The 65,897-nt window shown below is 52.0% G+C and overlaps 4 protein-coding genes across 7 annotated transcripts; 2 read left to right on the forward strand and 2 right to left on the reverse strand.

Moving 5' to 3' along the window:
- Positions 1-5,473: 5,473 nt before the first annotated feature.
- On the reverse strand, positions 5,474-15,564 carry PRPF19 (pre-mRNA processing factor 19). Its single transcript, XM_061203434.1, has 16 exons — positions 15,344-15,564; positions 13,528-13,677; positions 13,269-13,345; positions 12,384-12,525; positions 12,227-12,300; positions 12,009-12,071; positions 11,077-11,118; positions 10,875-10,949; positions 10,464-10,539; positions 10,260-10,369; positions 8,844-8,999; positions 8,537-8,606; positions 8,223-8,308; positions 7,768-7,938; positions 7,513-7,618; positions 5,474-5,622 (listed from the first exon to the last, which is right to left on the reverse strand). Exons 1-16 carry the CDS (start codon positions 15,360-15,362, stop codon positions 5,525-5,527), a joined length of 1,515 nt encoding a protein of 504 aa, XP_061059417.1. The 5' UTR covers positions 15,363-15,564; the 3' UTR covers positions 5,474-5,524.
- Positions 15,565-26,871: 11,307 nt separating this feature from the next.
- TMEM109 (transmembrane protein 109) lies at positions 26,872-35,679 on the forward strand. Its single transcript, XM_061203435.1, has 4 exons — positions 26,872-27,169; positions 32,450-32,694; positions 33,603-33,705; positions 34,111-35,679. The coding sequence occupies exons 2-4, from the start codon at positions 32,458-32,460 to the stop codon at positions 34,500-34,502; spliced, it is 732 nt and encodes a 243-aa protein (XP_061059418.1). The 5' UTR covers positions 26,872-27,169; positions 32,450-32,457; the 3' UTR covers positions 34,503-35,679.
- A 1,064-nt stretch (positions 35,680-36,743) lies between these two features.
- On the forward strand, positions 36,744-49,044 carry TMEM132A (transmembrane protein 132A). 3 transcript variants are annotated; one of them, XM_061201808.1, is made up of 11 exons: positions 36,744-36,987; positions 39,445-39,659; positions 39,854-40,072; positions 40,830-41,161; positions 42,856-43,005; positions 44,071-44,269; positions 44,354-44,497; positions 45,580-45,782; positions 46,535-46,811; positions 47,155-47,346; positions 47,764-49,044. In XM_061201808.1, the coding sequence occupies exons 1-11, from the start codon at positions 36,888-36,890 to the stop codon at positions 48,802-48,804; spliced, it is 3,072 nt and encodes a 1,023-aa protein (XP_061057791.1). In that variant the 5' UTR covers positions 36,744-36,887; the 3' UTR covers positions 48,805-49,044. The 3 variants fall into 3 exon arrangements, with proteins under 3 accessions (XP_061057791.1, XP_061057792.1, XP_061057790.1); XM_061201809.1 differs by having other exon boundaries at positions 44,074-44,269; XM_061201807.1 differs by lacking the exon at positions 36,744-36,987 and having other exon boundaries at positions 39,291-39,659.
- SLC15A3 (solute carrier family 15 member 3) lies at positions 48,962-60,659 on the reverse strand. Of its 2 annotated transcripts, XM_061201810.1 has the most exons (8): positions 60,092-60,659; positions 56,821-57,110; positions 54,748-54,895; positions 53,189-53,299; positions 52,294-52,462; positions 50,676-50,834; positions 49,738-49,893; positions 48,962-49,257 (listed from the first exon to the last, which is right to left on the reverse strand). In XM_061201810.1, the coding sequence occupies exons 1-8, from the start codon at positions 60,647-60,649 to the stop codon at positions 49,103-49,105; spliced, it is 1,746 nt and encodes a 581-aa protein (XP_061057793.1). In that variant the 5' UTR covers positions 60,650-60,659; the 3' UTR covers positions 48,962-49,102. The 2 variants fall into 2 exon arrangements, with proteins under 2 accessions (XP_061057793.1, XP_061057794.1); XM_061201811.1 differs by lacking the exon at positions 50,676-50,834.
- Between the last annotated feature and the right edge of the window lie 5,238 nt (positions 60,660-65,897).

Consider the following 65,897-nt stretch of genomic DNA (forward strand, 5'->3'; position numbering starts at 1 on the left):
GGATAAACAACAAGGTCCTACTGTATAGCACAGGGAACTATATTCAATACCCTATAATAAACCATAATGGAAAAGAATATGAAAAAGAATATATATGTATAACTGAATTACTTTGCTGTACAGCAGAAATTAACACATTGTAAATCAATACTTGAATAAAATAAAATTTAAAAAAGTTTGTCATTACCTATAATATGATCTATATAATAAATCCTCTCCTAGGTTAATATCCTAGGAAAAACCCTTGTACCAGAATGTTCACAGAAACACTGTTTATAATCGCAAAAAAATTGGAAACCCATATATCCATTACCAACAATAGGACATGTAAGGGCAGTGCGGGGTATTCCTATAATGGGATTCTACAGTGAATGAGAAGTAAGGGTTAACCTGCCCAAGTTTATCCCTTGCAGGCTGGCCTCCCAGAAAAGGAGGCCTCTTATAAGGCTCCATGGAATCCAGCCACTGCCAAGTGCCTAAGGCACTGATCAGTTACAAAGCTTGGACCCCAGCCCCTTAATTATGTCAGAGGAGGGGCTGGTGCTTCTCCAACCATGAATGCAATGCGGTGAGTCCTGCTGCCCACTAGCCACATCAGACAGCTGCAACGGCATCCTTTGGACCCTCGATCCAGGATCACGTCAAGGGAAGGAGCTGATGCAAACCCCCCCGCCACCCATCCACCCACCCACCCACCACAAAACATGAAGCTGGCAGGTTAGGGCCTGAAGCAAGGTTCTGCTATGTCATACTGTCTCCCTTCCCCTGAGGACAACAAAGGAGAAGCCGTGCTTCCCAATCGGGCCGCTCAAAAGCACCTCAGCCCGATGGTGGGAATCGTCCCCCAGAGCGCCCTGCCCAGGATGAATGCGCCGTATGGGACCTGCACATCTGTACGGCTGCCCCCCGTCTCTGATGAATGCTGTTCCAGCAACCTGGGGGGAGTTCTGTTTGGCCATTTGCCTTTGTTGGCACAATAGTGAAGAACTACAGCTACGTGTATCAATACAGGTAAGTCTTAGAACAATGTTGAGCAAATGAAGTCAAAGAAAGCGAGTTGAATGATTTCATTTATACAAAATACAAAGATAAGCAAAAAAAAAAAAAAAAAAAAGGAAGAAAAATATATAGTGACAAAATTATAAAAGCAAAGGAATGATCAAGTCCTATTTCAGGGTAGCAGTTTCCTCTGCGGGGGGAGAAAGAGGGATGCATTCGTGTAAGGGCACACAGAGGGCCCCCAATGCTGTCTTTCCTAAGCTGAGTGGTGGATACAAGGGTGTTTATTATCCTTTAAACTGAAAAGATATGTTTTAGACACTTTTGAATGAATGTTTCACAATAAAAAACAAAAAAACTTCTAAAATGTTGGTTAAAGACCTGTTCCAAATTCTGAAAAACTTCAGATGAGATCTTAGACCTCACGCTGCTGGTTTGAAACCAGCCACCTCCCAACCTGCCTGACTACGATCTGCTGGGTGTTATTCCACCATTCCTGCCCTCCACCCTCCATGCTGTCTGTCTTCCCCTCCTGGCTCTCTCCTCCCTCCTCACTTCAGCAAGGCAGTGGGGCTGCCAGAGCCTCTCCTTCCACCAGCCACCCCTACCCTGGGTCCACCTAGTGAATTTTTACTTCTCCAAAATGTGCCTGTGTCGCCTCTCCCCAGATTTACCTTTCGTAACAGCTGCACCCCATCCTCTGCATTGGCACCTCTATGAGAACTCTACAGCCCCACGGTTGTATCACCTGTGTGCTCCCACCTCCCTGCCTCATCACGTTCCACTTCGTGTTATCAGAGCCTTATAAACGTTAAGATTTATGAAGGAAGAAGGCCATGTCAGGCCTCACCTTTATAACACAGGTGTGGAGGGTCAAGGGCCACCAGGACCCCAGCAGTGTCAGTGGATGCCAGTGCAGACAGGAGCAGGGAAAACAGCAGCCAGCTATGGAGTGCTTCCCATGCCCTCTGCACACAACAGCCCTGTGCAGTAGGCACCATTAACTCAGTTTTACAGGTGCAGAAGCTGAGACACAAACACGTAAGTCATAGAGAGCTGCAGCTCTGGGATTCAAACCTGGCTTCTGACTCCAGAGCCCACACCTAACCATAGCACTACATCCTGGAACACCGTGGAGCTGCCCGCTCCTGTCTCAGCTGATGATGGAGCAGTCAGCTGTCTCTGTAGCCAGACAGCTTAAAATCCCGGCTCTACTACTTATGGTTTCCAGTCTGTGGAATGCGGAGAACAGGGCCCAGCTGTGGTGCTGACAGCTCGGTCCTGGGGCCAGTGTTACTGGGGAGACTAGTGTAACTACAGTGCCCCCAGGTGGCCGCCTTGGTCAATGCTCCAAGGCCGAGCAAGCTTCAACAGTGGACGGACAAGGGTGGGCTTGGGGACTGGGTCCTCAGGCATGAACAATCCAGGAATGGATCGTCAAAGGGGTCAAGCTCATGTAGGATGCAATAAGCATTAATTACAAAAATTCATGAGCCTAATAAGGGTCCAGAATAGGTGAGCCCTTTAGAATCTACCAACTCAGCCCTACTTCAAAAGGTTCACCTACAAGACAGCTGAGCTGAAATCTGGAGAGACGTGGCAGGGATGACAGCTCTCCATTCCATTCTGGCTGAAATAACGAAGTCTGTCATCCATTCCCCCCCACCCCTCCCCGCCCCCGCCTTTTGTTTCTGCAGAGAGACAGAGCCTGGGCTTTGGTCTGACCCCCAGGTTTGAATCTGTCTATCCCTCAGCAGCAGTGAATTGAATGCCAGCAATGAGTACACAGTCCTGCCCTCAGGAGATTAAAACCTAGTTATGAGAGACAAATGCATAAACCCCTCCAAGGTAACGTGGTTAGAACTATGCCAGAGGCACGAACCCGGGCTGAGTGAGGGCACTCGCCTGGCACGGCAGGGACCCTGGGGAGAGCAAACAGTGTAGCAGCAGAAGTAAAAGCAGCAGCAGCAGCAGCAGTTAAAATGTGTACGGCATTCATCACGTCCGTCACTAAGCACTGCTCACACACTAACCTGCTTAAGCCTTACAGCATCCCTAATAAGCACACTATCCCCGTCTTCCAGATGAAGGCACTGAACAGAGAGGAGTTACATAATCTGACCGAGGCCCCTCACTGCTAAGTGCCAGAGCAGGGATTCAAAGCCCAGAGTCTGTCCCCAGAGTCCCAGAGCCTATCTTCCACCCTGGACTGCAAAGGGACATGAAGCCCCATGGGGGTGCAGGAAGCTGCCCAGTTGCTGGACAGCTAAAGGCAAGGTTGTTTCAAGCATAAAATGAGAAAATGTACGTATAGTGTCTGGCACACAGCCCTTCTGCCCGTGAGAGAGGAAAGAGGGCAGGAGATGAAGGCACTGCAGAGCCCCACGATCCACATACCAGTCCTTCTAGGGCAGCGGTCTGGAACTGACTGGGGGTGGGGGCGGGACCATAGTCCCTCTGAGATATACCCTAAGCCCCGCCCCCAATGCACATCTGCATGGATACAACACACGCTTCACACAATCTGAGGGGGACCACGGTGCCCTTTCCAACCCACAGGTCCCCCAAGAACCTTTGTCCTTATGTCCCGCAGTTTCCAGTTTTCCTGGAAACGAAGGCAGACCTTAAGAATGCGTCTTAGTATCCAGCCAGAAACCATGAGACGGTTTGGTGCTGTGCTGGCCCCAGGACACCCCCAGGGTCCTCAGCCATCCCCACCCTGAATGATGCTGCTCTACCACCTGCAAACAGCAGCGGACAGCTCTACAGGTCCATCTTTCACTCAGCAGTTTCCCTTCTCCTTTTTGGTCCTGCTTCAGAACTACATGATAGGTCTTTTCTTAAGACCCATACTCTTTTCAAATCACAAGAAATACCCCAAATTGGCTGAGGATACATAAAATTAATATCGTCACACATTGAGCCACACCTTCAAATTGGTACTTTGGTTGGCAAATGTGGGAAAACTTCTAAGTCTTCCTAACGCTGCCTTACCACTCCACTCTTGGAAAGTTACCTGTAAGAACTAACCTAAGCTAGCAAAAGGCTGCATGCTTGAAGATGCTCACTGCACACTGTTTACAAACAGCTAAAACCCTGGGATGTTTTCCAAAAGGCGAGTTCCATGGACACCAGGGGTTACACACACATACACAGAGCCTCTCCTTGTCAAATATTTATGAGGAAACTGGGTCAAAAAGTTAAATGGTTTCTTTGCCGCAGGAGTTTCAAGGGTTTTACTAGCTAAGAGGCATTCTGACCCTCCTAGAAGACACGGCACGCCCGAACCGACTTGGCCACACGGCACGGACACAGCAAAGCACGCGTGGAGGGCTCTGCTGTGTCAACATGGATTGCTATGCTTTGACCCCACCGCCACCCCAAGGGGACACCCCATTTCTTGGCTCCCCTCCCTGGCGCGATTCCTTACCTACAATCACTGCCTCCCACTTTCTCACTTCTCTTGCCCCAGCGCTCTACTGGGACCGCTCTTCTCAAGGATACTGATGATCTCCCGGGGCCACACCCAGTGGCGCCACACTCCAGCCACACTGGCCTCCTTCCCCTGCTCCACACAGCTTGACCATTCCAGCCTTAGAACCTTCCCTCGGTCTGCAACACTCCACCTCCCCTTTAGCTCCCGTCAATCAGGCTTCAACTTAAGTGTCATCTGCAAGAGGCTGTTCCTGACCACCCAATGCAGGCACACTGAGCACCCTTATTTCCCTAATTAAATGGGGCATTCGCTGATCTTTTGCTTGTTTACTGTTTGCTGGCTGTCTCCCCTGGGACCAGTTCTATTTCAAATCTTCGAACACCAGCGTTACAGAAACCCTTCTGATTCAAGCTAGTTTGGGATAGATTTTCTGTCACCTCAGACTGAAGGACTGAGGAATCCCTCCTGACGTGCTGGCAGCTCCTCAGCTCCTCCCCCTCCCTTCTAGGCTCGCGTGGGAGCCAACCCCACGAGGCAAGTGACGTGAGACCCTAGAAACACAAAGTCAAGGCCTGCAGGGACGTGGAAGAGTCATTCTGGCAAATGGCTTGTAGATTTCTTTCTGTTTTCTTTTTTATTTCTGTTGTGCAATCGAAAAAAAAAAAAAAGGAACGATGGGCATCCTGGTGGTCAGAGTCCTACTTGCTGCCCCTCCCCTTGACTTTCCCTGCTACAGACACACAGAGGAAGGTGGCTGTGTTTGGTGTTTTCTTTTTTTAATGAAAACTAGATCGCTGCTTACAAAAACCTGCCTGAGCCCTTGGCCCAGCCCCTTCACAGTGCCCTTGGCTCAGCCTCTCCCCGACTCTGCCCCACGGCTGCTCCCACGGGCCCGGAGGCTGCACGGATGAGGGTGGTCCACGCCACCGCGGCTCTCAGCCCGCCGCCCGGACCAGAGGGAAATGATGCGAATGTCCCGCCCCATACACCCCCCGCCCCCCAGTAGTCTCTTTTCCCCTGCCCCCCCCCCACCCCTAACGCTACCCCACTACTGAGATGAGGCCCAGCTCCTGTCAGGAGGGCCGGGGCCTACAGGCTGTAGAACTTGAGGCTCCTGTCCATGCCTGTTGAAGCAATGAACTTGGCGTGGTGCCCAAAGGCCACCCCCGTGGTCAGGCCGCTATGCTCTGTGGGGAGAGACAAGAGACAATGGTGAGGAGGCTTTTCTTCCTCGGGGTCTCAGCACTGACCCCGGATGATACGCTCCCAACCCATCCAGCCCTCCCCCGTCAGTGTTCCTCATCCTGCGGGCCCCTGCCCGTATGGACCTCCCCGTGGCCTGTCAACCCCCGAGGCCAGGGCTCTAGTCTGACCCGCACAGCACTGAGCTCCAGGGCCTCACTCGGTGCTGGCCCACGGCAGGCCCCTAGGTTTTTGCGGCTGGGCTGAGTGGAACGCCAGTCTCCCCCGCCTAAGCTTTCGGAGCAGCTACAATTCGGCTCTGCTCGGCTCGGTTCCAGTCCGAGAACTGACTGGGAGCTAGGCTGGTTGGTATGTATTTAGTTCTGACTCCCTGTGTGTAACTGGAATAGTCTATCAGCCGGTTCTAGCTCATGGGGTTAACTCCAGGAAACTTGGGCCCCTGGCACAGGGCAGGGCTGGGGCAGGGGCAGAAGAGGCTGGGCAACCCTCCTCGCCGGGCTCGGGCAGTTCATGGGCATCAGTGCAAATTCCCAGGACCACAGCCGGCCACCAGCTCCCCACTCCACCTAACTCTGCTCCAAATCAAAGCACCAGGGCCCAGGGAAGGCTAAAACTCGTGGGCCACACAGTCAGGCCTGGCCACCTGTGGAACACACACACTGAGTAGAATCTGGGGCGGGAGAAGGTGCTGGCGCCCTGCCCACAACCTGCTAACGAGGACAACAACTTCATCAACAAGACAACAGCAGCTGCCGTTCACTCGGCTCCCGAGGGTGCAAGAGGCACCCTGTCACCATGCAGGCACCTCCACAGCACCAGCTGGCACAATCTGCAGTGTCAAAACGCCCATTTAAAGGTGAAGCAACTACAGCTCCAAAAGGGCAAGTCACATACCCGAGGCCACACGACTATGAGGAGGTTGCCGACCCTGTTACCCACTGTCTCAGCATTCCGTGCTTGTCTTCTCCAGTACTTATCACCACACTTAAGTAATTATTGGTGAAGTCACCCTACATCTGCCTTCCCAACCTGACCAGAAATTCCGTTAGTGCAAACACTGGGTCTGTCCTATTTACTGCTCTAATCCCACCGTGGACTAAGACGCAATACTGAATGATAGGGGCAAATCCTTCCTATGTGCCAGACACTGTTCTAAACGCATACATTTATGTGTATTGCTATTTTGTATTTATATATCTACACATTATGTACATTTGTATTTTATACGTTTATATATTTATATAAACTCATCTAAATACATGTATGCGTCTATAAACTCAGCTAAACCGCACAACCACCCCGCTGGGTATGTACAGTCCTCCCTTGGTATCTGAGGGGTGCTGGTTCCAGGAACTCCTGCAGACACCAAAATCCACAGATGCTCAAGCCCTTTATATAAAATGGTATAATATTTGCATATAACCTACACACATTCTCCTACATACTTTAAATCATCTCTAAATAATTTATAATTCCTAACATAACATAAATTCTATGTAAATAGTTGTAAATATAAGGTAAATGCTACGTTAACAGTTGCCAGTGTGTGGCCAATTCGAGTTTTGCTTTATTTTCGATCCACAGTTGGTTGAATCTGTGAAGGATCAACTGTACTATTATCATTCTCCAGAGAGGTTAAGTAACTTGCCCAATGTCACACAGCTTCAAGTGGTAGAGCCAGCATTTAAAGCCAAGCAGTCTGACTCTTTGAGTTCATTGTCTTAGCCATTAAACTCTACTGCCTCAGATAGTGACTAAAAGCAGCCTTGGCAAATGCAAGCCTACCCCTAGAAATTCCTAACACAGTGAGATTTTCCCACTTTCCTCTGGGCCAGGGCACCCAGAGACCTCAGGATCCCAGGGCCAGCCTCTACCTGTAAAGTGAAGAATCTCCGTCCACTGTTTGCAGATGTAGATCTGGACATCTGTGCCCCCAAGGGCCAGGTAAGTACCGCTCTGGTCAAAGATCAGTGACTTTACCTGCCAGAATCAGGAGAGAGGTCACATGAGGGGAGCAGAAACTATGAGCAATCGGGGATAAACAGAGGCAGTTTAGAGTAATTCAGTGAATAACCGACAAATGAGGAGGAGAGGCGACCAAGAGAGCTGGGGGGAGGGAGGCGGCGCACCTCAAAGTTGTTATCCAGCTGCAACGTCTTAAAGTTCTTAAGTTTGCGCAGATCCCAGAGCTTGACAGAGGAGTCATCAGCTGCCGTAGCCAGGTAGTAGCCGTTCTCAGAGAAGGCGATGCTGGTGATGGGGCCCGAGTGGCCAGGGAAGTTGGCCACGTTGGTGCGCTCCTACAGTTGGGGGGCAGGGAGTAAAATGTCACCCAGTGGTCAGGGGGAGAAAATGGAGCTCATCAAAGTCCTACTTCTGAGACGTCCTCTTCCACCCTTCAGGGAGGACAAGCAGCAGGAACAGCAGGGGTGGACGCCAGACCACACCTACTGCGTGACACGCACACACAGCCACTGCCCACTCTTGGGACACCCCTGGGGCCACGCGCCATCAGCACTTCATCACACTGCACAGTTGCAAGAGCTCCAGCCCTGGGCCGCAGATGGAGGCCACCATGTCCTACCTTCAAGTCCCAGATCTTGATCTGAGAGTCCATGGTTCCTGTCCCGAAAATGAGTCCGTCCGGGTGGAACTGCGCACAGGTGAGAGCTGTGGAGAGGGGAGACGGACGTGCGTCAGAGCCCGCCAGGGGAGACTAAGCGCAGCAAAGGCAGGGTCCTCACTCTTCCCACTGCTCACCAGGCTGGCACCATGCCTGGCACTCAGCACGTACTGGTGGTTAAGTGTTTTTAGAACAAATGAGCAAATGACTAAATAAAACACTAAAATACACAAAACGTAGCAAATGAAGAGCCCAGCGCTTCCGAGGCAACTTACAGCAGCCAGAGGTTTCATCGGTCACCTTGGTGAGCACACGTCCTGTCTGGATGTCAGAGAAGGCCCAGTACTGAAAACACAGAGACAACGGAGCCAGTAAGACAGTGGGTCCCCAGGTTCTGATGGCCCCTCAGGAAGGCAGAGACTCTAGTCCGGCAGACCCTGGCAAGGCCAGCCCCTCTTGGTAGAGGGAACATTCTCCTTGGGGTTCTGGGGAACCGGATGGGGTTGGTAAGATGTTCCCTCCTCCCAGGATATAGGAGCTTGGGGACCAGGAGCCTCTTTGGGGCCCTGGCTGGGACCACACCTGGTCATCAGAGGAGCTCAGGAGATAGTCACCAGTGGCGTGGAGGCTGAGGCCTGTCACAGCACTCTCATGGGCCCGAACAACCTGTACACAAGAGGCGTTCGGAACAGACCAAATCCTGATAGTGGCATCTGGGGAGGCGGAAAACACCAGCTCCTAAAAGGAAAGCAAAGAGACAGATGATCAGAGACAGAGAAGAGATGGACCACAACCATCTTACAAAAGAGGGCTGGGGACAGCCACAGCCCCGCCCTGCCTGGAACCACCCATCGGCCCAACGATGCCTAAGAGAGCCCAAGGGTAAACGCTATTAGAATGGGAAATTAAACAGCCTTTGGCCAACGGCAGGAGGCCCCGCCATCTAGTGGTAAAAAGGATAACTGCATGAGAGGGAAATTTCCCACAACCCTTTTCCAGGACCAGAGAGAAATGTGCCTAGTGCAATTGAGAAACTGAATTTTAAATTTCAGTTTACTTAAATAGCCACATGTAGCTAATGGCTACTGTCTGGCGTGGCACAGGTCTGAACAGTACCAGGCCCGGAAGGGGCTGCAAGGGCATGTTCCAGTGCATCCCACACTTAAGGATTTCGGGGGCAAGTTAATTCTCAGAAAAACTTACGTGGTGTCACCAACCAATTATTTTGGTTAGTTAGGACGTTAAAAACTATAAGGTAAAACCAACTACCATCTTCCATCAATGCACTTGCATAACAGAAATAACATATTAACATGCAGTAAGCAGGAAAACAGTGCTTCAATTTGAATATACCTAGTTTAATGAAAAATTCACCATGTTATTTTTCTATTTCTAATTTCCTTAAAGGTACAGAGAAAAGACTCTGGGAAGAGCTGATCCAGCCACTTGTCCTACAGTCCCAAACTGCCCTAGACTTAAAAACTCAAATCCCATAACGTCATTAATCTGGTCAAACGAGCTGCCTACCCTCTAAACCAGTGGCTCTCCATCTGTTTTAACCCAACCACTTGCAACGGTTAAGGTCAAGTTTTCACCCTCAGCCTGCAGGACCATAGGAATACAGACCCATCTGTCCTCCTCAGATACATGAGGCAAGATCCTGTTGAGCTTGGTTTACTATAGTTTGTATTATAAACGCTGCAGGGTTTTTTTCCTTTTCCTAACATAAAACATTTCAATGAGTATGCTTCTCAAACTACACAATTCCTTTCTCCCCCGGTTTGAAGGCCACTGCTTCAGGAGCTCTGACACAGAGTAGAGGGCAACCCCGTGACCCCAAACCCGGCCCCTAACTGCCAGAGCTAGAGAGTCGGCACTCTTTCTCAGGCCCGTGTTACTTCACCAAGGAGGCAATGGGGTGGGGGCCTGGTCCTGGGACCCTAAACCACTGAAACAGGGCTCAGGAATGAGGGCTGAGGGTGCTAGGAGAGCCCTTACCTGGGAAGGGTGGAAGACCACGCTGGTGACTTTCTTGGTATGGCCTTTGAGGGTGGCCAGGATTTGCTCAGAACTCTTGTCGAAGACGACGACATTTTTATCTGCCCCACCTGAAGAGGACCAAAATGAGATCCAAAAAATGCGTCAGGCCCACACAAGTCCCTCTGCTGAAGAAGGTACTTTTGTCCCCAGGCCCGCTCTCACCAGTGAGGATCTTGTTGGTGTCGGAGGGGCAGAGGTCCAGGGCAAGGATCCCGGGAATGCTAGCACTGTGCAACCCCTGTGCAGAGAGAGCCACATCAAACCCAGTCACGGCCGAATCAAGGCAGGCCACAAAGCCACCCAACTGTCCTGGCCCCGGCCCCAGCCCCGGGGAACATAAGTGACTTCTGTTCCTCATCCACTGCACTTGGATTTCTGCCTGGATGCAGTAAGTCCCTCATTGGCTACTGGGAAAGCCAGAGCTGGGCAGGAAGAGAAGCCTGACAACTCAGCAGCCAAGACTAGAAACGGGGCAGGGCCAGAGGCCCTGGCGACACTCCATGCTGACCTGCCCCACCCCAGAAACAGCCTGGGAGGGCCCTGTCTCCAAGTCTGCAGGACTCCGACACTCACCACGTGGGATGCCACCTGCCGGTATTTGCTGAGCTCTTCCGGCTTCACCAGCTCCTCAGGCACAGTCTTCCCTCTCTGAGAGAAAGAAAAAGCCCCCCAGGAAAAGCGGCAGTGAGTGCAGGACTCGGCCATCCCCCCTCCTCCTAAGGCGCCAGCCACCTCCTCCAGGCCAGCTCCCGCCCCTGACCCTGGGAGGACTCACCTTCTTCCGCTCTGTGGTTAGCACAGTGGCCTTGTCTTGAAGCTGGGGAAGAGAGGGGAATAGGCTCAACGTGAGACAAATTATTTTGCCAGGAAAACAACACGGTGAATGCTGGTCACATCTATGCTTTCACAAGCATCACCAAGAACTCATCATCTGCCAAGCTCTGTGCTAAAGGCTTCTGTGCATTATCTCTTTTTACTTTCATTTCAACCTTATGAAGTGGGTGTTGATGACCCTATTTCACAGAGTAGGAAATTGAGCCTCAGAGAAGTGAAGTCACTTGCCCAAGGCCACAGAGGCAATAAATGGCACGGTTCCCAGACCACGCCTGCACCACTAAGAGGAGAGCTGAGATGCATGCTGACAACCTGAATGGCTTGGGAAAGACACACACTATCAACTCGTACTAAGGAGGATCCCCTGAGTATAACAGAGCACTGGACTTGGACTCAGGGGCCAGCTCTGCCTCTTGTGAGCTGTGCCTTTGAATCCGAACCTCACATTCTTTACAGATTCTTCATTTCTAAAATGAAAGTGATCACTCCTGTTCTGTCTCCCTCAAAAGAAAAAAAATGAAAACATGTAACAAAATGTTTTAGTATCTGCAAAGAACTCTAATAAGAGCAACAAACGGTACTTAACAGTAATCAAAATCTTTAAAATTCCCACAAGTCTATAAAGTAGGTACCATTATCCTCACTTTAGAAGCTAGGCAAATTAGACACAGGACTGGTTAAGTCAGCCCAAGGTCATAAAGCTTACCACTGGTGACATCAAAACACAAAGCCAGGCAGCCTAGTCGGAGTCTGTGCTCTGTACCACTCCACTTCATCTCCAAACGGATGGGATTTTTATTCATATTGGACTCCAGGCAGATAGTGAAAAGGGAGGGCCCATCAGCCTTCCCACCAAGTGAGAGCACGACATACCTTCTGAATAATCTCGGGGGTCATTCCCACCAGCTCGCCCAAATCCATCGGCTCGCCTGCACCCTGAAGAGCAGAAAGGTGAAGGTGAGAGGAGCACAGAAATGCCAGAGACCCTTGCAGAGGAGGGCTGTGTGAGCCCCCGTGTGCGCGCGCGCGCACACATACACACACACGCGCGCGCGCGCGGGGGCTGCTGGCGGGGCTGTGGGGACACTCACCACAACGCTCGGCTGGGAGCTCGGCACAGCCTGGGGCACGATGAGACCAGCCTGCGGTTTCAGGGTAGCCAGAGCTGGGAGAGAAGACAATGTCAGAAACGGGCTATTATAAAACAGGCCCAGCCCAGAGTGGGGCATGGCAGGCGAGAGGCTATACCTTCTCGGGCAGCAGTGACCTCCTTGGTGAGACGGGCGATGACACGGCAGGCGGCATCGTGCTGGTACAGAGCGTGGGACAGCTCTTGGCGGGTGGTCTGCAGCTGCTGGCGCAGGGTGAAGCTGTGGAGCATGACTGCGTCCTGGGAGAGGGAGATGCCACTGTGAGGGGGCGGGGAGGCGCGGGGAGCACCCAGCAGAAGAGTCAGCCCTTGATAAGAAGACCAGACCAGTACTGGTGACCCAAGCAAGACCTGAGTGACCCTGAACGCTCTGGCAGATGCTCCCGAGCTCCTACGCACGCCAAACCCTGGGCACACAGACAGGAGTGGGAGCCAACTCTTTCCCATCCCCATCTTCTCTAATTTACTGGCACATCTCAGATGTCATGCCGTCACCTTGTCAAAAGGGAATAAAATTGTTACAGCTGCTATTTATTGATTGCCCTCATTGTGTCAGGCACTATGTCAGACAATCCTGAAGATGTAGTCGTTCATTCACATTTTAGAGCACCTACTATGTACCTGGCGCTGCTCTCAGTGCTGGGGCTCTATCGATGAGTAAAATAAGCCCCTGACATGGTGAAGTTTATACTCTAATCTTATTCTAATTCTCCCAAAACCCTGAGAGACAGGCACTGATCCATGTCAGACGGTCAGGAAAATCAGGACTTGGACGCGAGCAACGTGCCCAGGGACACGGCAAGCGGGCAATGGAACTAAGCATGGAGCCCAGGTCTGTGTGAGGTCAACAGGCAGCCTCCTCCTCTGCTCTCACCCTCCCCTCAGAAGAGAAAATAATGCTCCATCCCTCCCACCCCCAGTCCTAGGCCAGTGATCCCCTCTCTTCAAGTGGGTAAGATACCAGTTCTCTTCCGGGGACTTACCCATTCGTCCTGCAAGGCTTTCAGAATGGCCGGGATGCTGGTGGCTGAGGGAGGCTTGGGCCGGATTGGGTGAGCAACTGCCAAGAGAGGGAAGTGAATGTGAAAGCCCGTAACCCGGTGCGCTCTATCGCGCCCCCCCTCTTTCCCCTTCAGCCTGCACTAACAGACCACCACCCCTCCCTGAGTGCGCGGGCGCCCCCTCCCACCCTCCCAGGCTGTGGGCAAGGACGGCCCTGGGTTGAGGCCAGCCGGCAGGCACCTTTGATATCAATGAGTTGCTCCTCGGACAGAGGCTGGTTGTTGATGGGATCTGTGCCGTTCTCTGCAATATACTTCTCAATGAGCCGCCGCTCGTAGACGTGATTAGAGACGGGGGACACACACGGGTGCTCTGGCACTTCATTGGAGACTGCGGAGAAAGGCAGGCAGTGAGCTTGGGGTGGTGAAAGGGCCACAGGGATGCTTCCCCTACTGTTGGCCTCCACAAGACCACGCGTCCCTACATTCGGCTAACAGGAATCAAGACGTGACACCAAGCCAGTTTTGGACTGTACCCAGCACATTTTCCAGCCACCTAACTAGCTTCGCCATCAGTCTCCTGACAGTCAGATAGTCAATAAATAATTATTACAGGACTACTAAATGCCAGGCACCTAGAGAGCAGTCAATAATCCCCGCCCAGCTCATTTTTGAACAAAGATGCTTAGGCACCCATTATACCGCAGGACAGGGAGATACAGAGAAAGCCATTCAAGTCTCAAGCTAGAGCCTAGACGGATTCTCAAACAAAGAAATTACAAAGCGATGTGCCAAGTGCTATGATAATAGAAAGCATTTACATGGTATTTACTAGGTGCCAAGGGCGACTGTAAACATTCTCCACTGATTAACTCATCCTCACAAAACCCCCAACAGAGGTACCATTTACACCCCTTGAGGACAGGGATTAGAGCTGGTCTCTGCCTTCTGGAACAATCCAGATGCCCAGCGGGCACTCAGTAAACATCTAACCGAGGAGCAAATGAGAGGAAGGATGGAGTTGGGAAAAACAGAAAAGAGCTTTCTCAAGATTCAAACAATGAATGTGAAAATACTTTGCACACCGTCATTTCTTTAAGGTGTAAGGTTCCTTTTTCTAGTCTCATTTCCTTTCGCTCCTTCTTCCCTTTGTATTGGATTTATGGAGAGGTTCTGAGAGTAAAGGGCTTGAGAGTTAGGAAGCCAAGAGAGAAACAGATGAGAAACTAATACCCGGATGAACAATGAGAATGCAAAACATCTGCACGCCTCAATAAAACACCTAAAGGAAAGACAGGACAAGGCATTTGAAAAGAGCATGGATTCAGGGTCAGAGAACCTGGCTCCATCATGCAGCTCTGCCACTTACTAGCTGTTCTGTTTTACAAAAACCACATTCTCCTTGAGCCTTACATCTTTATCTGTAAAACCGGATGTTTATTTCTGCTTTGGAGAATTCTTATGAGGATACAACGAGATCACAGTCTTGCAAGCGCGCTGTAAACCAACAGAGGCTTTATAAATGTGCGCTGTTTTCATTAGTCCTACGGAGTCAGGCTGGGAACCAGAGACCTGGCTTCCAGCCCTATCACTGCCTCTAACCTACTGTGCGACTTCTGCAAATTGCAGAAGCTCTGCCTACCCAAGCGAGGCGCCTCAGACAACATCCAGTGCCAAGGCCTTCATTTTGCAGATGGGGAAACTGAGGCCCGCATCCCTGCGCCAGCGGAGGCGGATCCTGCACAAGCCCTAGGGTTTCCTGTTTCCCCCGCACCTGCTCCCCTCTATCCAGGCCTCAGTTCCACTGCGCAAACGAGGTGGGTGGCCTCAGTGCTGCCTGCGACAATACGCTTGAGGCGTTATGTAAACTGTGAAGCGCAGCGCAAATGCACCCCACGCTTAAGGAGGAGGACCCCCGGGCTGACAGGCCGCCGCCCTGCCTCCCGGGAGCCCCGTTTTCACCTCCGCCCCAACCCCGGCGTCGCAGCGGCCCGCATATCCTCCCGCTCGGCTCTCCGGCCTCCTGCGACACGCGATCGGCCGCAGCCGATACTCACTAGAGCAGATGAGGGACATGGCGCCGTCGCTGCGTTCCAAGGCTCCTCACACCGGGCTCCGGGATCAGCTTCCGAGCCTCCGCGGGCCACTTCCGGTTCCCCGCTGCTTCCGGGACGCTCCGCTGCGAGCGGGGAGCAGCCCCGCCGAGGGACGCTCGCGTAGGGCTTCACGTGGGACCGCGACCGGTCGCGCGCCGCAGCCTCTGGCACTTAACGGAAACTGCCCTTTCCCAGAATGCAATCGGGCAGGAAAGGGCGCGCCAGGAAATACTCGGCTATTTCCGGGCCCTCTCGGCTCGTTCCGTAAAGCGCTCCCAGGGGCTAGGAAAGGCGAGCAGAAACTACATTTCCCATGATGCAGTGGGACTTTAAAGCCAATCAATTCAGCTACACCCTTTTGAGACCGGAGCTGGCGGGGACCGTGAGACCGTAGTCTTGCAAACTTTGGTGTATGCGAGAATTTCTTAATGAACTTCTTAAAATGCATCTTCCTGGGGTCTACTTTAGAGAGTCTGCGTTGTCAGTGCGTGCCCCACGTGATTCTCGGGCAAGTGTTTCTCGGAATACGCTTTGAAAGACCCAGTGAAGAAGGCGCAGATGCAGATGGGTAGAGAAACTAACACTGGCCAAGAAACTGTTCTGGTCTTGCCTCTACTACCAATTTGCTGTGTGACTTTGGGCAAGTCCTCACCTTCTGCTCATCCACACTGGCCTTTTAAGTCCTCAAACTTAGCCACTCTGGCTGGTTCCAGTTACGTTTGCCCAGAACACTTTCCTCAACTCCCTCTCTTCTTCCCCTCCCCTCCCATCCGCTCCAAAGTAAACTCAATCACACCTTAAATGGTACTTCCTCTGGAGCTCTTTCTTGACCCCTGACTGAATTTTAGTCACGGCACCCTGTAATTCTCCCCTGAGCCACTCTGGATAACTATAATCATTTAATTATTTAATTATGTACAAGTATCTGTTTGCTGTCTGGGTTCTCCGCTAGACCGTAAAGTCCGTGACGGCAGAAACCATGATTGTTCCGGTCACTGTTGTTTCTCAGAGTCTAACACGGTGCCCGACACAGAGCAGGACCGTCATAACTATTGTTGGTTGAATGACAGGCTGCGTGACAGGCCAGGCATCTTAAGTACTTGGATGTGGTAGGAAATAAAATGGATCCGTTTAGAGGGGACCTTGAACCAGAGGTGGTTAGACTTGATTGGGTTCACAGCCGGACAGCACATCAGCTATGGAGTGATAACCACATTTCCAGAAGATTCCTCTGGAAGACATTAACTGGATGGGTTGGAGGGGGAGAGAGAAAGACCCAATAATTCATTTGTTGGACAAATCTATTGAGTATCCACTATGTGCTAGTCAGGCACTGTACTTGACATTGGGGATAGCACTCTGAGCAAAACCAGAGGTGTCCCCGTGCTGGGGAGCTTATGGCTGTGACAGAAGATGGAGGAAATGAGTCATTCCAAGACTTTTGAGTTTCAAAACAAGCCCCTCAGGGAATAGAAAGGATTCAGGGCAATTGATTTTGGAGTAACTATTACAGGTGAGAACGTGATCTCAGGTTCCTCCCCACTCCCCCCAATCTCAATCTCCCCACAAAGGAGATAAAGATTACCTAAGGCTGGAAAGGAAAGAGGTGGGGGAATGGGCTATATGCATAGCTGTCAGTGGGTTCTTGAGACTGGAACTCTATGCCCTGCTCCCCCAGGCCAAGGCTGCTGCTCCTTGGGAAGCAGAGGTACACATTGGTCAATAACCCAGAAGCTCCATTTCCCAGGTAGATTTAGCTGCAACCTGTGTGGACAACTGACAGAGGATTAACCAGGACAATGCAGCTCAAACAACTAAGAGGATTAGGTGAATTCTTCCCTCCATCCTTTGGCCCTATGTTAATTTTCCAAAAGGTATGTACAACCTGTAAAACAAGGGTGGGAAGAACCCTGAACTGTCTAAGAGTGTTCCTACCACTCAGATGGAAAAGAGAGTTGAAAAGAAATTAACTTGTCATAAGAAAAAAAAAAAAGTTACATTTCCTGCACAGGAAAATCCAAGTGACATGAGATTGGTAGTCCTACAAATCAAAAACGATCTCACAAGCAAATGTGAAGTTGCAACTGTGAGAAAGGCTCGAAGGTGTGGCCCAGGATGCTACCAGAGCCTGTTCTGGAAGAAAGAGACCCTTAGCCAAGGCAGGAAGTGATGAAGGTCCAGAGGAAGATGGATGTGTCTGAGAAACATCTGAAGGAAAGAAACAATCTGACAGGGGGACAGACCGATTGCTACTCATGTGTAGTCTGTGTACAACAAAGAATGTCACTTATCATCCAGTCCTATAAGGATTAAATCATTAGCCACTATAATCGCAGCCCTACAGTACACCCTGAAAGGAATTCAGGACAAAGAACAGGATGAGGCACGCTGTGCTTTGGAAAAATGCACAAAACAGGCCCTTAGATGTAACAGGAGAATTTTTATGACCCCAATTCTTGCATCTTCCTATACTTTAGAAAAGCACTAAAATCATGAACTGAGAGGGACTTCCCTGGTGGTCCAGTGGTTAAGACTCCACGCTCCCAATGCAGGGGGCCTGGGTTCAAATCCCTGGTCGGGGAACTAGATCCCACATGCCACAACAAAGATCCTGCACACGGCATCCCGTGTGCTGCAACTAAGACCCAGTGCAGCCAAATTAATTAATTAATTAATTAAAATGAAATCCCAAACATTAAAAAAAAAAATCATGAACAGAGATACCTGTTCCTCGTGACTGGCAGTAACCTTCTACTGAGATGTCGGATTGTACATACTCCTTGGCCAAAATCTCACATATACTGGCCTCTCCCCCTACCTCTTTGGAGCAGTTCCTCAGAACTATTGGAGAGGCTGTCTCCCGGGCTATAGTCCTCAGTAAGACAATGCGTAAAACTCAACTCACAGCTCCTATGTTGTGCACTTTTTTGTCAGTTGACAGTTTTGGTGACCATGAGGGGAGAAACCCAGAGCAGACTTCTCTCCTTTGTCTAAACTCTAGGATGATCCAGGTACCAGCAAGGGCCCCTTGCGCCCATCCGCCTCCTTGGTGTGTCCAGATGAATTTAGCTGAGTCTCTCCTAAGCTTAGATCTCTCATCTTGGTTGACAATCCTGAGTTTAATTCAGAGGTTGTTAAACTCCTTGGTATGAGGAGCGGGTTATCCTTCAACTTAGGTTCAAGAAGAGGTGCCTCTATGGAGAACAGTATGGAGGTTCCTTAAAAAACTAAAAATAGAACTACCATACGACCCAGCAATCCCACGACTGGACATATGCCCTGAGAAAACCATAATTCAAAAAGAGTCATGTACCACAATGTTCATTGCAGCTCTATTTACAAGAGCCAGGACATGGAAGCAACCTAAGTGTCCATCAACAGATGAATGGATAAAGAAGATGTGGCACATATATATAATGGAATATTACTCAGCCATAAAAAGAAACGAAATTGAGTTATTTGTAGTGAGGTGGATGGACCTAGAGTCTATCATACAGAGTGAAGTAAGTCAGAAAGAGAAAAAGAAATACCGTATGCTAACACATATATATGGAATCTAAGAAAAAAAAAAAAACAGGTCATGAAGAACCTAGGGGCAAGACAGGAATAAAGACACAGACCTACTAGAGAATGGACTTGAGGATATGGGGAGGGGGAAGGGTAAGCTGTGACAAAGTGAGAGAGTGGCATGGACATATATACACTACCAAACGTAAAATAGATAGCTAGTGGGAAGCAGCCGCATAGCACAGGGAGATCAGCTTGGTGCTTTGTGATCACCTAGAAGGGTGGGATAGGGAGGGTGGGAGGGAGACACAAGAGGGAAGAGATGTGGGGATATATGTATATGTATAACTGATTCACTTTGTTATAAAGCAGAAACTAACACAGCATTGTAAAGCAATTATACTCCAATAAAGATGTTTTTAAAAAAAATACATAAAAAAAAAAAAGAAGAGGTGCCTGTATTCCCCAGTTGAGAGACACTGGGAAGATTTTGCTCAGTTGCTGAAAGACACTGAGGAGGTTTGGACTGGGTGATTAGGTGGGAGGCTGACCTGATGTCTTTCCTCAAATCAGCTTCATAAACTTTAAGAGTTTGTCAGAATAAAAGTGAAGATACCATATGAGAGCTTTCATCTCCAAAGATAAGAGACATAGCTCCTCCCAGCTGGTTTCAGCTTTCTCAGGCAACTGAGAAATTTACAGGAGAGGGGGAGGTGAGTCCTCATACTGTACCGCAGTCCCATAGGGAAACCCACTCATTAATTTATGTTATTTTTTTTCTATAGGTTTTTGGGGTCTTTTTTGTTCTTTGTTGTTCTTGTTGTTTTTATTTTTAAAAATTTTGGCCGCACTTTCTAGCATGCGGGATCTTAGTTCCCCGACCAGGGATCGAACCCGTGGCCCCTGCAGTGGAAGCATGGAGTCTTAACCACTGGACCGCCAGGGAAGTCCCCCACGCATTAATTTAAAAAGTCGCTCATCCAGGGATGCGCACATAAGGATTGGCCGTCCGGTGCTCCGAGCACCTGCGGGGGTTTTAGATTGCTGGAAGGAGAAACCAAGACAGGTAAAAGAGCTGAAATGACTCTAAGGTGACACCTTAGAGGAATTAAGCTCACAAACAGCACATGGGCCCACCATACAGTTTTCAGTAGTAATCTTATCCTGACAAACCAACTTTAAAATGTGGAAGAGAGTTTCCCAAAAAGAAGAAAAGAGAAGCATCAAACAGCCAACCTCCAGCTAACACCCCAGTCAGGTTCATGTATTTACAGAACATATACTTTTGCAAGTACTCACTTAATTGGGAACTAAAGGAAATCCCACCCTGAAATGGCCAAGATGGGGCTCTTTTAACATTCCAAAACTGGTTTTTGCATTGTTAGAGAAATCGGTTTGATAAAACATCTTTTCAAAATTCTGAACCTAACGGAACAAAAGTCCTTCTAGGAGGAGCTTGCATTTCTCTCCCTGTACCTTTGAGATGTAAATGTTCTACCAGGGCTCTCAGGAACTCTTATCTATCTAGACCATCTCCAATTCCTGAGACTGGAGGGGAAAAAATGGAAAAGAGGCCTTTTTAAACTCAAGCAAGTAAACAACTTATTCTGTTATATAAACAAATGAGGTTTTTTTTTAAATTAATTAATTTATTTATTTTTGGCTGTGTTGGGTCTTCGTTTCTGTGCAAGAGCTTTCTCTAGTTGGTAAACAACTTATTCTGTTATATAAACAAATGAGTTTTTTTTTAAAATTAATTTATTTATTTATTTTTGGCTGTGTTGGGTCATCGTTTCTGTGCAAGGGCTTTCTCTAGTTGTGGCAAGCGGGGGCCACTCTTCATCGCGGTGCGCGGGCCTCTCACTATCGCGGCCTCTCTTGTTGCGGAGCACAGGCTCCAGACGCGCAGGCTCAGTAGTTATGGCTCACGGGCCTAGTTGCTCCGCCCTGGGAAGATGTGGGATCTTCCCAGACCAGGGCTCGAACCCGTGTCCCCTGCATTGGCAGGCAGATTCTCAACCACTGCGCCACCAGGGAAGACCCCCATGACTACGTTTAAAATGAAGCTTTGAGATCTCTGTTGTGTTGTCTATATGTTTGTGTGTATGTTATAGATATGATATGTTTCTACCTGCAGGTGGTATTGCCAAAATTAATTTGTAAATGAGTTCTATTTAATTGGCTTAAATGAAATTAAGCACTTATATAAATTCTCAGAAATATAAATAAAATAACCCAAATGGATTTCAGGTTCATATGATCTGGGAAATATTCAGTATTAATATTTGGTATTAAGTTAGTTTAAGTTTGTTCGTTTAATTAATACTGAGATGTCTTTAAAGTAATCAGCATTAAATGTAATATTTTTATTGTATGTAGGTTTACTAAAAGTCAAATAAGATCTTATTATCTCTATTACAAAATTTGTCAGCAAGAAAAATAACTTGCTGTCCTAAGATTTTTACAAGTAAATTAAATGTAAATGAGATAAGAGTTTTTAGATGAACTCTTTAGGAAAAATTATGTTTTATCGTATGTCATCTTAAAAATAGTTTCTCCAGGTTTTTGGTAACTTGAAACTTTAGAGTTTTGCTAAGTTAAGTTAAAGTTTATTGAATATTTAGAAGTTTATTGACTATCTAGATCCTTTACAAATAAGATACTGAAACAGTAAAATAGGCTTCCCTCTACAGAGAAACTAATGATATTTAGAACTATTAATTGAGACTTTTTTAATAAGAAAGCACATGTTTTTAGAAATTATAGAGTTAATAAGTTTGCCATTCTACAGAATGCTAATTAAGAGACAGTTCATAATTGCTTCTTAGCTTTTACTGGAAATTAAGGTTTTTAAAGGTTAAAGAATGTAATTAAAATATATAATTAAAACTTCCAAAAATTAATAAGGAAAAAATATTTGTGTGCAAAGGAAAAAGAAGGTTTAAGGAATGGAAATGAATTTTGTTAAGGGAAAAGGAAGTAATTTTGTCCTAAAAAGAAGTTAAAGAGAGAGAGAGAGAAAGCACAGGACAAAATCTGGAGGTATAAAAGAAAGTTATAGAAGGTTATCTAGGAAAAGAGTTTTGTATGTGATAAGGACTGGTGAAGATTGGAATGAATTTAATTGATTGAATGAGTTTTAATATTAAAAATAAGCTGGTACAAAATTAGAATTTGGTTTTCTCTCTCTGTTAAGAGAGGCAAAGTTTTCTTGGAATATTGATCTGCTTTCGATAGCAGAATGTAAAGTTTCTCTACCTTTTAAACAATCTGTTGTAACTTTTTGTATTTGCCTTTGAAATCTTCTATTGTCACTTGATTAAGTGAATAAATATCGTTTCACAGTGACCGATGATCCTATTCGACCAAGTGTTTTGAAACCTTTTGATATCTTTGACAAACTTCCGTGCGTGCATCATTGGGGATCTTACCAGGGAACTCCCAAAGTTCTTTTGACTTCTAGCTAACTTTGGGATACTTCAGAGAATACTAAAACATCTCAAAGAAAGATATTAAACTAATATCTAACATACTATTTGGTATGTTTTGGGTTTTTTTTTAATTTTTGAATTTTATTTATTTATTTTTTTATACAGCAGGTTCTTATTAGTTATCTATTTTATACATATTAGTGTATATATGTCAATCCCAACTATTCGGTATGTTAAATTACAGGGGAAGCATTGTCAACCTTCTTAGGTTATAGTTTATGGGTAATTGTTATTAACATAAATGTTCTAGAAATTATATGAAATGTCTAAAATTTGAATGTAGATATAATGTTACATTATAACATTAATAATGTTATCAGTCATAATTCTAGTTATTATTTCAATATTCTATGTCACAAAAATAACTAAATTTCTCTGACAATTGCATTGTAATCAGGTCTTTAACTATGCCTTTTAAAGTCTCTTGTCATTTATAGATAATTACTGTTTTGCTCTGATGCTTTTGCAAAAATGCTTCATTTTCAAGAAGATTCATAGAAAGGACTTTCTGATAAGTACAGGTTTCTGATAACTTTCAGATTATACTGCTGAATTGGGTAAGAAATTAAAGAATTCGAATGGAAAACCTGATGGCTTCATAAAACTATGAAGTATCAAGATCAACAAGTGTGACTTTTTGTCAGAAATATTATTGACTTTTAATCTTTGTTTTCCAGATATAAGCAAACCTTTCCCCTTAAGCTGTGACTCACAGCAATTTAGTAAATTATACCTTTGTAAGCAGAACTTTTCTCTCTACCTGATCCCTCCAGAATTTGGAAACTCTTAGTATTCTCATTTTCATGGCAATATGGTTATTTGCGTAAGTTCAATAAGAATCTACTCTCCTTATAACAGCACACAATTGGAAACATTCGTTATACTATCAAGGCTTTGATTGGAATGTCATAATAGAGAGAGATGTGCATAGGCTCAGATATGACCAGACAGCTTTAAGGAACTAAGATTGACTTTATGGAGCCATAAATCCCTTGACAAAACAGTCTGGTATCTTGCATACAGGGTCCCCAACAGCCTTATCAGGTGAATAAAGAAAGCCACTTCCTGGCAGATGCAAGGACCTCAAGATATTTTGTACCTCAAGAAGAAAGAGATTCACCCAAATTTATAGGTATTCCAAACAGAATCTGATGGCAAGTCCTTGGCATGTCTTTCCTGGCCTTGAGAGGAGTTTTAAAGTTCAAATCTGAGATTCCTTATGAAAAGTTCCAACAAAGCCAATTTAAAAGAGCATATATGATCAATTATACTTATGTAAATAATCAGGCCAAGTTTATTGAAACCAGACTCATTTTGCAAGCAAATTAGTCTTAATTTGGCTACATTTGGTAGAGATGAGGGTGGTTTTGGAGATGAGAATTACGTTTCAGTAATATACCTTTGTGGATATTAAGTTCTAGTGCTGTTAGTAGTCTTTGAGTTTTGGTATTTACTGCCGAAGACTCACTTCCTAGATGGCTCCTTTTTACTAAGTTGCATTATTGTAAGGTTTAATTGAACTATTAAAAGGACATTCTAATCTTGTTTCTGAAGCTTACCCTAGTTACGTTTGGATGAAGATCAGATGCCCCATGACCTGCAACCAGGAGATTGTGCATACTGGAAAAGACATCATTTAAAGAACTCTCTCCAACCTAGATGAAAGGATCCTTATCAGGTACTCTTAACTAGCTCATGTGCAGTGAAACTGAAGGGAATTGACTCTTGGATTCATTATCTCCCACTTTAAAAAGGGCATCTGTACCAGACTGGTCTATAGAGAGGACTGCTGACCTCAACATCAACTTAAAACAACACTCAGAGGAGAAACTACACCCGCACCAGGAAAAAAAAGACAACACCAGAAGTAGACAGCTATTCCAAGATGTTGGGCCTGACCTGTGTGATCATTTATAATGTTTTCTTGGTTTCTACAACCGGTACATAAGTCCTATGCAGAGTTTAAAAATCAATCCAATTGTTGGGTTTATGGTCAATTACCTATGTCCAGTACTTCTGGTTTACCTTGGTGGATTTCTCCACTCCAAGGCTCTGATTGAATGGCCCTTAGGAAATTTTTTCTAGAAGAAAGAAGTTATAGTTCCGTTCAGGCCACTGTTGATATTGCTAGATGAGACCCCCTCACTTGGCCAGTCAATCATACCTGCTCTGACCCTGGCCATAAATACAAATTTTTTTTTAAAGGTTACTCACTTAAGCTCAATCGGAACAATGAGCTAAATTTCAGTCAAAAACCATAACCTCCTGCTTATTGGGAGAGACTGTCCCTCAATTATGGGATAGATTTATATGGTTAACACCAGGCTACAGTCATTTAAATTTAAAAGCCCCCTTATGTTGGGAACAATTAAATTATACTAAGGATAATCAGATTAATAACATCGGGAAATTGGGCGGAGTGCCTTATGAACAATGCCAATTTATCATTACCCTTAAATATAGTGACTGGTATGGAACAGACTGGGTCAGGTGACCAGGGGCTGCACCTAATGAAAGTTCTTAGTTTAAATTCCTACTTCAGACTTTATTAATGCTGCTAGGTGTACTACTTGTACTCTGCCTATTCTACAAGATTGTTATTTCTTGTATTACCCAATGTGCAATTGAGCCTCCAACAAAAATAATGATGACTAAGCAACTTGAAACAGTTGACCAAATATATAGTTCTATAAAAAATTAAAATGATGGTAACAGTGTAACTCTAGATATGGGAAGAAGCAACAGGAGAGAATCATTTCCTGAACCGTAACAGACTAGTAATACAGGTGGTTCAGATACTTCTATGGCTACAATTAACAGGGTCTAGTCCAGTAATTTCACATTAGGTGGCATATCCAAGAAATCCTCGCCTGACCTAGAAATAAGCCTTACTGGCCCCATGGGACAAATTGGTTATGACATGCCTCCCAAACCTTGGTTAAATTTATGACCACAGGGGGGCACTGTAAAACCAGGAATGCCACTCACCATGCAGTTCCACAAGTCTACTAAGGACTAGTCTACTAGTCTTTAGCCACTGTACTTGCTGACCTACAGTATACCCTGAAAGGAATTCAGGGTGAAAAACAGAATGATCCACTCTGTGCTTTGAGAAAACAGGCCCTTAGATAGTTAGATATGACAGGAAAATGTTCTATGAACCCAAATTCTTGCATCTTCCCATACTTAGAAAAGCCCTAAAATCATGAACTGACATACCTGTTCCTCATGGCTAGCAGTAACCTCCTGCTGAGACGTATGCTGGATTGCACATACCCTTTACAAAGTCACAGATACACTGGCCTCGCCCACTACCTCCTGGGATCAGTTCCTCAGAGCTATCGAAGGCTGAATCGGACAGCTGATTCAGGGAGGGAGGGAAAAAAGAGCTCTATTTTAGAGTGTTGAGTTTCAGGAACTGTTTTAACATCAAAGGGGAGCCTGCCTATGGCAGCCAATGTGATAAAAGCATTTGGACAGCTACTTGGATGTTTTTAAAAACATGTTCACCGCCCTTACTTCATTGAATCTCCACACCTACTGTGCATTGAAGAGGTATTTTTAGGACCTTCTAGTACTTTATACAGTTAAAAAGCAAAATTCAACCCAGTAAATTTCAAAGATCTAATTGGCTATGAAAGATGCATGAATCAGGCAGCATGCCATCTCTCCAAAGGGCTACAGTAAGGGAAGGGTTTTTAAAGGCAGGACATGGAAGTCATAAAGAGAAAAAAGGAGATTATTTTAGGCATAGGTAACCTATCCATGGGGAATGGAAGGGGTCTATACAGCAGATTATCTCATCTTCCTTTGGGGGGCAAGAGAGAGCCCATGTGACAGATTGCCTCATTGGTGCTGACCAAAAAATTCCTGACTGACTAGTTAAGACTACATTTCTGGGGGAGGCTGAAAGTTCAGCTAGGTCAGGTATTAATCCCCGGTTTGGGGGCTTGTCCTAGCAATAAGTGACTCCATTTCGAGACTATAGTTTTCTTTCTAACAATAGCAAAGTTGAGACAAGGAGATCCAGAGAGATGAAGGGACCTGTTAGAATCACAAAGCAGACCAAAGATCACTTCATTCCAAATCCCCTGGCATTCCCCCTCATAATGCTGCCTTTTTATAATATATATATAGAAATGGGTCTGGAGTCGGTTCCCTTCCCTCTCTAAAACTGGGAGAACATTTAGGAGCCATCTGCAGAGTTTGGGTGTGGAAATGCTCTCAGAAGGAAAAGGGATGCATCTTCCCGGTTGTGCGCCTCTTACTTCTCCTCTAAAACCCTTTCCCTTTGTGCCTTTTTAGCGCGAAAAGTTTCTCAAAAGACCAGGTGCTCTGAGGCGCCTCTAGAACTACATTTCCCACAATACCCCAGGAGGCACCACGTAGAGGGAGAACTACATTCCCCGAAATGCCAAGGGGATTTTAGAGGCGGATAAGCTTCCACTCCAAATTCAAAGATCCAGTTTACCCACTCTATAGCCCAGACATAGTCACCTCTTTCCCCTTTCCTGCCAGAGACTTCCGTTCCCAGCTCTAACTTCCGACCCCATTCTTCTCTCCGTGGGAATGCTTGGGAAAAAAACGTAACCAGAGGGTAGGGCGCATGCGCTGACCGGCACCAGGTTTGGGCTGTGAGGGAGGCCGGCCGGTCCGTGGGCGCATCCCGCTTCGCGCGTGCGCAGACGATAAACCAACGCCCCAGTACTGAGGCGCGGCTTTAGTGGCGCGGCTTTAGTGGCGCGTTTTAGTGAAGCTGCACGTGAAGAACAGCTGTGGCCGGAACCCGGTGAGTGCGACCCGAGACCGGGGCTCCGGGGCTGTACCCGGGACTGGGTTGCGGCGGCCGCTACAGGCGGGACCAGGGCGGAGCCGCGAGGCCTGGCGAGCACCAGTGGAGAGGGCTCCGATGTCGCGTGGCGGGGAGACTAACTGGGGACTCGGATCCTCGTTGCTATGCAACAGGGGGCGTCGTTAGTAGGTAACGGGAGGCGCGCGTTTCCGGGGAGAAGAGTTACCAGCGCTGCTCCGAGGTCCGGTCAAGGCCGGGTGGCTGTCAGGCTGTGGGACGAGGCCAGCGCTGAGGCCCTCGCCCCCGACTCTCGCCCACGGCCCAGCTTCCCGCGGCCCCGCTCCGAGCCCTTTGGGGTACCCCGAACCCCTGGGCCGCGCCGCATCCCTTGCCGGTGACGCCACCCAGCAAGCTTGGCAGGGGACACGCGGTTCGAAATAGCACATGCATGCCACTGACACCCTGTCTCGGGGAGGATGGGTCCTGGGGAAGGCGTCGTGCGCCTGGGAGGCTGCCCCTTTGCCCGTCGCCCGGCCCCCAAACAGTTGCTGGGCAGCAGCAGCTGTCAGGGGTTTAGCGGGGGCTGCCCCCACCTGCCGGGACGCTGATTTCATTCTTCTCAGGGGCAGCTTCACCCGGTCTAGCAGCTTCCTTTCCACGCAGCTGTGCTTTTCGGGTGACCGCTGCATATTTGGATCAACTTTAAAATAGCCTCCTCTCCGCACCTCTCCATGGCTCTCCATTGCCACCCTCACCGCTTCTTGGCGGGCTTCTAATACTCATTTAACAAGCATTTATTAGTCATTGTTCTGTGCTAGGCGCTGGGGATTCCAAGAAAAGTTAAGTCTGACGAGGAGGTGCTCAAAGTCTAATGGGGGAGCCAGGCATAGAAACTGGTAAATGATGCTACAATGCAATGAGTGGTATATTGGCAATTTGTGTACTGCAACGTTCCTATAGATGTTTACAGTTTACAGAGTTCTTGCAGAAACATGTTAACTCTTTGCAATAACTCTTAACCTTGCTTAACGCCATTTTACATTTGAGGAGACTGAAACTCAGACAGGTTAAGTAATAAGACAGAAGGTAGTGGTTTTTAGTGTGTGGCAGAATTGAGCCTGGGACAGAAGGAAGTCTAGAGTCCTCTGTCCACTGCTGCACTCTGGGGGCTTTGCCCAAAGTAGACTTTTCCCTGTGCTGGTGATCATTTGTGGCAGCTGTCCCGTTATGCATCAGAAATCCCCGGGGAGCTCTAAAAACAAAAGCCTGAGCCCGTCTCTGGGGAGGGTCGGAGTAAGGAAGCCCCGGGGTGGGGTGGGGCAGACCCTCTAGCTTAAACCGGCTCAGGCCCTTCTGATGGGCAACCAGAGTCGAGAACCGCTGCTCCAAAGGGGCAAGTCCCTCAATGATGGGGAAATCAGAGCCGGCAGAGGGTACTAAGTCAGCTGCCCCTCCTGCCACATCGTGATTCATAGCGCGAGAGGAAGCTACCGGGAGGAAGGAGCCTTGGCAGGGGTTGTGGGGACCGCCCCACCCTGCCCTCTTAGCAAACCACAGCTAAACATATGTGGCTCCTCACTACCATAGTTCAATGAAGCAGTTTCCCCAGCTCAGCCCGTCCCTTCCTGAGCCCCGTTGCAGCTGCCTGAACAAAAGTGGCAGGTCTAGTCCCAATTTTTTGCTGTCCTCATACCTCTTGCTGCAGAACCAATGACGTGTGAGCCCAGCAGGTGGGTCATCTTCTGGAGGGTGGTCTCCTCGTGGGACTCTGGATAGTTAGTCCTCTAACTTTGCGATTGTTGATTTGGGGGCAGAACTTTAAGCACCTTGAGGGCAGGGACCGCGTCTTACTGAGGCAGAGTGGAGGTGTGGAAGGAGCAAAAGGGCAAGGTTTAGACCCTGGGTTCTGGAGTCAAGTCCCAGTCCTGATGTGTGTACTTTTAACAAGTCACTTGATCTCTCCAAGCCATTGTTTTCTGAGTAAAACGTGGAGAGTAGCAGTATCTTATACAATTGTTATAGGAGTTAAATGAGATGGTGAAAGAACAAGCACTTTGTAAATTATAAAGCAACACGCACACTATACACACCACACACACACAATTTGTTGTGGTTGTTGAGTGCCTGCTGTTTTTCCGAGGTCAGGCATTGCAGGAGGTGAAGACGTTTAAGACATCCTTCCTCTCAGAGCTCAAGACTGCTTCGGCTCCTGACTACCATGGCTTCTCTTTATTTTTTATTTTTTTTATTAAATTATGTATTTATTTATTTATTTATGGCTTTGTTGGGTCTTCGTTTCTGTGCGAGGGCTTTCTGTAGTTGCGGCAAGTGGGGGCCACTCTTCATCGCGGTGCGCGGGCCTCTCACTATCGCGGCCTCTCGTTGCGGAGCACAGGCTCCAGATGCGCAGGCTCAGTAATTGTGGCTCACGGGCCTAGTTGCTCCGCGGCATGTGGGAATCTTCCCAGACCAGGGCTCGAACCCGTGTCCCCTGCATTGGCAGACAGATTCTCAACCACTGCGCCACCAGGGAAGCCCGGCTTCTCTTTATTAAAAGTATTTGATTGGGCTGAAGTGAGGAAGCGTAATGGTGGTGGGTTAGACTCTTGCTGAAGAAGAAATGAGAAAGATGTTGTAAAGCAGAAACTAACACACCATTGTAAAGCAATTATACTCCAATAAAAATGTTAAAAAAAAAAAATGAGAAAGAATCCTGTTAAAGAAAACAATTGGACGAAAGGGACAAGCCAGTAATCTGCTCTCTTATCTGCAAAGGGCACACTCCAGAATCCTGTTAGATTTGGTTTCCGGTGCCCTTTGGAAGGTCAGCTGGCAGGGCAATGCCAGCCACCCCATGGAGAGTTTATTTCAAGGCCCCCCAGCTCCCCTTGACTGGAGCAAATGGCCGCCTGAAAGTCGAGGCTGGCACAGAACACAGAAGTCTGCCAAGGGGGCAGCAGCTCATGTCACCCTGACCTTCCAGAAAGGAGGAGACGACATCTGATCCCTCCTGGTGGAGGTCCTTGGATATAGAATCCAACCCAAGATAGCAACCCTGCTCTTTGTGTCCCCAGTGTGGTCATGACCCAGATAGACCAGGAACTGACCTGTGCTTTCCTCATCTCTGACCACTGGCAGGCAGGAACCATCTGGTTCTTGATTTGTGCCAAAAAGAGTAGAAGGCTTCCCAGACTGAGGTCGCTCCCTATGAACTGCATGTTTTGCAGCCCTGCTTTACCTACAGGCCTCAGGAGGGACTTAGAGCAGCTGTTTCTGGTCCAGAAAGTGCCCCGAATGTGATATTTTTATAACCCCTTCTTGGACCCTGCTCCTTCCCACTAAACAAGAATGGGAATATCTTCTCTTCGCTCTCCTCCATCCTGGTGGCCCCAGATTGCTGGCCGACTCCCGGAGTGCCCTGGTAACTACAAAAACTTCGAACACCTGGCTGCTCCTACCTCAGGGACATGGCTTAGCCTCTCTGCTCATCAGGTCTGAATCACAGAAACACCCTGGACCTGCAGGTTCATTTCTGAGCCTGGAAGAGAACAGGGGATTTGCTGGTGCCATTTGACTTTTCTCAAGCGTGGTGGCAAATAGAAGTTGGAACTGAAAACGTTTTTCTTGGCCGAATCCACGCGTACTTCAATGAGTCGATACTTGTTGGGTCTTAATTTGCCTACAGTATCACATTACAGATGAGATCAGAGCACAAAGCGGTTAAGTGAATTGTCACCAGTAATTCATGGAGTGGATTGGTAGATGCCAAGTCTATTTTAGCTCATGAATAATCTATTGTAGGACTTTCCAAATCACTTCTGAGACTGAAGTTGGAGAGGATACAACACAGTGGTGTGTGTGAGCGGGTCTGATGTCAGATGCACCTGGATTCAAATCCTGGCTCCCCCGCTTACTACTTATCCTCCCTCAGTTTCTTCATCAGGAAAATGGGGGATAAGAACAATACCTAACTGATGGGTTGTTGTGAGGATTAAACGAGATCGGTGGCGCATGGTTAACTTTCTGTTAATGATAATAATATCTTTCCTTAAAAGTTGTGCTTTAACTCCTTGCCTACGTTGGGGGCTGGGGAGTTGAGGTCATCTCTGTATCAGTGGGTCTCAGCTTTGCACAGTGGAATCCCCTGGGGCGCTTTTGCAGGTCAAAGCCCGGGCCACACCCAGCTGGTGACATCAGAAGCTCGGGGCTTGGGGCAGAGGTATCTTTGTGCAGCTTCCAGGTGATTCCAATGAGCAACCACCTTCACTTCTGCGTTTTGGAAGCAGAAGCGTGGGTTTAACTCCTGACCTTTCTCCTTGGGCAAATGCTTAACTCCTAAGTCTCAGTTTCTTCTCCTCTCTCCCCTTAGTGGCGAGGAGGATAACGCCCACCTCACGTGATGGTCCTGCAGAGCGAATGGCCTATGTGCAGTGGGTTCTTATTTGTGCACCTAACTGAGCACTTTTCTTTACATCGTTATATAGCGGTAATCCTATTCGAGTGCTATTTTTTAAGATTTTGTAAAATATAAATATCAGCTTTATCTTAAGTAGATTATAACCTCCTTGAGGACAAAGCTGTATAGTCTTTTTTTTTTTAATAAATTTATTTATTTATTTGTTTTTATTCTTGGCTGCGTTTGGGTCTTCGTTGCTGCGCGCGGGCTTTCTCTAGTTGCGGCGAGCGGGGGCTACTCTTTGTTGTGGTGCCAGGGCTTCTCATTGTTGTGGCTTCTCTTGTTGCAGAGCACGGGCTCTAGGCGCACGGGCTTCAGTGGTTGTGGCTCGTGGGCTCTAGAGCGCAGGCTCAGTAGTTGTGACACACGGGCTTAGTTGCTCCGCTTCATGTGGGATCTTCCCGGGCCAGGGATGGAACCCGTGTCCCTTGCATTGGCAGGCGGATTCTTAACCACTGCACCGCCAGGGAAGCCCAAAGCCATATAGTCGTATAATTTTTTTTTTTATATGCCCAAAGCACCTAAGACACAAAGGCAGGCCTTCAGGTTTTTAGAACTGGAATAAGCCTTAGAGAGATCTTCTCATCCGCCTTAAGGCATTGACTGATACTCGCTGGCTAGTTAATATGCAAGTGGTAAAGAACGTGAGAGAGGAACCCGTGAATGAGATGGTTGTGCCCGGCTTAAGTTGAAGTCCGAGTTCTGCCTTTGTCAGCTAACAGGGAGGGGCGGAGGGGGGTGCTGGGGCCCGTCACGCTCGGGACAGTGGGTTTCTCGGCCAGTTCGGGCCCTCTGCTCACCCCATGCTTCTCCTCTGGCAGACCCAGCCATGGCAGGCTCAGGCAGCACTTCAGCATGGGGCAAGCATCTGTTCAAAGACGTCCTGATGTTCCTAGTGGCCCTCGTCCTCCTCCACTCAGCGTCATCCCAGTCCCATCGAGACTTTGTGTCACCAGGCCAGCAGAAGAGGGAGGCCCCAGTTGATCTCCTGAGCCAGATAGGTCGATCTGTGCGAGGAACCTTGGATGCCTGGATTGGGCCAGAAACCACGCACCTAGTTTCTGAGGTAAGGAAGGTGTTCCCTGCTGTGGCTACGCGCATTGAGGACAGAGGAGCTCTTGTTCATGGCCGCCCGTCTTGGCTCCACATCCTCTGTGTGTCATAATCCCTGGGGCAGAGAGCCCCCAGTTCCACAGAATGAAGCCAGACAGCGCTGGCCTTTTGCACTCTCATTGTTTCATTCCTACCCCAGGGCCTTTAGCTCCACCCCCATCTTTCCCTTATTCCTGCCCTTTCTTGCCAGAAAGGCTGGGAAATGAGCCATCTTTATCAACCTATGTCACTGGTGACTATAGAGTCTGGCTTTGGTCTAAATCTGACCTAAAGTCTTAAATTGGCAAAATATCAAGACCTGAGTTCATTCTTTCACCTTTAGAGGTGGCGGTGAGGATGACTCAGCGTTCTTAGGCAGGGCTGTCTCTTCTACCTAATGGCATCCCAAGCATGCTGGTGCATACTTGTGATAGGTCGTACTAAACGGCTGAAACAATCATTTATAAAGTGCATAATATAGAAGAGCTGATTGACTTCTTTTTCACTGAGACATCCTAGCCCTCCACCGATGTTACTTCACACACCTTCATGAGTCCCTGGGAGGCTAGGAGGACCCCGATTTTACAGGGTGACTACTCCAGGGATTTGATGATCCCCCCACACGCCCACGTTCACCCACTACTACCACCAAAGTATTCCAGCACATCAGTTGAACTAGGGCCCAAGTGTCCTGGGTTCCAGTTCAGACAGGAAGGAGAAATGGCCCGCCGTCCGTCCCCAGGCACTGGAAGGTGGCAGTGGAAGGGACCCCTCAGCCAGGCTGAGAAGCAGGCGGAGATGTTCGTGGGCAGTGGTGGTGAGACTCGGAAGAGAAGAGCATCATTAATTATGGACTCAACTCATGCCCTGCTCTTCCCACAGACCTTGGCTCAGGTGACGTGGGCCATCTCATCGGCCATCTCTGTGGCCTTCTTCACTCTGTCTGGGATTGCCGCACAGCTGCTGAATGTCTTGGGGCTAGAAGGTGAGTGGCAGAGAACTGGTTAGGTCAGCTGGAGCTTAGCCTGTCCCTTCCTGTTTGTGGGAATTTATCTTTTCAGGGTCTAGACTTTTCCCCGGCTGTTCAGCATCTCCCAGGTCTCCCCAGAGGCGAGCATAAGAGAAGGCTACTAACTGCCGCATCACGCTAAGCCATAACTGTCACCCACAGCCCAGAGAATTACTCCCATTTCATAGATGCAGCAGGCTCAACCAAGGGAAGTAGTCTACCACAGTCAGCTGGAACCGGAGCTGAGATTTAAGCTCTATGACCCAGTGGGAAAGGATTTTTCCTTGGCAAGGGGGTTTGGCTCCTCCCCCTTTTGGTTCTTGACCCCCTCTCCTTTCACGGCACCAGGTTGGCTGATTCTGTGACTCTCTCCCCTTCCAGGAGATCACCTCACCCAGGGCCTGAAGCTCAGCCCCAGCCAAGTCCAGACCTTCCTGCTGTGGGGAGCGGGGGCCCTGGTTGCCTATTGGCTGCTGTCCCTGCTCCTTGGCTTGGTCTTGGCCTTGCTGGGGCGGATCCTGTGGGGCCTGAAGCTTGCCCTCTTCCTGGCCGCTTTTGTGGCCCTGGTGAGGTCAGTGCCCGACCCTTCCACCCGGGCCTTGCTCCTCCTGGCCTTGCTGACCCTCTACGCCCTGCTGAGCCGGCTCACTGGCACCCGGGCCTCGGGGGCCCAGCTGGAGGCCAAGGTGCGGGGGCTGGAGCGCCAGGTGGAGGAGCTGCGCTGGAGGCAGAGGCGAGCGGCCAAGGGGCCCCGGAGCGTGGAGGAGGAGTGAGAGGGACGCTGGACGCTGCCACCTTCGCCATACCAAAGAGCCGAGCTGCTTCTGGGTCGCACAGCCCTCCTTCCAGCCCCCTGCCCCTTTCTTGCTCTGTCTCCGAGCCCTGTCTCCGCACCAGCCCCCTTAGCCGAGAGAGAGAGAAAGACCATCCCCCACGCTGGTCCTCAGGGGCGCTGTCCTCTGTGGTTCTCTGTCTGGGGTTGGTTCTCCTCACCCTTTCTCTGCCCCCACCTGTCTCAGCCAGGGGAAGGTGGGGGGCCTCCCGCCAGCTTCTGCATCTCCTCTCAGCAGACACCTCTGATCACTGCCAGCGGCCTCCCGTGACTCAGCTGCTGCCTTGCCTTCCTCCGATGCTCTTGCTGTCCTGTCCTTCTCTAGCTCCTCCCCTGCCAGGTCCCCAGCTTCCTTCCTGCGTGTCTTCTCCTGCGAGCCCTGTACTCCACCAAACCACAGTCCCTCAAGGCACGCTCCTGTCCTCCTGCCCAGCGTGGGGAAGAGGCAGGGCATTTGGGGCCTGAGAGGAAGGGAAGTGGGGAAGTTCCCGCGTGGGGCCCGGGCCGGGATGTACATTGAATCTGTTACAAGTGCCTTAATCCGAGCAGCAGGGCCCTCTGCTTGCCCGCTGCCGTACTGTATGTAGGAAACTGCCCTGTAGCTGCTTTGTGTCAAGAGGAAAGTGGTTCCTCTCAGAATCTTGATTTCCCTTCAGCCAGAGCAAAAGATGACTGCTTCGTAGGCTTGTGCCTGCAAGTAGGACCCTGCAGTGGCCATGAGATCCCCTGTGGGGATTTCAGAGACCCTGAAGGAGGAAGGAGGGTTCATCGTCCTGTCTGCGCAGCTCCAGGCGGTTCTCCATCTCTCTCTCCATCACTGCCACCAAGGAGTTCGCTGATCAGTCGCCTAGGAGGAGCGCAGAGCAGACAGCAGAGATGCACCTCACAGCCCCTTCCCTTCTCCTGCTCTTCGGCTGCACCCTCCCCACCAGGGCGCTCATTCTTCCTTCGAGGCTTTGGTGGAGGTGGGTGGCCTCCTCTGCCAGGCCCCACACGTGATGTGAAGAGTAGAGAAATGCCCAGTTCTTACTGTTGAGGTTGGATATGGAATCACAGCTGCAGTGAAATATATTTTTATCAGCGCTTGGTTGGTTTTAAATAAAGTGCACGCTATTTTATTATCTAGTTCTGGATCAAATGTATTTGCTCAAAGTCTGGCTTGCTTTGATTGCTCCCTCTCCAGCTAAAGCCATTTCTGTGGAGCTGCTCAGCTTTCAGGACTTCTCCCTGCAGGTGTCAGGTAGTGCGAAGCTGGGAGAAAGGAAGGGAGTGCGAAAGAAGGCTGTTACCAGTCACCCTTCCCTCCAGGGGTGTGAGGAATGAGGAGGGCACGCGCCCCCATTACCGAACTTGCAGGAACTGACCAGCTCTGTGGCAATAGTGTGCTTGTGGGGGAGGGGGAGGAGGGTACCCCGTCCAGCCCTGTGTGCAGGAGTGGCAAAGGCTGGCCCCCATCCAGAGAGAGGCTTGCATGTCCTCCCTGCTTCCCCAGCAGACAGGAGTTTCTGCGCCCCGCTTCTCAACCCGGCCCATAGATTGGATCAGGCATTTTGGGGAGGGGCCTGGGTGTGGTTTTTCCTTTTTAAGCTGCCCAGGAAAGGCTAATGTGCAGCCAGGTGCCCTGCTCTGGACCTCTCCCAACGCTGCCTGGCAGGCAAGGCTGCGCCGAGAGGCCGGACCTGGGAGGCAGGCCTTCCCTCAGCAAAGAGAGCAGCCCTCCCTCTTCATAGACCCACAGGCTTCTCCCAGGGATGGGGCTGCCTGCATATGGGGCTCTTCCTCTGTCAGAGCAGTTGTCACCTGGCCCTACTGGCCCCTCTCATCCCCTCTCCACCCCCGAGCTCGGTTCTCTACGTCCCCCCCACACCAAATTCTGGTTCTGGTTCAAGTGTCAGATGCCTTTATAGGAGAGCTGCTTGTGGGGTGGCGGTGAGGCAGAGGAGGTGCTTTTTCCTCATTGGTCAGGAGCTTCCGAAAGGGAGCGAACCGAACACGTCGTCGTGTCCCTTTTGGCAGAGTCAAGTCAGTCCCCGGGGAAGTGGCCTTCTGCCCGACCTCTAGCACAGGGGCGCTTGGGGCTTCGGCATCCGTAGGGCACTAGGACCCGGCGGGGCTGAGGGGCAGCCCGTGAGCCGCGTTCGCTCCCTCCCACCCTCCTGCTCCAGCTCTAGCTCCCGCTCCATTGTCTGGGAACTGCAGCCGCGGGGCGGGCGGGCCCGCGGATTGGCGGGCGGCGGGGACGCAGCCGGCCCGGTCGGGCCGGGAGATGCCGGGAGGACCGCGGCCACCTGAGCCGCCCGCCTAGTCCCGGCCTTGCGTGGGAAGGATGAACGTCTGGATGGCGGGGCGCGGGGCAGCGGCTCCCCGGGGGCCCTGCGGCCCCTGGCTCTGCCTGCTGGTGGCCCTCGCCCTGGACGTCGTGAGAGGTCAGCGGGAGGGGAGGGGCGGGGCGGGGCGAGGGGCAGCCGGGCCCGAGCAGAGGCCGAGCGCGAGGGATGCTCGGGAGCCGGGAACCCGCGAGTTCTGGGACTAAACCCCGAGCCGGGTCGCCCCGCAGCGTGCCCTGAGGGTTGGAGAGGACTTACCCCTGGGATCTGGCCCCCAGCCTCGCGCCTCTATGGCTTTCCTCACTTGCATAACCTGGCAACTTCTTCCTGACCCAAGGCCAGCGGGGTCCCCGGGCTCTCACCGTCATCCCCCCATCCTCGCCGTGTCCCCGCACCTTCCACGAGTTTCCCCTCCAGTCGCGACGTCTAACCTGGCTGCCCCCTGCCTCGCACGCACAAGCTCCCTAATCTGCGGTACAGAGAGCTGTAGCCCCGTGGCTCCTGGCCTCCTCCCCGCAACCATCAACCCAGCCCCCACGGAACGGGAAGCAGACCCTTTGCCCAGGACCTGCGAGATCCGCAGCCGCCTTCCCCCTGCCCCAAGGAGCTCTTTGACCTTGGAATTACTTCATCGGTGCCTTCCTGAGTATGGGGATCACTGGAGGAAGGGGCAGCGCCTCCCCTGTGCCCCTGCGTGGGAGGCAGACTGCCCTTGGCGTGGGCTGAGGCTGCTAGGTGGATGATGCCACAGAGAGCGAGGCATTCCCTGCCCCCCTCCCCCCACAAGAGAGCTGAGCTCTGAGTGATGCGAGTCCGTGGGAGTCAGGCCACAGAGCATCTTGTAATTATCCAGGCAGTGGAGTATGGAGTAGGAGAAGGACCAGAAGCCAGGGTCTGCCCCCAGGGAGCCATAGTCACTCACCTGTTACATTTGGGGGTGGGGGGCGCGGGGAGTGGAGCTTCTCAGCCACATGCTCCTTGCTGGGGAGGGTCTAGAAGGAGGTTGAAACCATCACGTCCCCCAGCCCAGCAGTGGGGCTGAGAGCGAACTGGCTTTAGGGCTGCTTTCAGCCACCTGCTCCCCTCCCCAGGGGACCCAGCAGGAGCCCTAATAACCCCTCACACAGAGAGAAGAGGAAAGCCTTGTCACATCTATTATGCAGCAGCAATAATCCCTCCTCCAGACAGTGCACCATAGTTTACAAAGCCCTCCCCTGTCCACCGTGTCACTAAATGCTCGCTCGTTCTACAGGTGAGGAAACTGAGGCTCCAGGATGTTAAATGACTGACCCAAGCCTAACCGAGGAAGAGTTAGGACGTAAACACAGGTCTCCAGGCTCCCAGGACATCCTCTCCAGGGATGGGGGATGCTGGGATGAGTAAGACAAGGCCCCCAGCCGACAGACAGGAAGATAACTAATTCAGGGGTGCAGAAGACTGAGGGGACTGGTGAGAGGGCAAGCAATCAAGGGGGCTTCCTTAAGAAGGAGGTGACAATGACTCTTGACCCTGAAGGAGGAGGGAGGCGCTGCCCAGCAGAGGAGGAGAGACCCACACTCTAGGGAATGAAGCCCACAGGGTGCACGGTGGAAAGCAGCACAGGGTGGAGAGAGGTGGAGGGTGGAGAGGCAGGGTGTGTAATGGTTGGTGCCTGGGCTCTGACTCCCAGCTCCATCACGTTCCTGCTGTGGGACCCCAGGCAAGTCCCTGAACCTCTCAGCTTCATTTTCTACAACGATAAAATGGGATTAATATTAATAGAACCTAGTTCTCAGAGCTATTACAAAACCCGAAAGAGTTACTACATGTAAAGTATTTAAAATAGTAGCCAACATATAGCTTGCTGTCAAAAAATGTTAACTATTATTTTTAGGGCTAACTAATAGTCAGTTGATACAAACCAAATGGTCTTAGGGGTCCTTTGCCCTTCTGACTGTTGGTTGAATACTTTGACTCTCTCCCCAAGCTTATGGTTCCCGCCCCCCTTCCCCATCCTAGACTTGCACTCCAATACCCAGTTGGGATGGGGTAGAAGGGAGCAAGTTCGGGAAACCAGTGCAAGGTTGCCATGGTGATGATGCAGAGGGAGGTGGGGTGGATGCCCAGCCAAGCCTGGCCAAGGACCCAGGGGCTGAGAAAGGGTCTCTACTTCTACAAAACTCACCTCATCACCATCTTTTACTACATAGACCCTGTCTGGGGAGGTCTGTACCCCACAAATGCCTTGGTGTCAGAGGCAGGTAGGTAGGGGGCAGGAATGGGAGAGGAGGAGACATTGAGAAGGTTCTGCTGGCGTGAGGAAGGCCTGGATCTGTGGAAGGCAGAAGAAGGAATGACTCAGAAGCTGGCAGTCAGTCCTGGATGTAGATTCAAATCCTGGTCCCAGTTACCTCATCTGTGAAATGGGGAGACTCCCCCCGACACCCTGGGAGGATGGGACATTTACAACCCTTTTCTTCCTCCATCGCCCACCACTGCTGTGCCCCGGGACAAAGCTGAGTTCAGCCCCTGCCTGCTCTAAAGCTGTCACCATCCCTCCCCCTTCTCCCTCTTCAGTGGAGTGTGACCAGGACCCCCTGGACCCAGTCTACCTGCCGGCGGCCCTGGAGCTCCTGGATGCCCCCGAGCACTTCCGTGTGCAGCAGGTGGGCCGCTATCCACCTGCCAACTCCTCTCTGGGCTCCCGATCTGAGACCTTTCTGCTCCTGCAGCCCTGGCCCAGGGCCCAGCCACTTCTCCGGGCCTCCTACCCACCCTTCGCCACTCAGCAGGTAAGGAGGGGCCACCAGAGTCTCCTGGGCTAACCGGACTCAGAGCCAAGGTCTGCTGTGTGTGGCTCAGCCCTAGCTGTGCTCCCCATTTTCCAGAGGGGGAAAAGGAGGCCCATAAAGGCTCTCTCCTGCCAGCCTTAGTTTTTGCTTCTCCCCACCCCTTGCTTTGTTGAGCACCCCCGTTCTCCCTCCAGGTGGTCCCTCCTCGGGTCACTGAGCCACACCAACGGCCAGTCCCGTGGGACGTGCGGGCCGTGTCAGTGGAAGTGGCTGTGACTCCAGCGGAGCCCCACGCCCGCGTCCTCTTCCACCTCAAAGGGCAGGATTGGCCCCCGGGGCCTGGCAGCCTGCCCTGTGCCCGGCTCCACGCCACACATCCTGCAGGCACTGCTCACCAAGCCTGCCGCTTCCAGGTGAGTGGGAGGGCCCCACCTGGGCTGGCCCTGCTGCTGTGTCCGCCAGAGGGTGGTCCCGGAGTAGGGAAGAGAGGGCTCACCACTCCTGGGAGGTTTGGAGGTCATGGACCACCTGACTCCATTCCTGCTCTGCTGGCTTTCGCGGGTCGCTCTTATTTAGGGCCCCTTAAGGAGTTCAGTCCATTGTACATGACTTTGGGCAAGTAACGTAACCTCTGTGAGGCTGTTTCCTCATCAGTAAAATGGGATAATAACAATTTTTACCTCATATTGAGTTGGAATAAAGAATAAATGAGATGGGTGCAAGAATAGCTTTTGGCACAATGCCTGGCACAAGAGCAATCCCTCAGTGAGTGTTTGTATTATTGTTAGCATTACTTTTATTATTGCAATTTCTGCTCTTTTGCAGTCTAGCACAGGATTCCACTGGAGAGAGGTGTTCTGTGGGCTGTGGGATTCTGAGAAGCCTGAGGATTCTGAGTGGTCGTCAGGGCGGTCCTGGAGCATGATTAGGGGCAGGCGTTGGGGTTGGTTCCCTCTGGAATGAGGCTGTTCCCAAAGGTGGAAGAACGGCCAGTGGACGCGTTCTGAGACCTAGCCTCAGTCGCGTTGCCAGTTGGCTGTGTCACGTGGGATGCGCCTGCGGCCCGTGCTGGCCCTGCTCTCATGGACCCCTGCAGCTCTGGGTTTCCCGCCCTGGGTGCTGGGACTCCCCTCCCCCGCCACGCTGACCATGGCCGTTGTGTCTTTGCAGCCATCCCTGGGCGCCTGTGTAGTGGAGCTGGAGTTCCCCTCCCACTGGTTCTCCCCCGGCTCGGCCACGCGGGCCGAGCTGGCCTACACACTGGAGCCGGCAGCCGAGGGCCCTGGGGGCTGCGGCCCCGGCGGGGAGGAGGACCCTGGGGAGCAGGCCCTCCCAGTGGGCGACGTGGAGCTGCGCCCCGCAGACCCCCCACAGTACCAAGAGGTGCCCCTGGATGAGGCAGTGACTCTGCGGGTGCCTGACATGCCCGTGCGGCCCGGCCAGCTCTTCAGTGCCGCCCTCCTGCTTCAACACAATTTCACAGCCAGCGTCTTGACCCTGCGGTGAGCACCGGGCCCCTGGGGGCGGGTCAGAGGCCGGAACCTCTGCAGGAAGACTGCGCAGGTACCTCTTCCTCTTGGGGTCTTTAGTGGAATCCTTGACCTCCGCAAAACATGGGTCCGCCATACCCCCTCCAGGCCAAGCACTGTGATTGCCCTGGCAGCAGGCAGGACCCGGCGATTGGGCACGGCCCTGAACTTGGAATCAGAAGGAGGAAGCTCCCCTCCCCTGGCACTTCCCTGAGACTCCTTTGTCCAGTGGGCTAACGTTGCCCACAGGGCAGTTGCGGCTCCAGGGAGGGGAAACGGGAGAGGGCTTAAAAACTGGAAAGTGCGGTGCCTGGGAGTGGTTAATGCTGGGATGCCCCGGCAGAGGCATTTGCCCTAGTCCCATTCATCTGCATCTTTTCCCTCTTACCACCCTCACCATGGGTCCTTAGCCTTTGGACAGAGCTGGCTCCTCCCCATAGGAAGGCCCTCCTTCCTGTCCCTTTCTTCAAGAAGTGCCCCACCCCCAGCCGTCCCCCACCCCAATCTTTTTTTCTTTTTAATTTATTTATTTATTTATTTATTTTTGGCTGCGTTTGGTCTTTGTTGCTGCGCGCGGGCTTTCTCTAGTTGCGGCGAGCGGGGGCTACTCTTCGTTGCCGTGCGCGGGCTTCTCATTGTGGTGGCTTCTCTTGTTGCGGAGCACAGGTGCGCAGGCTTCAGGAGTTGTGGTGCGCAGGCTCAGTAGTTGGGGCTCACGGGGCTCTAGAGCGCAGGCTCAGTAGTTGTGACACACGGGCTTAGTTGCTCCGTGGCATGTGGGATCTTCCCAGACCAGGGCTCGAACCCGTGTCCCTGCATTGGCAGGCAGATTCTTAACCACTGCCCCACCAGGGAAGTCCCCCCTACCCCAGTCTTACTACTGCCAAGGATTTGCAGAGCGTGACTTGCCTATCCCATAATCGGGTTTGTGTGTGTCCCATCCCTGTGTCTCACAGGTGCCTGTCCCATCTCCCTGTCTCTCATGCCCTCCTCTCTCACTCGTATCATTGTTAGATCTCCCTAGACACTTAAAATATGCCAATCCCTGTGTCTCCACTCTGGACCTTCAGAAAAGAGCAAGGCCCCGTCCCCCTCTGGCACTAAGGGACCCCTAGTGGTAGGGAAGGGGATTAGACGGGCATGGACTGGATTATATGCTCTGATGAAGGTACAAAGTGCTGCAGGGGCTGGGGTTAGTGGGGTGGAGGCAGGGGAAATTCATCCTGCCACAGGGAGAGCTTAATAAAGGAAATGGTATCTGTGTTGCTGGAGACTTGAAGAATAAGCAGGTGAAGAAAGGAAGGGCAGACCAGGCTGAAGGCACAGCCTGAGCAAAGGCTTAGAGGCATGAAGGGCACCGTGCTCGTGTACTTTGGGTGCAGCTAAAGCTAAGAGTGCGTGGAGAGATGTCACAGCCAAAGAAGAAACTGGACCAGACCCTGGAGGGCCTCGGATGCCAGGCTAAGACTTGACCTTGTGGGCAGTGGGGAGTCATAAGTGGTCTTTGAATGGGGGAGAGCTGTGTGGCAGGACCTGCCATGAGATGCGGTCCTTGTGGGTCAGAGGATGGCGAGGAGATTCAGACTGGAGTCCCTTATCTTCCCACTCTGATCCAGTCCACACTTCAGCACCCCCCTGACAAACTGGACCTGTGTCCCCTTCCCCAGAATCAAGGTAAAGAAGGGGCTGCATGTGACAGCTGCCCGCCCAGCCCAACCAGCCCTCTGGACTGCCAAGCTGGACCGCTTCAAGGGCTCCAAGCACCATACCACCCTCATCGCCTGCCACCGGGACAGGCCCGCGGGGCCAGACTCCAGGTGGGTACTTCCCTCCCACGAGGGGTAGAGCGGGGAGGGATGGTACTAGAGTGCTAGTGGGCAGATTTAGGGGGCCCGAGGGGAGGGGGCTGCCGGCCCCCATATTCCCATGTAGGCAGGCACAAGAGCAGACTCCTTCGAGGAAGCAGCACAAAGCAGATATATCTTTTGTTCATTCAGCTACTATTTATCCATCCCCAGGTACGTGCCAGGTACAGTGAGTGTCTATGAGTCTTATTCCAGGTGATGACAATCTATCCTGGCCACCCAGTCACAACCCTCACTGCAGCTACCCTGCCTCCCACTACCACCAAATGGGTCCCTTTTTCCAGGCCATTAATATTCCCCCAGAAGCCCAGTTGCAGTTCTTAACACTTATGAACTCTTCTTATTCATGCCCTGAGTCTGGGTCAAGGCCATGCGCTTTGTAGCCCCTGTTTGAATCCTAGTTCTGACACTTTTTGGATAAATAACTTGGGCAAGCCAGTTAAGCACGCCCCCGCCCTACCCCACCAGAGCCTCTGTTTCCTCACTTGTGAAATGGGGATAATGAAGCATCCCTTAGGGTTTGTGAAAATAAGGTACCACCCAGCAAGCGTCTAGGCTGGTTCCTGGCACATAGTAGGTGCTTGATCAAAGGAAACCGTGAGGTTATTTATTATTCAAGGTGTCAAGTGCCAGTTCTGGGACTGGGAAGTGAATCTTCCTACTTGGTAAAAATTGACATTGGTGCTTCATGCCACCCCAATGGCTGTGGAAGACAGAGGCCTGAGTGCAGGGGGCCCAGGAAGGCAGGAGAGCCAGCAAGCATTCTAGGGGTTGGTAAAGTGGCTCCATGGATCTTGAGCGGATAAGAACTTGGGCTCTGGAGCCAGGATGCTTGGGTTTAATCCCAGCCCTACCACTTTTTGCTGTGCGACCTTGGGCGAGTTACATAACCTCCAGACCTCAGTTTCCTCATCTGTAAAATGGGGATAATCGTAGGACCTACCTCACGAATACAGGAAGTGCTCACAACAGTGCCTGGCCGCTCTCAAGCACTCAGATTCTCTCTCTTCTGGCCAGCAGCCCCCTTGAACTGTCCGAGTTCCTGTGGGTGGACTTTTTGGTGGAGAATGGCACTAGCGGGGGCGTGGCGGTCACTCGCCCTGTCACATGGCAGCTGGAGTACCCAGGCCAGGCCCCCGAAGCAGAGAAGGACAAAATGGTGTGGGAGATCCTGGTGTCGGAGCGGGACATAAGAGCCCTCGTCCCACTGGCCAAGGTAAGGGGTCCCCAGCTCTTCCCAGACAGGCTGGGGGCCAAGGGAGGTGAAGAGCTTGGGGCTGAGCTCCTCCTGCACCCCCAGGCTGAGGAGCTGGTGAACACGGCGCCGTTGACTGGAGTGCCGCGGCACGTCCCTGTGCGCCTTGTCACCGTGGACAGTGGCGGAGCTCTGGTGGAGGTGACAGAGCACATCGGCTGCGAGTCAGCCAACACACAGGTCCTGCAGGTGAGTGGCACGTATGCGTGTGTGAACGTGTGGCGCACACAGCGTTCCTCCTTCCCCACTCAGGTCCCCAAGAGAACAGCTTCTTCTTGACACCAGTAACCTCATGAGGGGAACCACAGCTTTGGTCCCACCAACTCTCTCCAGAGTCAAGTGGGAGCTGTGCAACCCCCAAACCCCCAGCTTAGGCACTTTCACGTTCTTACTGCACTGGCTAATGAACTGACGTGGGAGAGTTAAGGGCATGTACTTTATGGTGGGAAAGTTTTCATTTGAAGCCCATCTTTGTTATCAGCTAGCTGTGAGATTGTGGACAAGTCTCAACCTCTCTGAGCCTCCGTTTCCTAAGCTTTAAAATGGGAATCTATTTTAGGGATGTTGTAAGAATTAAAAGCACTCTAAGACAGTATCCAGCAGAGAGCAGGGGCTGAACAACAGCAGCTATTGCTGTTATAATCATAATACAATATAATCATTATCAAATGGTAAAAATAATGACAACTATTATTATTGGAGCCTCATAATGACCCATGAGGTTAAAAAAAAGGCAGGGCAACACTCCCCATTTTGAATTCCCCTAAGAGGGGAAGCCCAGAGCCTGCATTTCCTAAATTCTGGCCGCCTGAGTGGAGGTGTCTTTGGCTACCTGTGCCAGCACTTTGTCTCTGTGTAAGTGGTTCCTACCTGAGGGTTCACAGTCTGCCGATAGGCAGATAGGTCTGCCTTGCCCTCAGCCTCTGCCTACCCACTCGTACCTGGTGGCTCCAGCACCAAAGCCAGAGGCCAGCACTAACGAGGAGCCAAAGTTGTGGATTCAAACCCTCCTCTGCCAGGAGATTTTGTCCTGTGCAAATAGCCAGTTCCCCCAGCTGAGCCCCAGGTGAACTCAGGGAAGGGCTGTTCCTGCCAGGGGAATGGATCTTGGCTGCATGGGGAAATCTTAATCTGAGGACACGCATTACAGAAAAATACAGAATGAATTTCAATCGTACCCCTTTCTTATGGCATGGGGGTCAAGAGATGCCCCCCGGTCCATACCTGTCCCGGGTGGCTGAGCCCACCCCCTGTCCTCTGCCCTCCCACAGGTGTCCGAGGCCTGTGACGCTGTGTTTGTGGCTGGCAAGGAGAGCCGGGGTGCTCAGGGGGTGCAGGTGGACTTCTGGTGGCGCCGGCTGCGGGCCTCGCTGCGGCTGACCGTGTGGGCCCCGCTGCTGCCCCTGCGCATTGAACTCACCGACAGCACCCTCGAGCAGGTCCGAGGCTGGAGGGTACCTGGCCCAGCGGAAGGGTAGGTGGAGCCCTGGGGAAGCTGGCAGGCCTTGGCGAAGTCGCTCTGGGACTGAGGGTGCAGGGGACACAGCCATAAGCCCGAGCTGGGGTCTGAAAAACTGCCCGATTGCCTGCGGTTCCTTCTCCCCCTGCCCGCCCATCACCCAGCTTCTGACCGCTGTTTGTGATTGCCGACCTCCACTCCTCTCCTCCTTCCCTGCCTTATTTCTCTATAGTACGTATCACTTTCTAACATACCACGTGATCTGATTAATCTTGTTTGTGGTCTGACTACCCTCCACACTCCTCTCCTAGAATGTAAGCCCTTGAAGGAGGGGATTTTGTCTATTTTGTTCCCTGCTGTGTCCTCAAAGCCTAAGATGGCACTTAGTAAATATTGAGGGGATCCCACCAGAGCCCAGGGACGAGGTGGCCTCAGGCCTCTGGAATCTGAGCTCCCAGGCCCTCCAGAGAGTGAGCACCGTGGGTCTCCCCCATAAGAGAGGGTCTCGTCACGCATAACCAGAGTTCCAATTAGGAGTAAGAGGAGGGCGAGAGCGGCTTGATGCATAGGCAAAGGCACCAGTCAGAAATGGGACTGGGGTGCGGCGCCTGCAGGTGGAAGGACCTAACCACGGAGGTGCGGCTGCGAGCGGGGCTTGGGGAACGTGCGCCCACTAGGAGCCGGGGGCCTCCCTTGGACGGGGCCCTCGGCCGGCTAGGGGCGGGGCCCGCGCTGACGCCCCGCCCCCGGGCCGCCGCTCCCCGCAGGGTGCTGGAGCCCGAGGCGGCAGGGGCGGAGGAGGCCGAGCGGCGCGTCCGCGGCTGCCGCCTGCAGTACCAGCGCGCCGGTGTGCGCTTCCTCGTCCCTTTCGCGGCCCACCCGCTGGACGGCGGCCGCCGCCTCACCCACCTGCTCGGCCCGGACTGGCTGCTGGACGTGTCCCACCTCGTGGCGCCGCACGCCCGCGTGCAGGACCCGAGTGTAGCCTCGCTGGAGGGAGGCCGCGTCCTGGTGGGCCGGGAGCCCGGCGTCACCTCCATCGAGGTGAGCAGACGGCCTGAAAAGGGTGTAGGTGACTCCCATAGTGTTAATGGGCAGGTGTGAAGAGTGTCGGAAGGCCCAGGGTGTACCTGGGGAGGTATGAACCCAGGGGGGTTGGGGATTGGGTCAGAATAGGGCGGCCCGTGTAACGGGGGAAGTCCTCAAAGTATGAAGGGCTGGGGTTGGGTATGTGGGAGCCAGGTCTTGAGGTGCCAAAGGTGGGAAAGCAGCCTGTGCAGATGCTGGGAGCACAAACCAGATCCCTTTGTAAGGGTGCTGGGCTCTCAGAGGGCGGAGGCTGTCTGTGTACGAGGCCCCCCCACTTCCAACTCCCTCTCACCCTCAGGTGCGCTCCCCGCTGTCTGACTCCATCCTGGGGGAGCAGGTGCTGGCTGTGACGGATGACAAGGTCTCGGTGCTGGAGCTGCGGGTGCAGCCAGTGATGGGCATCTCACTTGCCCTAAGCCAGAGCACTGCCCACCCCGGGGAGGTCACAGCCACGTGCTGGGCACAGTCAGCCCTTCCTGCCCCAAAGCAGGTGACAGTTGGGGGGTCAGGGGGATGAGGTCAACATCTCCAGCTGGGGATTGATAACAGGGGGATGGGAGGTACCTCCACCCTTCACCTTAGGGTTTTCAGGATGAGGACTGACTCCCTGTAAGGTAGTGAGCTCTCTGCGGCTGGAGGTGATCAAGCAGTGGCTGGCTAGAGTGTGGCAGTGGGAGGTTATTAGATGGCTCTAACTGAGGACCCTCCCAATGACTCAGACCCCGGGGCTGAGTAGAAGACAGGTGATTGACGCGTGTCCCCTCTCTCCCTGTGTTTTGTCCCTCTGCCTGTGTCTGTTTTCTCTCTGGTCTCTCCTCCTCCGTGTGGCCTGTCTCTGTGGGAGTGGTCTCTGTGTGCATGCGTGCGTGCCCTCGCGTGTCTCTGCCTGTGTCTGTGTGCCCGACAGGAGGTGGCCCTCTCCCTATGGCTGTCCTTCTCTGACCACACCCTGGCCCCTGCTGAGCTCTACAACCACCGTGACCTGGGACTGTCCGTCTCGGCCGAGGAGCCCGGTGCTGTGCTGCCAGCCTATGAGCGGGGTGCCCAACTCGGGGTGGTGGTGAGTGGGGCGGGCGTCAAGGGGCTGCCCCTGCATGTGGCTCTGCACCCGCCTGAGCCCTGCCGCCGGGGCCGCCACCGTGTGCCCCTGGCCTCTGGCACCGCCTGGCTAGGGCTGTCCCCTGCTCCCACCCCAGCCCCTGCCCTCCCATCCAGCCCAGCTCAGAGCTCACCGGCCCCAGAGGCCAGCGTGGGTGGAGAACGGCGGGCGGCAGGCAGTGTGGGGGGCAGCGGGGATGTGAGGCACAAGTTTGAGCCGGCAGAGGAGGAGGCCGGGAAGGAGAAGGCAGAAGCTAGGGAGGAGGAGGAGGAAGAGGAGGAGATGGTCCCCGCCCCTCAGCGGGTCACCGAGCTAGAGCTGGGCATGTACGCCCTGCTGGGCATCTTCTGTCTGGCCATCCTCATCTTCCTGGTCAATGGTGTGGTCTTCATGCTGCGCTACCAGCGCAAGGAGCCACCCGACGGTGCTGCTGACCCTGCCTCCCCCCAGCCCCACAACTGGGTCTGGCTGGGCACTGACCAGGAGGACCTGAGCCGCCAGCTGGACCGGCAGTCCCCTGGCCTGCCCAAGGGGGAGGGGGGCTGCCCCTGCGAGAGTGGGGGAGGAAGGGAGGCCCTGACCCTGGCCCAGGCCCCTGCTGGGGGCAGCACCAGCTCCTCGAGCACCCTGGCCAGGAAGGAAGCCGGGGGGCGGCGGAAGCGAGTAGAGTTTGTGACGTTTGCGCCAGCACCCCCAGCCCAGCTGCCCGAGGAGCCCGTGGGGGCCCCTGCCGTGCAGTCCATCCTGGTGGCGGGCGAGGAGGACATCCGCTGGGTGTGTGAGGACATGGGGCTGAAGGACCCCGAGGAACTGCGCAGCTACATGGAGCGGATCCGGGGCAGCTCCTGACCCTCCCCAGCCTGCCTGGCCCGGCGCTGTCGGCCTCTACCCTGGGCAGCCTCCTGCTCATCCTCTGGTGCTTGTGGATGCGAGTCCCCTGCCTGGTCCCTCGCAAGGACTCCCACCCAGGCCCCCGCTGCCCTGCCCCTTGTCATGGACCACGGTCGTGAGGAAGGGCTCATGGCCCTTATTTATGAGAACCATTTCATCCTAATGTTGGGTACAGAATAAACTGAGAAGGAAACCCCAGCTGGGCCTGCGGCTGTCTCTTGGGGGAGAGAGGCAAGGGGGGGAGTGGGGGCCGTGTTCAACCACTGTCCCTCCTTGGACAGCTTTGGGAGGCTGGGCCCTGGGCCACCCTCTCATAGCGACCAGCGATCCCGATATACAGCAAGACCGTGGCAGCCTGAATGCCGGCCAGCAGGAAGAAATAGAGGTCCATCCGGCATTTGTTGATGTTCCCTGGGGAAAGGAGGGGTTGGCATTCGGGTCAGGGCAGGGCTCCCCCAGCGTTGGCAGCTGAAGCCGAAGTGGGCAGTGGGTGGGGTCTGAAAACACAGGGCAGATAGCCCACTAGCATCGGGCTGCCCTAGGTGTCTCCTGTGGCGTCTACAATGTCCTGGTAGCTTGCTGTTCTTTCAGGGGCTTAAAACATAAGTACCACAGAGAAAGGTGACCCTTAGCCAGAATGGCAGAGTTCCGGAAGCAGGAAGGTGCCTTGGAGGTCTGCTGAGTTCACTGATTCCTTTTGGACGGTTAGGGTACCTGAGGCTCAGGACAGGACCATGCTGTGGGCGCTGGGCCGGGTTTGGGCGAGAGCCCTGCTCTGAGTCTAGCGTGCCATTTCCATCTGCCTGGGGTCAAAGCACTTGGCAGCTGCCATCACCTTTCCAAGTCGCCCTCCACCCATGTCCCATTCCCAGGGAGGGCCCCCACACTCACCAAAATCCTCTGGGCAGTGCAGCCAGCCCCCCGGCAGTGACAGTAGTGCCACCAGGCTGGAGCCTAACAGCGAGCCCACCCCAGACAGGCAGAAGAAGATGCCCATCATGGCGCCCTGCATGGAACGCGGGGCCTCTGAATACGCAAACTCCAGGCCTGCAGAGAGGGAGGAAGGACGACCCAAGGGGCTGGTGGAGGAGCAGAGCCTGCTGGGCCACAGCCCTCCCCTCCCCCAGCCAGGCCTCCCTCCTGGCTTCCCCTGGGTGACCCCTTGCCTCTGCCCTGCTCATCCCCCCTGAACACCTCCACCTGGATGCTCCCACACTGCTCTGTCTCCCCTCTTCCCCTTCCTCCTGGGTCTCCCATTTCAGTGACAGAAGCCCCATCCTCATCCTCTCTCTCTCTCACCCTCTCTGCCCACCTTCAGCAGCATCATCAAATCATTTTGATTCAACCTCAGAAATCTCCCAGTGTCTCCCCCGCCCCATTCCCTCTGCCCTGGGCCACATGAACAAAGGGAAGACAGAGGGGACCCCCTTTGCCCCGAGGCCTTGGAGAGGGCCTCATGGAGGAGAGGGCAGTTAGACTGGGAATTGAAGGGGAAATGGGAGTTCACTTCCAATCTGGGAAATGGGAAGGCAGAGGGAACAGCAACCGCAAAGTCACAGAGGGTGGGGAACATGGCACCAGGGGGACTGTGGGGGAAGGTGGTATGGGAAATGTCTTATTCACCTCTGATCCCCACTGCCTATCGCAGTGCCTGGCACAAACCAGTGCTGATAAGACCCCACGGGGTGACTGCAGCCCCGCTCAGAAAACCCTGCCTTCCTCCATGCAGACAAGCTCCAGAGGCTGTGTGCCCCTGAGACCTCTGACTTCGAGGCACCACCAGGCAGAGCCCATCACCCGTGCGAGAGCAGGGGAGGGGGCCAGGGTACCTGGGATGCTGGCAAAAATCTCACTGATCCCGATGAGCAGGTACTGAGGGGTCTGCCACCAGATGGACAGTGGTGCTGCGTAATATGTGTTGTGCCCAATCTGCTGGGACACCGTCTGGTTGTGACTGATGTACTCTAAACGCTCCATCTCCAGGACTCCTGGTGGTGGGGAGAGGGGCTACAGTCAGGCCCACTGTAGGCAGCTTAGCCCATGACAGAGCTTGGCATGTAGTGGGTATTCACTAAGTAGCCAGTCATTGACTAGGCAGCGTGTAAGGAAAAGAACACTGGCCCTCCAGCTCTTCCCTTTTTGCCTTGGCTGCTAGGAAGCTCAGAACTAGGTTTTGCACTCAACAACCGTAACAGCTCTCGTTAATTGAGAGGCTGTTATAGGCGAGGCATTTAATATGCATTCTTGTAAATAAGAAAGAGAAATTTAGGTTAAGCAATCAGCCCTGAGTCACACAGCTGATAAGTAACTGGGGCTGTATTTGCGCCCCAGCGTGTCCGGTTTCAAAGCCAGCCCCATTCCCATGATATCACATGACTCCTGTACTGCAGCATCAAGTATTACAATAGCGTTTCTAACCTGGCTTTCAAGTTTAGTTTATCTCCTTCCCCTTCACTGCTTAGGAGACAGCTGTGCTCTAGTGGAATGAACACCAGATACGGAATTAGGTGACTTGGGTTCCAATCCTGGTCCTGCCACTGGCTAGCTGTGTGATCTTGGGCCAATCACTTAACCTCTCTGAGACCCAGTTCCCTTATGCAAGAAGTAGGAATAAAAATCCCAGGATTATTGTGAGGATGAAATAGGACAAAATGCACTAAAGCATGTAGCTGAAAAAGAATCTAGTTTGGTCTTCATACTTGCAACACAATACTACTTATTGAGCTTTAATTCCTCTGGCTCCTACTTGTGTTCCAGGCATGGTGCTGGGTGCTTTACCGACTTCGTCTTGTTTAATCCTCACAACACTCCTGCTAGACCACATTCCATGAGGGTAGAGCCTGGCCTCTGCACAGGGTCTGAATGAATTACTCTCCCCATTTTAAAGATGAAGCTCAAAGACACTAAGTAACTTCAGGATCATTAAGGCACAAAGTGAAAAGGGCTGAGGTTTGTGCAGTAGCATGCAAGGCTTCTTTACCAGAGCTTCTTTCTTATGAGTGGCTTCAAATCCTTTTGAAATGGAAGAGGGAAGAGGATAAATAATAGATACTTTTTGAAAAATGTCCCCCAACTGCTAAATGGCTGTGTGTCTTTGGAAAATGCATTCAACACATTTTTTGAGCACCCGTGTGCATTATTCATAGCAGTGAATAAAAAAGAAAAAAATCCCCTGCCTTCAGGAAGCTTACATCCCACTGGGGGAAATCTTTTTTCCTCTCCTGGCCTGAGTTTCCTCATCTGTCAAAACGAGGGGAGGCTGGACTCAAGGAGGAGGGTCTCTTTCAGCTCACATCTTCCAGAAGCCAAGACTGGCACCCACGGGTGGAGGGTGTACTTGGCCCAGGCCCACAGCTTCAGCATCAGCCCCTGGTGGAGCCAGCCTCCCCCCCAGCCGCAGACAAAGGCCAGCCCCCTCCCCAAGGCCCTCCACTCAGGCCGACATACCTGCCACAATGACGGAGGTGAAACCAAAGAACATCCCCAGCGCCATCTTCTGCAGAGCCGAGGGAAGCAGCTTGCAGCGCAGCAGTAAAGGATCGAGCAGGTGGTCCTTCACAGGCACCAGGATCAGCAACACCACGACGTTGGCCAGGAGGAGCCAGGCTTCTGGGATCTGGGAAAGAAGGAACCAAGAGAGGCAGGCTAGCAGAGCGGAAGGAGCTCTGGGCTGGAGTCCGGAGACCTGGACTCCATCCAGACTGTCCCTGGGTGACCCAGAGGCAGTCCTTTCCCCTCCCCTGATACACACTCCTCAGCTGTGTAACTAGGGGATGGATTAGATCGGGGATGGCAAATAGGTTCCTTTAACTTCTATCAATTGGTAGTGGCTGCCTGGAATGTTCATGGGCTCAGCATGAAAGAATGCCATGATCGATTAGTGATGTCTGCCATGGGCAAGGAAGGGACGTCTAGTAGCAGATATGTCATTTATCTGCCAGCTCTGAAGATCTTTGATTTTAAGGGTCTCTGAAATGCCAAGGAACTGGTTTGGAAAGTCCTGGTGAAAGGCAGAGATCTGAGCATCCAGGAGTCCCACAGAGGGAGGGAGCAAGGTAAAGTTGAGGATGCCCCTGAATGTGCCTGATCTGAGGGCCTGGTACAAACTGGGCAGTGAGGCCCGCTTCAGAGCAGCAGTGGGTGGGAGTGAAGCTGGCCTGAAGTCTTGTATGCACTTGAGCCTTTTGGCACGATGTCTGGGCCTCCAGGTGCGTTTCCTGTATCCCGAGGATGCCATGCCGCTGGGGGACGGGAGTGTGGCGGCAGCTTCATTTCCTCCTTTTCTTGGAGGAAGCCCCCAGCCCGGCCTGAAGTGGGGGCTGAACACATGTGTGTCTCTCACCTTGTAGCCACCGCCCTGGGCCCTCAGAGCCGCGGATCTGTTGGCAGGGTAGTCTGGGAAGATGTTCGGGATTTGGAGGTGAAGACCTTGCAGGACATAGGTGGACTGCATCTGCCGAGAGAGCTGGAGGTGAGGCTGGAACGGAGTTGGCCGCCCCACCTCCATCCCAGGATGCTCCCAGCTCCAAGGCAGGCATTCCTCCGCAGTAGCACAGGGCAGCTGGGCAGTTGTCCCCTCGCCCAGCTTCAGGGGAAAGTGACCTTCCCACCCTCCTCCCTCCCCGGGAGCTTCCTTTGCTCTGTTCCCAGGCCTGAGGGCTGTGTGTGCAGCTTTGCTCCAGAGCCCAGGCCCAGCCTGTCTGGCCCACATTCTTGTCTCCAGGGCCTGGCACGGAGTAAGCGTGGATAAATATTTGTTGACATGGGGAAGATAATGCATGGCTGTCCCCGCAGGGAGTGCTCATCTGACACTGAGGCCAAGCTGAGCCCCACAGGTTGACATAACTGGGGACCGCGTAGGCACTGACCCACCAGAGTGGCCCTGGACAGCAGCAGGAGCAGGCTGCAGGGGGCCCCGCCATACCGGCCGTTATCCCATTAGTTGCTGTATGAGGGAGGGGGGTCTGGGAGAATCCTGCAGGAGGGCCTGGGGCCAGAGGAGGGCACTTGGGTTGCTCAGGGCAGCAGCTGTTTGCTGACTGGTATAGAAGGATGTCAGTATTCTGACAACTGGTACGACTAGGGATCAACCATGGACACACATGTCCCATCATAGACACCTTCTGCGTCTGTGCCACCCCCAAGTAGCAGGCTGGCCCTGCATGACCCTGACCCTCTGCAGCTCGCAACAAGGTTCCTGCAGAGCATGTGTGGGAGGCAGTGACCTTGTGGACTGGGGATTAGAGGCTGGGGTTAGGCTGCTGCCCACCCTCCACACACCCGCACACACATTCACTGCAGTAACCTTCCCCTTGGGGAGCGGGCGGGAAGCAGCGGTTTTCAAACCTGGCTGAGCGTCAGCATCATCTGAGAAGTTTATTACACTAGAGACTCCTCCAGCAATTCTCTTTCAGTAGTCTGCGGTGGGACCTGAGAATCTGTATTTTTTTAAAAGCTCTGCAGGGGATTCTGAGGCACAGCCAGGGTGGGGAACCGCTGTTGCAAAGCACTCGAGGCACTGAGCTTGCCCCTAACTTGCTGTGGGGCCTCGGGCAACCGACACACCTTCTCTGGGCCTCCGTTGCCAAGTCGGAGAATCTGAATGCTGCAGAACTGTTAGAGCCTCTAGTCTAACAGGAAACTGAGGCCCGGAGAGATGGGGTGACTTATTCAGTCACTGGGCCTCAGACCCGTCTCCAGAGCTCCTGTGCTCTACCACCCAGAGAGAGTAATTATTGGGACGGCTTAGCGCCAGGCGCCACCCGGGCTGCTACGTGGCAGCAGATCACTTTGTGAGCCCCTCCCCCTTTCCACATACCCTGAGCATCTACCGTGAGAGATGAGACCAGTGAGGGGCCTGGGGAGCCAGTCCCTCCAGAGCGAAAGGGTAGGGGTGCTGACCTGGAAGTATACCATCCAGTAGGGCACCAAGGTCACCATGACGGGCAAGATCTTCACCAGCACCTGGAAGTTGGCGATGTCCTCTTGGGGGGAAGGGCCAGGCTGGGGAGACCTCTGGTCAGGCAGCAGCTGGGCGCCTGGAGGGTCTCTGAGGGGCCATAGAGGCAGCAGATAAAATGGCTGCTACCGTCACCACCACCACGGCCGCCTTCCCACCTCCCCCATCATCCCCTACTTTAATCCCACTCCCCTGTCACCGGCCATCACAGACATCATCTCGGAAATCGCCACCCTCACGTCCTCCACGCCACCATCGGCATCCCTTTTGCCGTCATCACCATCATCACCAATGCCAGCATCCCTATCATCACCATTAGTATGGTCATCACCATCACCAAAGCCATCCCCTCGGTAGAGTTCTCATTCTATCACCATTATTTTTTCAGTGCTGGCACTGCCACTGTCAATACTATCAATGTCATCCCTGTGGCAGAATTGGCGATCAAGACCCATTCCATCCTAGAGCTGTGGCCTCTCGGGTCCTGGGGAAAGCAAGACCAGAGGCTGTGGCGAGCAGAGTCTTGGGGGATTTTTTGGCTCGTAGTGTTGATGTGCCATGGGAACCAGGGAAGCCCCAGTCCGTGCCTGACTCAGAGAGAGAGGCTGTCACAATTTGAGACACCCCAGTTCCCCCAGTGCAGTCTCCAAGTCCATCCTCCTCAACAGGCAACATGGGAGCCCTCTCCCTACAGAACAAGGGATGGAGAGGTAGGGGTGGAGGGAACATTATTAGGAGACAGGAAAGATCAACCTTTACCCTTTACCCTTTGCCCTTGGTCCTGAGAGGCTTCTAATCCCTACTTGCCCAAGAGCCTTGCCCCATCCTTTGAGATTCCGAAAGGGACGACACCGGTGTGGTGCGACGGCCACCATCAGCTTCTCCCCACCCAGTCTGTGATGTTGCTCTTCCACTAACAGGTGGATTTTAGCTGCCCTGCCCTTGAATCTGAGCTGGCCTGTGACTGTACTGACCAACAGACTGAGGAAGGAGTGATGCTCTGGGACTCCAAACCTCCAAAAGGCCTTCAAGGGACAGACAGCTTCCACTTCTTGCCCTCTGGAACATTCCCTCTTGGAATGCTCCCTCCTCTCGCAGCCCAGACACCTCGCCGGGAGAGGCTCCAGCCACCTGGGGGGCAAGGCCACACGAAGGGGGACCGAGGTGTCCTCGTTGACAGCCAACGTCGACTGCCAGCCAGGAAAGTGAGCCGTCTTGGATGTTCTGGCCCTTTCAAGTCCTCAGTGACTGCAGCCCCCCGTGGTATCATAAGAAGCAGAACTGTCCAGCTGAGCCCAGTTACCCACAGGATTTTGAGGGGTAAAAAAAGGTGGTTGCTCAAGCCACTAAGTTCTGGGCTAGTTAGTTAGGCAGCAATGGACCATTCGAACAAAACCTTACAGCAATGCACCAGGTTGGCGGAAAGCATGTTCTATACCTTTTCCGTCTAGGTCCCACTGACAGGAGCTGTAACTGGGTCCAAGGTCTGGAGACAGGTTTGCTTAGCATAAGTAGTCAATTAACTCAGGGAAGAGAGGGGCAAAAGGAAGCCATTGTGCACATGCAAGGCCATTCAGCACCTTCCTCCCTTGAATGCCAGCTAATGGGAAAGGGAGTCAGTTTGGCGGACATCCTAGCCTTTCTTATACTTAATATCCAGGTAGTGTAGACTGCTATCCCAACAACCTTCACTGGTAGATCATCTTCATAACCACCACTCTACTGCCATGGTTATCACCATTGCCAGCGTTTATCTTCCTTGTCGCTAATAACACCATCATCCCTATCTTTATCGCCACCATCACTGTCAAGATGATTAACATCCTCATACTTTCTACAGTTAGTCCACTGCCACTACCACCACCATCACCCTGACCTCTATCAATATCCTCAGTCATGGCGGGCAGCTCTAGCCCACTGGGGAGCTGGTCATCATAAAGGGCTACCATTGGAGCTGATCCAGAATGTCTCTAAACTGGATCACGTGGCCCCTTCACCCAGAGCCCTCCCCTTACCTGGCAGAGTGTCGGCGCCACCGCCTGGGACAGCAGTTCTGGAGAGCAAGTTTGAGCATGGAGGACACTTGGCTGCCTGTGGGGGGCTTGGTAATGAAGCTGGGGGTGGCGAAGAGGAAGATGAAGAAGGCCAGGCCCACACAGCCCACGATGATGCTGTAGCCTAGCAGGAAGTTGATGTTCTGTTGGATAAAGGCCAGCACCAGCAACGACAGCACGGCACCCACATTAATGCTCCAATAAAACCAGTTGAAGAAGCGGCGGTTGGCATGGCGGCCAAGATCCATCACCTGCCAGGCAAGGGTGAGAGTGAGGGCCAAGGAGGTGTGAGGGCACCCTGCCGTGTGCCTGTACCCCCTCTCCCACAGAGACACTTCTTGGATCAGTGGGTGGGCATTCTGGCACTTTCCTCATCCCGATCACTAAATAGATGCTCAATAATATTTGTTGAATGAATGAATAAACCCTTCTCTTGGGAGTCACCTGTTAACGATCAGGACATTTTGACACAGCTGTTTCTTCCTGCCCTTGACACACATTGCTTTTTTATTGTCACTAAGTAGTACACACAACATATGTCTCTGGTGCCACTTTGTTCATTTCCAGCTGATTTATCCCTTTGTCTTTGAGCAATCCACACTGTGTGTCACCTTCATAGTCAGGAAAAAGCCAGTCAAGGTCTCAGGTCTGTTCCACACTATTAAATATGATTTGTGCATACTACTGAAAGAGAAGTTAGAAGTCTAATTGAAAATTTCCTCTGCAGTTTGAAGATGCCAATGGAGTTTTCCACTGTGCTCCCACCACAACTTGCCTCCCAGTCAGAAAAAGTTGGCATAATCAGGGAAAGCAGAAGTGGTCCCAGACACGGCCCCAAGAGCGGGTTCTGGCCTGGTGAAAAAAAAAAATTGGGCCCCCCAGCAAGGGCAGTAGGGCTGAAAATCTTTACCCAGGATTTGGATCAATCTGCAACAGCCAGGCCCCAGGCCCCCTTCCGGTCTGCTGGCTTGGATCAACTGCACTGGCTGCCCGTACCTCTCCTAGACCCTGGTCCCAGATTCTGACTCAGCAGGTCTGGGGCAGGGCCCGGGCATCTGTACTTTTTAAAAGCAGTGATGTCTGGAGGTCACCTCTCTAGATAAATGATTCTGTACCCCATCACCGTTTCAATAACTCCCCAAACCTCAGAATCCATTATTCTGCTTCCACCCAGAGATACATATATCCATTAGTTAAGATTTTATCAAGCTTTAATTTCTGTTGTTGCATTAGGAAAAAGGTAACTATGTATTTTGTTCATTTTCCAAATGTAAAATTTTAGTCCACATAGGTGCACTTAAAACTGCATCCTCTTGGAGATTCTGAGGGGTCTTCTTGGCGATGAGGAGGGAGGGGCCTCTCACTCACTGAGAATCCTTGCTGTAGACTTTCAAGCAGAAAATTGAATAAGTCCCATTATGAGCAGGCACTCCATTTATTAATTGGATATAAATGAATATGACAATTGCAACTCTAAGGGGAAGACCAGGCAGCCCATTCAGGATATAAATGAGCTCTCCCAAAATGAGCAGCCACTTTGTCGAGAATGATGGATGGCCCTTTCTGAAATAAGCAAGTGTGTTAAACACTCAGTTCCTGGGTATGGCTGTCTGCCAGATGGTGCCACCCGCTCCCCACCGCACTCCCCATCCGACTGCCCCCCCCCGAATTCTGCAGCAGCCCCTTCACTGCTCTGGTGTGCCCACTCGTGTTACCCCCATCCACTCCCTACCCTGTAACCAGAGCCATTTTAAAGAACTCAAATCTAATCTAATGATGTCCATCCCTGCCTCAAATCATTCTAGTGTTTCTGAACTGTCCTAGGGATCAGGCCAGACCCCCAGGCAGCCTTCCAGCCTGGCCTGGCCCCACCCAGAGTCCATGCTACCCAGTGGCCGAGCCTCTGAGAGACCAATTCTGCCACCAAGAGGAGGGACAGACAGGAGACAGTAGATGGCTGAGGCCCTCTGGAGGTCAATGAAGTCAAGGGCACCTGGGGGTGGAGTGGGATGTCAATGAAAGAGCAGAATTAAGGGAAGATGAGAGATTCCCACTGGCAGATATTGGGGGTCTCCTGGTCTGCAGAAAGGTCAGTGGTGGCTGAGAAATGGACAGGGCTGTCCTGGGGGCACTGAATCCCCCCATCGTCAAAGGAATCCAAACAGGCTGGATGAGTCACTCCTTGGTAAGGACTCTGGAGACTGTGTTGGATGCTGAATTGTGGATGCCAGCTGGATGCAATATTCCTTCCAAAATGTCCCCTTTCTGATTGTAATACATGCAATTAAAGAACATTTTAAAACAGACAATTAGGAAAAAAGTATAATTAGTCCAGTGGCACCTGATCACACTACTGTCACAATTTTCTCCTGTTTCCCCCTTTTATTGACACCTGGTCTTTTCACATGGCTGTAATCATATTCTGTATGCAGTTTTGCATTGCTTTTGCTCAAGTCACGTTATATATTTTTAAAAATTACTGTCTAATAGCCCACTGAGTAGAGCTATCAAAATATAGCCACGTTATATTATATACTGTTATATACGAGCCATAGCTATATATAGCCAAGTTATATACTGTTATTACACAGTATTTACTCATTCATTTAACAAATATCTATTGAATTTCTCCTATGTGCCATGTTCTGTCCAAAAGGGTACAGAAAAAGGCTCAGAAGTTAAGATATTGGCCCAAGTGCCTCTGGCTGGTGAGTGTTAGAGTTGGGATCTGAACACGTGGGCCTGACTCAACCTCTAGCACAGCTGGCAGGAAGAGGCTCCCGCCAGCCTCTAGATCCCTACAACACACGATGGGGCTCAAGGTGTGGGGCCTGAAGTGCAGCCACCCTTACCCTGCTCTTCGACCTGCTCTCTATGAGACCTCAGCCAGGCTGATAAATGTCCTGAAACTTCAGTGTCCTAATCTGTAAAATGGACATAAAAATACTACCTACCTTCTAAGTAGTTAAGAGGATGAAATGAGTTAAAACACTGAAAGTGGCACATAGTCAAAGGCCAACTACGGTTATCACTATTGTTGCCATCGTTTTTGTGGTAGGGGTCCGCACCCCCAAACCCCCAACCCCACAGCTTCTTTCAAATCAAGAAACTGGGCCCGGAGAGGGATCACGCTGGCTGGCAGCCAGAGCCTCTTGACTCCCGGGTCCATCGCTTTCCCTCCGAACGAACGCGCCCCGGGCCTCCCGACGGGGCGGGCCCTCCTGCCACTCACCTGGTCGGCCCCGAAAGAGGTGAGGTTGCTCCTGACGGAGCTGGCGGCCAGGGCAAGCAGCAGCAACACCGCGTAGAGGATGGGGGCGCAGTAGGGGGTGGGCGAGGTGTGCAGGCAGCCGGGCGAGGGGCAGGCGGGCCCCAGCGGCAGGGAGAGCATCTCGCCGCAGAAAGAGCTGCGGCCGTCGGGGAAGGCGGTGGCGGCCAGCAGGCCGGAGGCGGCCAGGTAGAGCAGCAGGCTGAGCGCGATGGCGCGGTGGCGGCCCAGGTATACGTCGGCCAGCCAGCCGCCCACGGGCGCCAGCAGGTAGGAGGCGCCCAGGAAGACCAGCGCGGCGCGGGACGCCTGCTCGCCGGCCCAGTGGAAGTCGGCGCTGTTCAGGTAGAGCACCAGGTTGCCCGCGACGCCGAAGAAGGCGGCGCGCTCCAGCATCTCCACGAGCAGCACCGCGGCCGCCGCCGCCCGCCACCACCGTCGGGGCCCCCGCGGCCTGCGCTCCAGCAGCGGCCGGCGCTCCCCGGACTCTCGGGGCTCCACTGGGGCGCGCGGCCAGGGCATCCTGGGCCCCCGCTGCGCTTCTCAGACCCCCACCCTGTCCCCAGCCCTCCGCCCCTCCCCCGCGGCCTCCCTCTTCTCTTTTCCTCCCTTCCCTCCTTTCTCACCCCTTTTTGTCCCCCTGCCTCTCCCTTTTCCCCTCTGCTCCCCTGTCCCCTCTCCCTGTCTTTCTCGCCCCCTCGGGCCTCTGGGGCTACCCAGATTCTACTTCCCGCTCCCTAATTCTCTCCTCTCCCCTCCTCCCACCCCTAACTCTTCTTCCTTCCTCTACCCTTCCTCACTGCCGACCCTTCTCTTTCCTCTTCTCTGCCCCTCCCCCTCCTTTTCTGCGGGTCTCTCCGGTTGGTCGTCTTTTCTTAACCGTTGTCCCCTCCCCTGGTGACACCTGGCCCACACTCCGGAGACAAGGGTCCTCCCACAGGGGCTCCCTCTGCCCCCACCGCCCCGCCGTCTCCTCCACCTCCTCCCCTTCCGGAGACTGCCTCCCCTGCCGCCCCTCCCAGGCCCTCTCCCTTCGGGCTCAGCCTCTGTCCAGCTCTCTGCTCCTTGAGAAACTCTGGGAGCCCCTAGCTTCCCCTTTCGCTGCTTCTGTGGCCAGGCTGAGTCACATGGTGTCCTAGGGTGTTTAGGAGAAGTGAAAGTCTGGGTCACAGGGACCCTGCCAGGCCAGCTTTCTAAAAACCTCCCTCCCCCCCCATTACCCTCCCCCCCAGCTCTGCCTACTTTCCTGGAGGCTGGAGGAATGTTTTCCATCTTTCACTTTCGTTTCTCTCCTGCATCCCACTTTTGCTGCATCCTCTTCCAATCACAAACCAAAGCTAGAGTGATAGGACCGGAAACGCCATATGCATCATTTGGTTCTACCCGCCCACTTTGTGGATGCAGAGACTGAGGCCCAGTGGAGGCGGGGAAGGGAGGTCCGGGCATGACTGGTTCATGGTGGCTGAACTAGGGGTAAACCACTGCTCGGGCTCCTGAGAGACACAGGAAGCTCTCAAATGCAATTCAGATTGTGCAAATGCTATCATGAGGAAGGAAGTGGGGGCACCTTCAAGAAGCTTGTGGCGTCATAGAGGGCCCACAAGTAAGTCGAGATTGAGAGAGACTGACCTCAGACTAAATCAAAATCAGGCCTTAGCCCTCCCCTCCTCAGAGCCCTGCGGTGCACTTGGATTAAGGGCCAGCCTTCAGCCTGACCTAAAAGCCCCACGGCATCTGGTCCCTGGCCTCCTCCAACATCATGCAGCCCCACGTCCACTCAGGTCCAGCCACACTGACCTACTTTCTCTGTTCCTCTCACATGCTGAGCCCCTTCCTGCTTCAGGACCTTGGTCTCTGCTGTTACCTCTGCCAGAACTGCTTTTCCTCCATATCTTGGCATGGGTGGTCTTTTCTCTTTATTTAGATTTCAGCTGGAATGTCTCTTCTTCATGGAGACCTTCCCTGGTATCCTATCTAAGCAGTTGCCTACTGGATTCTCAGCATCCTCTCTCTGTTTTAATGTCTTTGGAGCACATAATACTCGTTCAATTACCAGTTATCACCTCCAGTGGAATAGAAGTGTCATTGGATCAAGGAACTTGTTGAACTTTTTTTTAAGACTTTAAAAAAAACTTTAAAAAGACTTTTTTTAAAGACTTTATTTTTTTAAAGCAGTTTTAGGTTTATAAGAATATCAGGAGGATGGTACAGAGATTTCTCATACCACCCCCCCCCCCCGCCCCACACATGCATAGCCTCCCCCATTATCAACATCACTCACCAGAATAGATACTTTTTTTTTTTTTTTTACCAAGGGTGAACCTACATTGACACATCATAATCACCCAACGTCCATAGCTACCTTAGTGTTCACTCTTGGTGTTGTATGTTCTGTAGGTTCGGACGAATGTATAATGACATGTATCCATCATTACGGTATCATACAGAGTATTTTCACTACCTTAAAATTCCTCTGTGCTTTGCCTATTCATTCCCCCACCCTGCCATCCCCCGACAACCACTGATCTTTTTATTGTCTCCATAGTTTTGCCTTTTCCAGAATGTCATAGAGTGGGAATCATAAAGTATGTAGCCTTTTCAGACTGGCTTCTTTCGCTTAGGATTATACATTCAAGATGCCTCTATGCCTTTTCATGGCTTGATAGCTCATTTCTTTTTAGCACTGAATAATACTCCATTGTCTGATGGACCACAGTTTATTTATCCATTCACCTACTGAAGGATACCTTGGTAGCTCCCAAGTTTTGGCAATTATGAATAAAGCTGCTATAAACATCCGTGTGCAGGTTTTTGTGTGGACGTGCGTTTTCAAATCCTTTGGGTAAATATCAAGGAGTGTGATTGCTGGATCAGATGTCCAGCTGTTCCAGCACTATTTGTAGAAGAGGCTTGTGTAACTTTTCACTGTTTTAACCTAATGACTGCCCAGTGCTTGGCAAATAGTAGGTGCTCAATAAACTTTTGGTTGAATAAATAAATGAAAGACTGTCCCAAGCCAAGATTTGTAAGAATAGCCTCAGGAAGGCTAAAAGCTAAAATAAATGGAGTCTTGCAGAAGCTGTAGATAGATACCACCAAAATCTGGGTTGTTAAATTTTTCTATCAGGTAAGAAGCCAAGCTGTGATGGATGGGACAAGCCCATGCAAGGGCAGGGGTAATGCAGGGTGATGGAGAGAAAGCAGAGCTCTCCACCCTGGATTCTGTTTCAGTCACGTCAGTCAGGGGCAGTGCTGTGGATGAGGTGGGCAGAGACTGGAGTCTCCCAGTCCCTCCCAGATACTTGGACTAATCTGCCTCTACCTCTAATTGGTAGAAGCTCAGGATCACCAGGGTGTGGTGACGAAGTGCATGTCTCATTCAGACTCCACTCTGTCCTCTCTTGACAAGGTCACTAAGGCGGCAGAGGTGACAAATGCCATCCCAGAGAGCTGAGCCTTGCCAATGAGAGTGATGACCTGCCACCAGTGACCTTCATGGGGTGGTGAACGAAAGGAAAGGTCCTAATAACAATGTAGCCAGCGGAGAAAAACCAGGAGAGGAAAGCAGCCAAAAAAAAAATAAGTGCAATTTCTTCCTTGCTGACCAGTCTCCGTCCCCGGAGATGTGTGGTGACCAGGAACTAAGGCGGGGTGACTGGGGAAAGTCCTGGAGACCTGCTTTGCTGGGTAGGGGCGATTTGTGTCCTGCAGACAGCGGAAGTAATGTTCTGGAGATACTTGTGACTACCACCCAGGCGCGAGTTGACATTGATTACCCATGTAATGGGCTAGAGAGCAGAATTTTAGTCTGAGGAGACCCAGAGCCGGTGGCCCATGACCATGACCCATAAACATATGTGGTTTGGCCCAAACAGCCTTTGGCCCCATGGTGTGTAATTTTAGTTCTTGTTTTGTTTTTTTAATTTTAAAAAATGTTTAAATTATGTCTTAAAAATTCAGAAATGTTCACATGAAAATCAGGCTTTCTGGCTGCTCTGGAAATTGGGGATGGTCTGCAACTCTGGGCCTGCAGGCTCACGTGGAGCCAAGTGGCAGCCCCGCCACCCTGGTCTAGAGAGGCCATCACTGAATCACTGAAGTGGCTCTGCAGGTGTCTCAGTCGGAGGCTGGTGAAGGAGCCTTTTCACATACACACCGAGCGGCAGCTACTGGTGAACGTGAGAAAGGCAAGGACGGCACTGTCTGCAAGCTGGGGATGTTTGGTGGCAGTGGCTTCTCCCAGGTCCTCCTGACAGCCTCTGCCAGGCCAGGTGAGAGACGCCAGGTTGTGGGAAGTCCCAAAGTGGGGTTTGCCTAACCTCTTAGCCCTCCAGCCCCACCTTCTAAAACCCAGCACAGTTACTTTATGTGGTTGAAAAAAGGAAGCGGTGACACCTAGATCTAACTTCTTAGTTCGCAGGTACGGTTTCTTAGGAACACCCCAGTGCTGTCCTGCTACATCACCCGCAGGTGATACAGACCCCGGTAAGCATCATATATGCACAGCCTCACTGCAACTCTGTAAGGATGACCAGGATGCAGCCCCTGAAGTGGAGCCAAGTTTGTCTCCCAGGCCCACCCAAGGCCTGCCACACACGTGCAGGGCAATTTGGGTTTTTCTTATACCGGGCCAACCTATTCCCTGTACCGGTAGGGGATCCTGGGTTAGAGGATAGGTAGGAATCAACAACAGAGCTGGATGAAAGCATAGCAGCGGTGGAGTGAGGAGGGGCAGAGTGGAGGGAAGGACAGCGACAGCCCAGGGCAGTTCCTGGACGGCTGTGCAGGTGTCCACCCACAGCAGCTTCCTATGCCAGGGGTGGCCAATCCCAACACGTCCTGGGGTATAGCAGGTGCACCAGGAATGGCATGTAACCTGCAGCTGACATGTCTGTGCAGAACTCACGTTCTCCATGAGGTGGGTAGCAGCACACGGAAGACCCTAGTTCCTAGTTGGGTTGTTGTAGGACAAGGTTGAGAACTGCTGGTTTATTCCGTTCCCATGACCACCAGGAGAGCCAGGGGCCTTTAAAGGAATGGAACAGAGTGGACGCCTTTCCAAGGCGATGAATGAAAGCAAGACATTCCCAGGGCTGAAGGTCTGGCATGGATGCGGACTGGCCTGTGGAAGGCCGTGGCCCCCAGGGGGCAGATGGCAGTAGAAGATGCATCCTCGCATTGTCTTCCTGTCCCCTTAGCACCCGTGAGTGTGAACATCCATGGATTGGGGTTTGGGTGGGGCGGCAACATGTGGCAGATGGTAGGTGTTGCATATTATTTCCTTTTACTAAATGTCCATTCTCAACCTTTTACAAAACTGATGGGCCAGCAAGCCTGACCCTCTTTCACAATTTCCAAGGGTCCTGCCCCCAAGTCCCAGTGATTTTGCCAGACAACCCTGTCTCGTCTCTACCCACCTCTCTCTGTCCCGTGGCACTTGGCCCGTTCAGGCTGCGTCCTTCCCTGCCTGGACCACTGCAGTGGCGCCTTCTAGTTCGTGGTCAACATTGCAGTTGGTGTGCTTGAAACCCTGCAAGGGCTCCTCGCATCCCCTGCCAACTCCTGAGTCTCATCCCTCACAGCTCCCTCTCCATGGCCCCTGCCCCCACTCTGCCTTCCAGTCCTGTCTCTCATCTAGAAATTGGCACATGCTGCCCCAGCCTCCCCAGCCTAGAACCTCCCATGACTAATGAATCCTGGTCCCTCAGGACTTGACTGAGATGCCACCTCTTCCGAGAAGTCTCCCCTGATTTCCCAAGGTTGTGTTAGC

The sequence above is a fragment of the Eubalaena glacialis genome, chromosome 10, assembly GCF_028564815.1.
Source record: "Eubalaena glacialis isolate mEubGla1 chromosome 10, mEubGla1.1.hap2.+ XY, whole genome shotgun sequence".
NCBI classification, from domain to species: Eukaryota; Metazoa; Chordata; class Mammalia; order Artiodactyla; family Balaenidae; genus Eubalaena; species Eubalaena glacialis.

Coding starts and splice junctions, on each gene's coding strand:
- PRPF19 (XM_061203434.1), bottom strand. Junction 8,309..8,536: donor CGATGAAACCTCTGGCTGCT/GTAAGTTGCCTC, acceptor CCCTCTCCACAG/CTCTCACCTGTGCGCAGTTC. Junction 5,623..7,512: donor GGAGATTCTTCACTTTACAG/GTAGAGGCTGGC, acceptor CTCTCCCCACAG/AGCATAGCGGCCTGACCACG.
- TMEM109 (XM_061203435.1), top strand. CDS start 32,458: ATGGCAGGCTCAGGCAGCACTTCAGCATGGGGCAAGCATCTGTTCAAA. Junction 32,695..33,602: donor CCACGCACCTAGTTTCTGAG/GTAAGGAAGGTG, acceptor CTCTTCCCACAG/ACCTTGGCTCAGGTGACGTG. Junction 33,706..34,110: donor GAATGTCTTGGGGCTAGAAG/GTGAGTGGCAGA, acceptor CTCCCCTTCCAG/GAGATCACCTCACCCAGGGC.
- TMEM132A (XM_061201807.1), top strand. CDS start 39,291: ATGGGGAGACTCCCCCCGACACCCTGGGAGGATGGGACATTTACAACC. Junction 43,006..44,070: donor CCCGCGGGGCCAGACTCCAG/GTGGGTACTTCC, acceptor TCTTCTGGCCAG/CAGCCCCCTTGAACTGTCCG. Junction 44,270..44,353: donor CCCTCGTCCCACTGGCCAAG/GTAAGGGGTCCC, acceptor CTGCACCCCCAG/GCTGAGGAGCTGGTGAACAC.
- SLC15A3 (XM_061201810.1), bottom strand. CDS start 60,649: ATGCCCTGGCCGCGCGCCCCAGTGGAGCCCCGAGAGTCCGGGGAGCGC. Junction 52,463..53,188: donor CCCAGGGCGGTGGCTACAAG/GTGAGAGACACA, acceptor CTTCTTTCCCAG/ATCCCAGAAGCCTGGCTCCT. Junction 49,258..49,737: donor GCACTGCCCAGAGGATTTTG/GTGAGTGTGGGG, acceptor TCCTTTCCCCAG/GGAACATCAACAAATGCCGG.